We start from the raw sequence: 65583 nt of genomic DNA, 5'->3' as shown, positions 1-65583 counted from the left end.
CCGGTCTAGACAAATGGCCCATTTGGGATCTGAGAGGTTCTGGAACAAACGCTCCCCATTCTACAGATGAGAAAACTGAGTTACAAGTGCAAGAAGGGACCAAGCACCCAGAAGACAACATGTGATAGCCTGATAGTTCAATTCGTTGTTCTGCCTCTTCGCTGGTTACTTGCCTGGCTTCCTCTAGGGCCTGTCCAGTAAAGCATTTTCACACTGAGCATGACACCAGACTGATGGCGTGCTCGCCTGTAAGATGAGAGCAATGAAACCTCCTTAGCACTGAGCTGCTGCTGAGAATCATTTTAAAAAGTAGCAGTAGGGGCTGACAAGACAGCTCGGCTGGCCATAGCACCCGCCATACAGGACTGATGACCTGAGTTCGAACCCCAGTCCTGTGTCAAGGTGGGAGAACAGACTCCACAACATAACAGCCAGTTAGTTAGCTGCCGTGTCTGACATCTACGTCTCTTTCCAAGGCCAATTTTTATTTCTTTATGTTTTATTTAGGCCATTTCACAGAAGAAGCTATCATATCAGTCAGAAATGCCATTGGCTTCTTAAAGCCACATAAAGGCAGCCAGGTAAATAATGAAGCAGGACAGAATTTGGGGCTTGGAGGGAATGTCAGCTGATCATGGCTGTGGGGTGCGGGAATCCTTGGGGCTCCTTGTGGGTCCCCTCAATAATGATGGCGACCACTGTGATAATTAGCGTCCTTGAGTGTTTGCTACAGACTTAGCTTAATCTCGTACATTGTCTCATTTAAGCCTCTCAATAGATCATCCCATTCAGCAGATATGGAGTCTGTCTGTGGCTCAGAGATCGGAATGAATTAGCCTAAGACAGCAGTTCTCAATCTGTGGGTCGCGGCCCCCTTGGGGGTTGCATATCAGATATCCTGCACATCAGATATTTACAATACGATTCACAAAGGTAGCAAAATTACAGTCAGGAACTAGTGTTGAAAATAATTCTACGGTCAGGGGTCACCACAGCATGAGGGAGCTGTAGGAAAGGGTCGCAGCATCAGGAAGGTTGAGAACCACTGGCCTAAGAGAACAAAGCCAGGAAATTGCGGAACCAGGGGCAGACCTTTCTGATCTTCTATTTCTATCTTGATGGAAAAGTCGGGTGCATCCCTGCCTGGCTGCTGCGGCTGGTCTTGCTAGCCAAGTTGCCAGGCGTTCACAGCCTAGCCATGGGCACCGCTGGAAGGAGGTGAGGCTGACGTCAGTCACAGCTTCCCTCTCCCCAGAAATTCCAGGATTCTCCGAATCTGTGACTCTATGAGTCCAACTGTCTGAGCCCATTGCATGCAAAGAAAGAATGTGGGAGGCTTCTCTGGCTACTCCGATCCTCCCCTGCCTCACATGACTGGCTGGTTTGTCCTCAGAAGGGGGGGGGGTCCTTTACGATTTGTATTAAGAAAGAAAACAAAACAAAAACACTCAGGCTCTACCACTAGCTTTGGGGAAATGGTACCCAAACCAGGTCCCTCTAGGCCTACTGTCCAGCCGGGCACTGGGTGCTCTACCCAACAAGTGGCCACTGTTTACTGCTTACCAAGGATCTCTCTTGGATCTCCTTCCTCTCCTCTCCCTTCCAAGCATCTGCTCAGATGAACTCATCTGGGAGGCTAGTCCCAACTGCCTTACCCATCCCCAAGGAAGAAGGAAGAGAAAACACATCTGAAGCTAATGCCGAGCAGAAGAGAGAAGGGGGGAAGGGAGGAGGCAGCCAGGAGCTTGTGTGTGCTGTGGTGCTGAGGTCGCAAACACCCTCTGTATGTCTGGAATGGCTAATGTTTATTGGGTTCCAGGAACTATGCTCAGTATTTTACGGGCACCCTCTGAGCAATTCTCCTTGTGAAGTGTGGACAATTCTATTTTGCAAACAAAACGAGGACGATCCCTCCCTGAGTGGGGAGTAACTTGTCAAAACTCAATACTAAATAGATGGCAGAGGTGGGATCCAACCCCATTTATCCCAGGGTCAATCCCTACTTGATTTTTTGTTTGTTTGTTTTTGCTTTTTTGAGACAGGGTTTCTCTGTGTAGCCTTGACTGTCCTGGAACTTGATCTCTAGACCAGGCTGGCCTTGAACTCATAGAGATCTGCCCACCTCTGGCCTCTGAATGTTGGGATTACAGGCATATGCCACCACACCTGACTCTTACCTGATTTTTATAGGTGAATTTTTTTTTTTTTGACAGAGTCTCACTGTGTAGCCCAAGCTAGCCTTGAACTTACGACCCATTTCACCGACCGAGTGTCTGGGAGTCCAGGCCCTTGCCATCATGGCAAGCTTTACTGTCTTCTTTAACAGTAACCATGAGTGCTTTGAGTCAAGCTCTAGCTCTATAAATTACAGTCAGCAAGAGCCAGAGCAGGGTGTAAGCCCAGGCCCAGATTCTGACATCACCCCCGCCCAGGTTCCTCAGTGTGAGTCTCCGGGTCAGTGTCACCTGGGAACTCTGTGGACTTTATGGATGTAGAAGCCGAACACTTTTGCATACCAAGCCTTTCCCATGTGACAACAGTTCCTATTTCACAGGGGCTGTAATGGCCTGGCTCAGAAGTTGTGAGCAGAGCCGAGCTCCCAGCCTTCACTCTGAGAGTTCATTCTCTGAATCCCCCGCTGTCCTGGCGTAGAGGCCGTGGTGGTACCATACAGCTTAGATTGCTGGGCTCGGTGATGTAGCGCGTCTCTTTCGACAAAGCAGTAAAAGGACTTGCTGGGACTCCTGCCATGTGGGCTCTTCCTTGGATAGTGCGCCGTCCTTTGGACTTGTCCCCAAATGACCAGTTCAAATCCATGTTCCATCTGTGTCCTCTGTGAGACCTTGGACTGATTACTCTCCTCCTCTCTGCCTGCTTCCTCACTCTTGGTGCGGAGCCGGTAATAGCGCCAGGGCCTCCTGCAGTGTTGAGAGACTAAATTGAGTTTTCTGTAGACAGTACCAGCCAGTGCTTGATATGGGCTCAATAAATGCTAGCAGAGGTTATTAAAGGCAGGAGTAAGGTCAAACTCTGGAGTCTTGGGTCTTCTAACGATTCCCATCCCGGTCAGAGTTTAAAGGCGGTCACGGGAGTCTGTAGAGCTGTACTGACCTGGGTGGCAGGGAGGGTTTCTTAGCTTTCCAGTCTTGACTTTGGGTTAGACACTTCTTTATCGAGAGGAATATTCTGGACATTGGAAGGTGTTCAGCAACAGCTCTGGCCTCTTCGCTAAATTCCAGTGACACTCTTTTTCTTCTCTTCTGATAATGTCTCCACACACTGTCCACCCATGTGTGGAGGGATGGTGTGAAATCGCTCCTCTGGGAGACCCACAGGGTTGGGGCAGTTAGGTAAAGTACTTTCAGCTGCTTTCACACCAAGCAAGGCGGGCCAACCTGTGATTGACAGTTACAACAGGAGCTGAGGACTAGGGTTGCAGAACAGGTAGAGGTGAGATGTTTGCACCTGCCATTTCTCCACGGTTCATTCAAAAGAAGTAGAAAGAACCTAAAGAGCCAGCAGGGCCGGGGCCCTGGAAACCACCAGGGTCTCCCTCTTCTAGCATTCATTTACTCTAGTGATTGTCCTGTCTATAGCTTAGCCTCCTGGGATCCAGGCTCACCTTCCCAGAGAACCCAACGGTAGCCATATTGAGCCTAGTAACACGAGCAACCTGAATGCCCTGACGGGGTCTGGGTGGTGAGTGACCATTGTCAGCCTTAGTTTGCTGTGGTTCTGCAGGCCAGGTGGACATTAGCAGAGTGGAGCCCTGGCTCTCCCACCAGGACCGTAAAGCTGACAGCGGTAGAAGATGAGCCTCCCTGCCACAGGAATGCAGGCAGCTGTGGGGATGTGGTGCTGATCTGGGCCAGGGAGGAAGGACCGTGGAGAATGAAAGACAGAAACAGTCAAAGGCAGAAAGCCAGACCTAGAAACAGTGATGGCTGCATTCGGCAGTGTGATATAGGCAGCCTGAGGCAGGAGGATCATGAGCTCAAGGATTGGACCCTGGCAAAGGGTGGGGATGGGGAGAACACTGTAAGCAGGAATATTGGGACTATAGAAAGATGTAAAGTGACAGAGACAGGAGAGAGAGAGAGAAACACTTTCATGAAAGTCAGCAACTGGGACAGGAGGTGGGGTCATAAACTCAGGGAATGTGAAAAAAAAAAAGACAGAAAAACAGATATAAGCGACAACTGCAGATTTAGATATGGATCTCAAGGCAGAGAGACACAGGAGAATTTGAAACAGAGGTGACAGTAAAAAGGAGTTAGGGACAAAGTTAGGGGGAAGGAGGGAAGAGATAACAGACACTGAGACAGGGCAGAGAAACCAGAGATACGTAATCGTGAAGAAAAGAGCCCTGTCTGGTTCATAGTCTTTTCCCTGATTCAAGAGCTGTGTGTGCCTGTGTGTGCATATGTTTGCATATGAGCAATCCCCCCCCCCGCCGTGTGTGTGTGTGTGTGTGTGTGTGTGTTGCCTCATGACACCAAGGTCTGTTTGTGTGCACGGTCTGTTTGTGTGCACGGTGATCAGGTACAAGCATAACCCACTCAATCGTTCCCAAGTGCCTATAAGGTGCCAGATTCAGCCATGGTGTACTAGGAAAGGTGGAGAGAGATAACAGATACGTACCACAGCCTTGCAGGACTTGCCACAGGGGCCATGTGACAAAGGCCCACTGGGACTCTTCCACACTGGGAAGTCAGGGAAGGCACTCAGTCGAGCCCTGGGTAGCAAAGAGCAGGGGCAGACCCCTCCAGGAAGAGAGAAGAAGTACAAAACCCCCATGTCATGCCATCGCGGGGGTTCATGGTCGGGAAAGAAGCAGGCAGGAATCCTGTGGGGTAAGGTGGAGGGCCAGAAGGAGAGGCTGGGTTGTGTAGGACTTGGTAAGGCTGGAGGGGGAAACTGGGAGTTTAATATTTAAAAATCTATTTGTTATTAATTGTTTTATGTGTATGAGTGTCTTGCCTGCATAGACGTCTGTGTGCCTGGTTCCCATGCAGGCCAGAAGAGGACATTTGATCCCCTGGAACAATAGTTACTGATGGTTGTGAGCCACCAGGTGGGTGCCAGGAATTAAACCCCGGTCCTTTGGGAAGGCAGCCAGTGCTCTTAGCTGCTGAGCCATCCTCTCTCCAGCCCCCAAGACTGGGGTTTTGTTCTAGGTAGAATGAGAGCTGGACAGCAGCTGATAGGGACTGGGAAGGAGCTTCCTGTCTGCTGGGCTAATGACCAGGGTGGGGTTAGTGGCCAGTGAGGAGCAGGCAGAGCAGCCGCCAGGAGTGCTGCAGGAGAGAGATAACAGATACGTACCACAGCCTTGCAGGACTTGCCACAGGGGCCATGTGACAAAGGCCCACTGGGACTCTTCCACACTGGGAAGTCAGGGAAGGCACTCAGTCGAGCCCTGGGTAGCAAAGAGCAGGGGCAGACCCCTCCAGGAAGAGAGAAGAAGTACAAAACCCCCATGCCATGCAGCCTTGCAGGACTTTTCTCCACGGTTCATTCAAAAGAAGTAGAAAGAACCTAAAGAGCCAGCAGGGCCAGGGCCCTGGAAACCACCAGGGTCTCCCTCTTCTAGCATTCATTTACTCTAGTGATTGTCCTGTCTATAGCTTAGCCTCCTGGGATCCAGGCTCACCTTCCCAGAGAACCCAACGGTAGCCATGTTGAGCCTGGTTTAAAAAAAAAAAAGTGCTGATGACTCGGGCAAGCGTGGGAACAGTGGAAGTGGATGTGACCTATACTGTGGGGGGTAGAGGTGACAAGCATGGGCGGGGGAGGGGGAGTGGAAGGCAGGAGCCAAGCGTAGTCCCCAGCCTGAGCATCAAGATGAATTATGGTGGCATTTACTGAGAGGAAGAAGCTGAAGCAGGCCTCGGACGAGCAATCCATCAGGCGTGATATGTCTCAGGGTGTGTGTGCATCCGTGTTCATCTATGCCAGAACCTAGGTGTGCACGTGCGCACGTGTGCTCCAGGATCCCTGGGCAAGCCTAAGACATCGGGGTCACCTCTGCTTGGACGTGTGGGGGCCTCTGGGTCTGTCCTGGGACCAGGCTCTGTCTTAGCCCCTGACGCTCCACCAGCCCCAAGGGTTGCCCCTGCCAGATGGAGGGCCCCTGCCAGGTGGGGAGCCCCACTGGCGAGCTGGGGTAATGGAAAGGCCCCCGAGCTTTGCCAACATCTGCGCGCATTACCCCAGGCCCAGGAGGCTTTGGTAGCCCCAGCCGGCAGCGGCAAGCAGGCTCCAGGGCAGCTGGTGGTGATTAGCAGCATTGATTACCTCGTGGCAATGCCATCTGGGGTGAGGGCACTGAGCCCAGTCCCACGGGATACCCTACTTGCTCAAGTGTGGTGCTTTCCGGGGCTGAACGCATAGAAATGTGTTGGCATAGCTGCACACACCATGTCTGCGTCTAAGTGTGGCAATGTGTGCATCCCTCTGTGAGCCACCGTTCTGCAGGTATCTCTGCTTGCAGAGCGGGCATGTCCGTGTCTTTGTGTGTATGTCTGTGGGCACACATGTCTATGTACACACGTGTGCCTGTGTGTACATACTCTATACAGAATTTTTTTTTTTTTGTACCGGGGAGTGAGTTTAGTCTTGTGTATGAAACTGCCCAGTCCTTTAAAAAACTTTGCTTTGAGACAAGGTCTGGCCTTGAACTCGAAACCTCCGTGCCTCACATCCCTGAGCAGCTGGAGTTACGGGTACATACTACCCCAACTAACACCCGGAATCTAGTTCTGTGAGGGTCACGGCTGCCATAAGAGGAGATGCGCTCTGTGTGCGCGCACACATGGCAGAGTGAGGAAACACACAGGAACAGCTCTAGACCGTGGCGAGGGACCAAGGCAGACGGGCTTCCCTGGGTTTGGTTGTTCTTTCTGTTGTTTTCTTTGTTTGTTTGGACAGGGTTTCTCCATGTAGCCCTGGCTGTCCCGGAACTTGCTCTGTAGACCAGGTGGCCTTGAACTCACAGAGATCCCCCTGCCTCTCCCTCTACCCAGCGCTGGGATTAAAGGTGTGTGCCACCACTGCCTGGCTGGTTTGGTTGTTCTCAGAGCACCTCTGGGGTGCCATGGGAAAGGTCTCTGGGCATTGCTTCCTCAGGCTCCTGAATCTTCACCTCTGAGAGCTGTGGCGGGGGGCCAGGATGGTGCAGGAGACATGAGGAGTTGAAGAGTGGGCATGGCCAGGATGGCACAGGTTATACCAGCTTCTGCTGTTCAAGCTTGCCGGCCACGGTCCTCTCTCTGCCACCTTTGCGTTGTGTGATACAGGGCAACTTGTGTTGCCCCCCCAGCAAGAAGAGCTGAGCTGTAGAACACTGCCCCCTCAGTCTCTGTGAAGACTGCAAGAGTTAGCATAGGTGGAGACCTCAGGGCAGAGCCTGACCTGTGTGTGCTGCTTCCTTTTCCTCTGTGCCTCAGAGCTGAGCAGGACTCCATTAGCAATCCGCTGTGCCTGCCCCTACCCCTCCTGACAGAGCTTCTGAAAACCCCACCTCCTGGACTTCCTGCCTGCTGAGCTCAGCGCTTCCCAGGCCCCACCACGGCCACCACACATCTGGGCCCAGGCTCCTCTCGGGGACCACAGTGGGGCGCCTCCGTGGCACAGCAGCGTGGTTAGGGTTTCCGCTGACTCAGCGCCTCCAGGGGAGGAGGTGGGAAATCCCAGGCCTGTCAGTGGCTCTGCCTGGGTTAGACGGGGTCACAGGTCGACAGTTAAACCACCTACTCCAAAGGGAAGCAAGCCCATCCAAGACCTTTGGTTGCTTCCTTTCCATCCCCAACCTACACCCTGCAGCCTCTACCTCCCCTGAAGTCTCCTGTTCACCCAACAAATCGATTGATTGTTTTTGCTTCTTCAGAAGCTGGATATGAATCAAACCTTCCCATCACTTAATGCCCACCCCACCCCCTGCCCACCCTGTCCTTTGCTAAGCATCCCAATAATGAAAATAGCAGCGAGTATCTCCCCTCTTCTGTGCCAGACCGCGGCTAAGCATTCTCACAGATGTTAATGAGTTTCCTTTTACAAAGCTACGCCGGGCAGATGCTCCCGGCTCATCCCACAGACGTGCAAATGGAATTAGAGATTAAAAAGTAGATTTGAATCAGGCCTGCTGTGCCCAGCTACTCGGGAGGGTTGAAAGATCCAGGCCTGGGTGTGGCAGCACACACCTGTAGCGCTCTGTAAAGCAGAGGCAAAAGGGATCTCTGTGAGTTCCAGGCCAGCCTGGTCTACAGAGGAGTTCCAGGGCAGCCAGGGCTACACAGTGAGAACCGAGCTCAGAAAAGAAACTTCTGGGTCTGCTTCTGCTACAGAGGCCCCCTCCCCCCAAAGCCAGGGTTTCTCTGCATAAACTTGGCTGTCCTAGAACTCACTCTGTAGAGCAGGCTGGTCTTGAACTGACAGACGTCCACTTGCCTCTGCCTCCTGAGTGCTGGGATTAAAGGCCGCAGGGCCACTGCCACCCCCTGGGACCTTGCCTTTAAAAATGGGCTGGGGAGGTGGACAAACGAATAGATGGCTGAATCAATGAATTCCGGGTTCAGTGGGAAAGCCTGCCTCAGAGAAAAAGGGAGCGCTTGAGGAAGACATCGCTGGCCTCCGCATACCTGCACAAATTTTTACATCACACACACACACACACACACACACACACACACACACCCCACAAAGGCTAGGGGTATAGCTCAGCGGGAGAGCATTAGCCTAGGATATGCAAACTCCAGTTTAAAAAAAAAAAATGTTCAGCCGTGGAGACGGCCGAGTGGGTAAATGGGCCTGCCACCAAGACTGACAGTCTTAGTTGGAGCCCCAGAACCCGTGATGATTCGACTCCACAAATTATCCACACATGCAGCGTGGCGTTGACGACCGGGTACACGTTCCCGCGCGCACACAAAATAAATTCAGTTTTTGGAAAGTCTACTTAAAGTCACTAAGCTGGAGCAGGGAGCAGGCAGCAGGGATCTGAGCCTTTCCACCCTGTAGAGTCCAAGAGGAAAAAAAAAAAAAAAAAAGAGGACTCACTGATTTTACTTCTGTAGAAACGAGGGCAGAGCAGAAGGGGTTAATTTAACACAGTTGTTTTTTTTTTTTTTTTTTTTTTTTTTTTTTTTTTTTTTTTTTTTTTAAGGGGGGGTGCTCTCTCCCTCCTCCCCAGTGCAGACAGAGGAGACAGAGGCACTACAGCCTAGGAATGCTAGGCCCAGGCACTGGAAAAAGCTGACCACTGAGGCTTGGTCAGCGGCCACGTCGCGGGTTCCACAGCACTGGAGGAGGGTCCCTAACCCTCTCCAGCTTTCCGGGGTCTCAGCCAAGGAAGGGGGGGGCACGAAGGAGGTCCCTTAAACTCCGGGCCTGACTCTGGGCACGCCTAACCTGGCCTCCCTCCCTCTAGCTGCCCGCCGCAGGCGCTCCTTCCAGGACAGCTCTGGGCACGCAGGGTCCCGCCTTGCCTCGCTCGCCCGCGGGCCCACCTGGCTGGGAAGCGGGAAGGGCGCGCCTGGGCGCAGGGCCAGGCCGGGAGCGCGCGGCGGTGCAGCCCAGCGGCCAGCGCCTCGGCAGCCGCCGCCGAGCCCTCGCCGCCTCCCTCCTCCTCCGGCCTGGCGGGCTGGCCCAGCTGTGTTCCATTAGGCTCTTGGCAGGCCCCCCAATCCCCCTGGAACCGCCCTCTTCCCCCTCCAGGAGCGGCCGGCAGTCCCGGCAAGGCGTGCGCTGCGCTGTACTCAGCCGAGAGAACCCGGGACAGACGGGCAGAAGCCAGGGGACAGCGCGCACCGGCAGGAAGACAGAGGATCTCCCTGAGGCCCCGTGGACATTGGGCCCTGCTTCCCAGAGCTGGCGGCCTTGGGGCCGCCAGGATTGCTCAGTGAGGGGTCCCCCCCACCCCGTTCCCCACCCCGGCCATTGGTAAGTGGGCCAGGACTGGGCTGCTTCTCGCTCTGGGCTGAAGAAGTAGCGTTTTGTGTTACTGACTCGCTGTGTGGACCTGGGGCAAATGTGCTCTTCTCCGCGGCGGCAGGGTGATGCGGGGAAACTCCACGTTGGTCCTGCTGTCCCTGCCTCAGTCTGTGTCTGTGTTGAGGGGGCGGGGTCTCCCCGCAAGCATCTCTCTAGCTATCCCTGCAACTCTCCACTCAGGCTGCGGCCTGGGAGCGGAAGCCAGCGGTGAACAGATGTGCACATGTGTGTTCGTGCCTCTGCATGCACCCACATGCTACTCATAGCCGGCCACCTTTCCGTTGGTTCAGGAAGGGTAGTAGATGTGGTGAGTGGGAGACGCACACCCCTAGGATGGGACATTGCTAGGGTGGGGTCACAGCTCCATCCCAAGGAGAAGAGAGGGAGAGTCCAGCCTACATCTGTACTGGGTGAAGGGGTCCTTTCGGTTGTCATCCCAAATCCAGCAACGAAGGGGATGAATTAGGATGGTACTGGATGCAATCAGGCTTGTCTAAGAAAGTACCAGTGGGAAGGCCTCCGGGAGGGTTGCTCATAGGCTGGCTCTGGACAGGAGCGTATAGGTAAACCCTGGGCTTATCAGTTCTCAATGCTCTTAGCATGCCTGCCCAAAGCTAGCTTTGATTTCATAGTCCCTGTGCCTATGTGCCTTTACGCCTATGTATATTGCGCTGACACGCGTGGCTTTGTGTGCTCACGGTCTGCCTGTCCGGGAAGGGACCAGATGACAGATGGCTGTGCTGGCCACCTGCTGAGCCTGCAGTGATTTATCTGGGCCCATCCATCAGGGTGTAATAAAACTGAGAAGACGCGTATCCAGCGTCAGGAGAGGCTGGCAACAAGGTCCCGGGCCCTGGTGCCCTGCTCTCCCGCCCCTGTACACACATGGGGAAGCTTTCCTGGCCCATACCCAGCCCTGCGATGCCTGCCGAGAGATACTCCTTTCAGTCTTCAGCCCCTGACCTTGTAGGTGCCTGGCAGGGCTACCTGTGCCCAGCTGAGCACAGCTTTCCAGCTGGGCTGCCGTGTGCCAGCACAGGACACAGTCGTTAAAGCTCTGTGGTTCATCGAGGCATCCTGATAAATTGCCTCTACTCGAGGCCCCTCGCTGTCGCAGCCCCTGCAGTCTTTCAGGACCTCTCCTCAATCCAGTAGCCAGTTCCTGGCACAGCCAGAAGCTGCCTGGGCCCAGCTTCTTTGCTTCAGCCAGCCTCCTGCTCTGGCTGGTGGGTGTCTGGGCCATACCGGTGGTTAAATATTTTCATTATCACCACTGCCCAGATTCTTACCCCAGGCCTGTGTGGGGCCCCTGAGGGAGACCGGCGCCAAACCCCTGCCACTGCAGTCTCTGGTGTGTGGGCCCCACGGACTGCAGCCACTTCCCCACACATGCAGTTGTCCTCTGGGCACCCTGGAGCCCACCTCCCCCGTCTCTGGTTGTCAGGTACTGAAACAGCAGCTGAGCTCTCTGGACCAGCATGTTGGCATCCTGGACTCCTGGCCTGTGGCTGCTCGGGCTCTGGGCCACCTTCAGTCATGGCACACATATAGGTAAGTTGACATAGAACTGCATCTGGCTCCCTGAGATGCTGGGGGTCTTTGCACATATGGGTCTTTGCACATATGGGTCTTTGCACATATGTATATACATATATATACACACACATATATATATGTATATACATATATCACATATGTATGTATGTATGTGTGCGTGTGTGTATGTATCAGTCATGTGGCATGTAGGGGCTGAGCATCGGTTAGCCTGAGATGTTTGCATACTTGGGCCTGTGTGAGTGAGCTTGTGTGTGTGTGTGTGTGTGTGTGTGTGTATGTTAGCATCTCTTGTCACTGAGTATCTCTGGCTTTGCCATTTGGGAAACTCAGTACATTTGTACATACTCCCGGGTCCCTGCTGGGGAAGAGCAGGCCCCCTCCTCAGTACATCCTTGTACTTCTCGCTGGTTAGTGGGATGGGAAGGAGCAGGCAGCACACTCCTTACAAAAGGCAACACTTCCAGAAAGCCGCCTTTGTTCCATCTCAGGGTGATGACTCTATCCTCCAGCCATAGGCTTCTCCTCTGCAGCAGCCTGGATCTCTGATGACTGTCCATCCCACGGCCCGGCCTCTGGACGGGGAGAGGGTGCAGCTTTCCAGGGCCCAAAGCCAAGGGAAATTGACCAGGCAATCTGCCGGGCCTTGCTGGGTGCCCTCTGGGCTCGGTAGCTACACTACCTAGCCAGGAAGGAGCCGGGCTCCTAGGGCCCAAGTCCAGGCATCTAGGGTGTGTGGGACTGCCAATGTATCTGCATATGTGTGTATGTGCGGGTATGCACATGTGTGTTTCTCTGTGTGTGTGTGTGTGTTGAGGAGTTTTGCTCTCTTCTCCCTTACTGGATCCCCTAGAGGGGCTGGGGCAAAGGATTTCAACATCTGTAAGGAATCTAGGCCCATTGCCAAGGGTGAGTCACCCACTGCTGCCGTGATGCTCAAGACAGTGATGGTCTTTCCGGCCAGACTGGGGGGCGGAGATTTCAGTGGGTCACCGTGCCCAGGGACGCAGGGCTCTGTCTTTCAACTGGGCTGGGCAGGGAGTTGGCTACTCTTCTGGGAGGTGACTTGCCTAGCCTGGCTCGGCCTTCCCATCAGCCTCTCTGGGAGGGCTGTTTGATCTTAGCCCCTGTCTCCTTGATGTAGCACCTCCATCAGCATTTCTGGTCTCAGGAGGGGGAGCACAGCCTCAGGGAGAAGGAGGCTCACAGCCACCAGCCTGTCCCTTTGGGGCCTTGTTCAGAGGCTCATGCCCCTTAAATAGGCCTTGTCTGGAGCCTAAGGCCTTGGTGATACCCTTGAGCTGTGGTCCCCTCAGCCTGACTCCTTTTGTTGAGTCACTAGCTGGGTATGCAGGCAAAAAGTCATTGGATTTTTCTATGAATTTGGGAGTAGACTGTGACCCATTACCTAGGACACGAGTGCTGGTGCACGTGGCAGCCCTGGGGACATAGGTTTGCCCAGCTCACGCGTGTACAGTCATGTACACATAGTTGCACATAACACTGAATATGCGGGAAGCTAATGCTCCCTCATCCCTGCAGTGTTCCTTGTCCCCACATGGAGAAACATATGCGCATCCACGAGTTCCCACTGTCTGGGCTCTGGACCATCTAGGGTTTCTTTCATTCTCCCTCGTTGGCCTGGCCCCAGCTGGGGGTATTGGGAGACTGGGGTCCCAGGGCTCTGGTCCTGTTCTGCTGTTGACCCACTCAGGGGCTTTGGGACCCGTCTCAGTCCTCCCACGTATGTGCTGAGCTTTTCCTGTGCATCCAGGATCAGAGGCCAAGTGTGGGCACAGCCTCAAGGCAGGCTAGGTTAAAGGTCTAGAAGGAAGACTACAGACTTGCCCCAGGAGCCCCGCTGGGCAGCTGCCCTCCTGAGTTCCTAATGCTCCACGTCCCCTCTCTCCCAGGTGGGCGGTGCCCAGCTTCACAGCAAGAAGGACTCAAGCTGGAACACGGTACTGACCCGTCAACCAATGTGACAGGTGAGTGCAGCCTCAGTTGGCCCCTACCTGCTTCCTGGAGTAACCCCCACTTCCCTTCATCCGCTCTTCTTCTGGTGTCCCCCAAAGGCTTCAACCTAATCCGCCGACTGAACCTCATGAAGACATCTGCCATCAAGAAGATCCGTAACCCCAAGGGGCCGCTCATCTTGAGGCTGGGGGCTGCTTCGCTGACCCAACCCATGAGGTAAAGTACTGTGGGTGGCCACTCGGAATCCATTCTGACCCCCACCACAGCCCTTCAACTCTGGATGTGAGGCCTAAGCCCAGGGCCTCTCTGGAAGCTGTTTTGTGTACTCCTGTGCCAAAAGTCTACCTGCTGTGCGCCCCTGGATTTGCAGGGTGGGCTTTGCGTGTGTGGTGCCTGGAAACCCAAGCCTGGCTTTCGCTGGCAGCGGCAGGACCAGGTTCACATCCCACGGTCACCATGAGAACCCTAGCGTGGTGTCAAGAGTCTGTGTCTATGTGAATACCACCTTGTGTGAAGCCCAATTCGCAGCAGCCCCTGGGCAGTCTGGCTCCTGCTGGCCAATGTCTCCGTGCTGCTGTGTTCTTGCAGAGCTCCTTGGTCTTTTTCTCAACATCTCTCTTCCACCCCAGACCCATACACCATGCTGGCTTCCTAGGGGGCCCCCTTGCCGAAGTTGAAATGTAGTGCTGTGACAGAAAAACGTTTTAGACAATTATTTATTTATTATGTGTGTTAGGCCTGCATGTGTACGGACCACATGCATGCAGTGCCGATAGAGTCCAGAAGAGGGCATTAGATTTCCTGAGAGTCCAGTCACGGGTGGTTGTAAGGTGCTCTGTTGGTGCTGGGAATCAAACCCTGGTCTTCCGGAGAAGCAGCCAGTACTCTCAACCATTGGTCCATCACTCCCGTCCCCTGAGATGATGATTCAAGGATTCCCTGTGACTGTTCCTCTGCCCCATCAGACCCCTCGGGACTTCTCAGGGACAAACCCCTGCATATTTTCACCACTGGCTTTCTCAGCAGCCAGCGGACTCTTAGCCCCCGGAAGGCACTCAGTAAATGTGTTAGAATGGATGTGGACATGTTTTGGAGGTTGTGAGCTCGTTTCCGGCAGGCTCATCGGTCCTGAGCGCCAGTCTGCTCAGTGGCTGCACGTTCACTGAGCCTCAGAGCGCCCTCTCCTCTCCACTGCAGGCGAGTGTTCCCTCAGGGCCTCCCGGAGGAGTTCGCCCTGGTCCTGACAGTCCTCTTGAAGAAGCACACCTTCCGGAACACATGGTACTTGTTCCAAGTGACTGATGCAAATGGGTACCCACAGGTGAGCTACCCCTCCCCTTCCCCAGTCCTTGGACAACGATCGTATTCGTCCAGCTCAGTTTCTATTCAAATTTGTGGTTTCTGGGTCTCCTTTGCTCTATCCCCGGGCCCACTCGAGAGACTACCCCCAGTGCCCACCACGTGCTTTCAGGATGCTCTTCTCTGTGACCCCAGCCAGCTTTCTCCCCTCCTGCAAGATGAGCTTGAGGCCCCCCGACTTCGCCGTGCTATGCCTCTGGAGCTCTGAATCTCTGTCCTTCCTCTTTCCCAATTTGTCACAGATCTCCTTGGAAGTCAACAGCCAGGAGCGGAGTCTAGAGCTCCGGGCACAGGGCCAAGATGGTGACTTTGTGTCCTGCATCTTCCCAGTGCCCCAGCTCTTCGATCTGCGTTGGCACAAGCTGATGCTGAGCGTGGCAGGTCGCGTGGCCTCTGTGCATGTGGACTGCGTCTCAGCCTCCTCTCAGCCCCTAGGACCCCGGAAACCCATTCAGCCTGGGGGACATGTGTTTCTGGGCTTGGATGCTGAGCAGGGCAAGCCGGTTTCGGTGAGTTCTGGGTCCTGGTCTCTGCTCCCACCTCTTGGGGAGCCTTGAGCCCCTGAGTGTGTTTCAGAGCCCTCTTTTGGGGGGGCACTGCCTTCCACACGCAGCCTAGCCGTGCAAATCTGACATTCCAGCCCCTCGCCATCGGGGTTCTATGTGGCTTCAGCATTTTCCTTGCATCTCTCTATTGACCACTGTCTGATGGATCGTCTACTACATTTGCGTATTTGTACCTTTGTTCACGCTTTTCCCTTTACCTGCAAGCACACTTCCCTGCATATTCATTTACAGGGTGGGCCCGGTTTTATGGAACCCCCTCTTTCTGCCTGCATCCCCCACCTTCCTCTGGGAATATATTCTCTCTCTCTCTCTCTCTCTCTCTCTCTCTCTCCTTACTTCCCTCCCTCCCTCCTCTCTCTCCTCTCTCTGCTTTTGGCAACAGCTCTATTCTTAATGGCCTCCCCAACCAGCCTGGAAAGACCCTAAAGTCAAATCCTGGGGCGAAGACATCTTTGAGCTTCTTTGGGGACCACGGAGGAGCTGTTTGATCATCTGAAATAAGATGAACTTGTGTGTCCCCTGCAGTTTGACCTTCAGCAGGCTCACATCTACTGTGACCCAGACCTGGTGCTGGAGGAGGGCTGCTGTGAGATCTTACCAGGAGGGGTGAGTGGCTGGCTCCCTGGCACTTTGCTGTGCCCGAGAGAGGGCAAGCTGCACAGGGATGGCAGAGGTCTGAGGATGCCTCTGCCTCTGTACTGACCCTGGCCTTCCCCTCCACCCCCGCATTGAGCAGTGTCCCCCAGAGACCTCCAAGGCCCGCCGGGACACCCAGAGTAATGAGCTCATTGAGATCAATCCTCAGACAGAGGGCAAAGTCTACACCCGCTGCTTCTGCTTGGAGGAACCTCAGAACAGCAAGGTGGGTGATGAGGGGAGGCGCTGGGGAGACGGGCCCACCCCTAACACGGCTCAGGCCTGCCACCATGCTCAGCTGGCCACGTGCCTGAGCTGCGGAAGAGCCTTGAAGGTGGGCTCCGCTCAGGTCTTACCTTATGGAACTCAGGGAGGCAGAGCGAGAACCCGTGGGGTGACCCTGGGCCTGCTACTTGTTGGCGCTGGGCATTATGTCACTCTGTAATTCCGACTCTGGCTAGATCATCCTGTGGAGGGCTGGGCTCCATTTGCAATTTCTCGTGTGTGGAAAGCCCGGGGCTTTCTCTCACTCTCCCAGCACCATGGCCAGCTGCCCTGTCCACTTTAAGTCCTTTGGAGATGGCAGAGGAGCCCCATCCTTCCCTCAGCCCCACCCTCTGGCTGGGCAGTGTCCCTGCCGACCCAGGCACCATGCCCAGCCTTTGGCTGCAGAAACACAGGATCCCATTGATTCACTGCCTGTTTTCTATGACATCACATGGTGGGGGATGTGTAGGGGGGGAAGGGGCACCTGTGGGGGCAGCCTCGGGGGCCTAAGCAAACCCTTGATGTCCTGGGAGGTGCCCTGAGGGGGTACCTGGCATCCATGGGCTCTGCCGGGATGCTGCTTTCCAGCATGGACCCCAGAACTGTCCCTCTGTCTGTCCAGGTGGATGCTCAACTGATGGGAAGAAGCAGCCAGAAGACAGAAAGGGGGACAAAGGTAGAGATGGGGTGGGGGAGGAGCCCATGGTGCTCTCTGTCTGCCCTGCATGCCCTCTAGAAAGCCCTCGGAGAAGATGCTGCCCTCCCACTCTCTTCCTGTCCAGACAGAGCTTGGTTGTGCAGTGCCAACTCTGAGAAGGGAAGACAAACTGGGAGGGTGGGACATAGTCCCGGGCATTCTCTAGAGAGCTGGCTCCTGCCTGCTCTTGTACATGGGCTTGGAGTAATGCTTGATCCCAGGTTCCCCTCCCACTCCCATGTCTCCTTCTTCTCAGGCCCACCGGGAAACTGAAGTCAGTGAGGTGAGCCTTTTGTCTGGGCTGGCGGAGGGACTCAGGGGAGAGAGAGGTGTCAGCACTAACCCTCTGATAAAGCCTTGAGGACTGAGGTGTGGGGGTGATGGAGGACTGCGAAGCACCCAGCATTCCTGAGGGCCCAACACTAGGCCCTATCTGCCCTGGAAGCCATTCCTGTGGAGTTGGAGGCCAACCAGCGGCCCCAGGCATCATGGGGAAAACCTAAGTCTTAGCCATGAAACCCTTCTTCACTGAATTGTTCCTGTTTTTCTCTGGGCTTTAAGGGTTTTTGTTTGTTTTGTTTTGCTTTCATTTGAAGAGGTGCTATTTTGGCCTTGAGAGTTTGTGTGTTTGTGTGTGTGTGTGTGTGTGTGATGCACTCGTGATGGACAGGGCTAACTCAGAACTGACTTGCAGGCTTGTTCTTCCTTTCCAGTGCCCGCCCTGTGTCCATGGTGCCCCGGAGAGCAATGTGAGTGAATGGAGGGGTGTGGCCACAGTCTGGGAGTGGGCATTGCCTGGAGTAGACTGGAGCTCCCTGGTAGAGGACAAGGGGTCTTTGTTCACTTTCCCATCACTCCCCTGCTTGACTCCCAGAGCTATGCGTGTCTCCACCCCTAAGCCCACCAAGCCAGGGCTGACTAGAAGGCAGTGCTGGCCCTGAACTCTCAATGGGGTGTTTGATCCAGGGTGGTGATATGCCTGGGGGTGGGTGAGGTGGGGGGAGGGGTGAGTGGGACCCAAGACCCTGCTTGCTGATTTCAGCTGTGTGCTTGCCTCCAGAGCTCAGACCCGCTTTGATTGGAAGGCACGGCATGTCACCTTGGAGGCCTAGAGGAGGGGGAGGAACAGCCCTGTGCCACACAGCTCAGGGTCTTATAAGAGCCCTCTCTTATTCTTTGAAAGCTAGCCCAGCCCAGCCTTGTCTCCTGGGAGTTTGGAAGGACAGGGTTCCAGGCTCAGCGTGAGCCATTTGCTACCTACTGTGCCCCTCCCACAGGCAGCAAGAATTACCATGTTTTGAGCTGTTGGGCTGTATCTATTCACAAAAGGCATGAACCCCTAACTTTGGGGGAAATTAGAAATGCCCTCACTTCTGCCTGCCTCTCTTTCTATCCAGTCTCCCATCAAATCTGGTAAGGCCATGGTTCCCAGATGTGCTGGGGTTTCCATGGCAACGGAGTGACCATGTTAGTCTAACAACTTGAGGTGGGGCTCAAGAGGCAGGCAGGTTGGAGAGAGTAGATTAGACCCTTCTGTTGGCTTCACAGCCTTGGAAAATAGAGTCAGCCAGGCCGGTTGGTCTGGTAGGGAGAGCGGGGGCTGGGCCTCTGGTGTTTGGTCCTGCCATCATGCTGTGTGAGCCTAGCTGACTCTTACTCCCTCTGGGCCCCTGGTTCCCTCTTGCTCCCTAAAGTTCAATGTTCTCTTCTCTCTTCTGTTCCCTTAGGTCACACTTGGTCCCTCTGGTCCCAAGGTAAGACTCAGTAGAGAACAGAATTCTCCTGTCTTCCTTGGTGACCTTGGTCCTTCCTACCTCATGTGACCTTGTAGTCTTGTGTTTATATCAGGACTACCCTGGTATGTTTAAGTGTGTTTTGGGGCAAGTGGGTTGTGTGTGTGTAGAGTCCAGAGCTACCCTTTGCTGAGGCCCTCTGTGTGCTAGGCCCTGTGCCCTGTGTGTATGATACCCTTCCTAGGAAGTGAGTGCTCTCCTTTGGATTCAGGGGAGACTGAGAGCTCCCTGTGCCAGATCAAAGTGATGGTGTGTAGGTGTGCCCGTATGTTCTCCAACACGCATTTGCACCTATGTGGTCCACAGGCTAAGGATTAAACCCTTATACACCTGTGGGCATAATGGGCCTCCAGCTTGTGAGTGAGCATGGCGTGTGCTGTGCTCCCATTGCGAGCTTGTGAGTGTGTGGGCTCTCACACTCGCCGCGTTGCCCATAGCATCCTCCGTCTTTTTTGCACATACCTGGAGACAGGTGTTGCATCAGTTCTGCATTATTGATGCGAAGGATCTGAGTCTCAGAGCAGTGACATGAGTCTGCCCTGAGTGCTGTGTTAGCAAGCGCGAGGCTTGCGCTCAGGAAACTTGACAATTAGCTGTCGTGGGTTTATGTCATCCTGCGTGTCTACGCAATGTGTTCACGTGCCCTGGAGATGCTTTGTGTTTGCTAATGTGCACGCCTGTGGATATGGGGGAAGGAATGGATACTCCCCAAATGAGACTGTAGGGTTGCCAAACAGCCTTCTGGTGTATATGGAATCCAGATAATGAGTGCATGGTGGAGGTGGGGCTCCACACACACATACATTTGTGTGTGTGTGTGTGTGTGTGTGTGTGTGAGCATTTGCATGAGCATTTGGAATATGGAATCCAGATAATGAGTGCATGGTGGAGGTGGGGCTCCACACACACATACATTTGTGTGTGTGTGTGTGTGTGTGTGTGTGTGTATGTGTGTGAGCATTTGCATGAGCATTTGCATGGTAGATGGGTAGAAGCAACCAAAGGGTAGGGAGCACTTCCTGGAGGCTCCCCTCAGGCACAACCATCATTCTGGTTTCACCTACAGGGAGGGAAAGGCGAACAAGGCCTGCCTGGACCATCAGGCCCCAAGGGAGAGAAGGGAGCACGGGTAAGCAGCTTAAGCAAGTCCGCATCGGGGTCTCGCCCACCTAGCTGGGGTTTGGTGTGATGTAAACTGGCACCCCCTCACTCAGCGGAAAGCCTGGCCTCCTGGGCATTTGGGCAGGGTTCCATAGGGGCTAATGTGCAGAAGCCTCTATTCTAGGGACCTTTTCCAGCAGCAGGGTTTGGGGGACTCCCCCAGAAGAACTAGCCTTGACCCCTGTTCCTTACTCACAGGGCAATGACTGTGTTCGAGTCTCCCCAGATGCCCCACTTCAGGTAAGACTGTGAGGTGAGGCCTGTTTCAGGGCTGAGTCGGGGCCATTCTGGCCATTAAACCTCTTATCTCCCTTGTCAGTGTGCAGAAGGCCCGAAAGGAGAGAAGGGAGAATCAGGAGACTTGGTAAGCCTGGAACCTACCACCGGGCAGGGGTGATGGGTCCTGGCCCAGCCTCACCTATTCATTTGTGCCCCTTCCTCGTTTTAGGGACCCTCAGGACTCCCAGGCCCAACGGGCCAGAAGGTAACGGGATTGTGTTTGGAGGGGTGGGTGCCTGGGTGGACCACAGGAGGAAAGTGTCTAAGGTCTTCCCAGTGGAGGGTGACCGCTGTCAGAGTTGACTGTCCCCTCCTCGTCCCTTCTGATCCTCTGCCCGGCCCAAACACCCACCACATCTAGAAGGAAATGCCACACGCTTGTGGAATGAGTGGTCTGGCTGGTTTGGAAGTTCTTTCTGTTGTCTGCCCTCTTGTGGAAGGCAGAGTTGGGGAGAGGGGCTCTGGGAGGCACTTGCCCCTCCCCCAATTAGAACTGCCCTGTTTCTTTTCCTCAGTCCTGGTCCCTTGTCTCTTCCTTCCCCAGGGCCAGAAAGGCGAGAAGGGTGATGGAGGCCTCAAAGGACTGCCAGGAAAGCCAGGCCGAGATGTATGTTGTTGGGGACCCTCTCCTTAGGCCTCAAAATGCTAGAATGTCACCCAGAGATTTACCTCCTCTTCCTGGCCAAGGGGGTGAGGTGTTATGTCCCAAAAGGCATGGCAAGGTGGTCCAGGAACTGATGAGGTCTCTTGACTCTCAGGCTTTCGACGTCCTGGTAACACCTGATGGTCTTAGGACACCAGGTTAGGGTCTGGCATGGAGAAAGAACAGTGAGGGTGGGCCAGGAGGGTGTTCATTTTCCTGTGTCAGTGGGACTAGTGCCAGCACCTGGCTGTCCCTCCCTCGGCTCTCTTTCCCACAGGGTCGGCCAGGAGAAATCTGTGTCATTGGGCCCAAAGGGCAGAAAGTGAGTTGTGGGCCTGGGTGTGGGAAGGGATGGTAGGGCTAAGATGGGTCTTTCACACTCACTTACTCATGTGCCAGGGAGACCCTGGCTTTGTTGGGCCCGAGGGACTGGCAGGAGAACCTGGGCCCCCTGGCCTCCCTGGGCTGCCTGGGATAGGTCTACCTGGAGCCCCTGTAAGTATCCCCCCACCTCTCCTGCTGCCCGTTCCTGAGGTTTCCCCCTCCCTGGGGGTGGGGCTTAGTTGGGGATAAGACCTGGTCCCAGGGAAGCAGGTCGGAGGGTGGCTGAAGACAAAACCCCTCGCCATGCTGTAGAGAGGAATCTTGAATCACCCTGTTTCTGCCATCAGGGAGATCCAGGTGGCCCACCAGGCCCCAAGGGAGATAAGGTGAGCACAGGGGCATTGTGGGCATGCAGGGGAGGGTAGTATGGTCATGCCGTGTGCGTGTCTCAGGAGGTGGCCGGGCACTGTCTGAAAGAGGCTTGGTTCAGCCAGGGTCCAAAAGGGGGTGTCTCCACCCCAGTACTAGCTGGGGTGGGGGCCTTTGGCCTTGGTGAGCAGCAAGCTCTGGAAATGTCTGTCTGCCTGTCATCTGTCACCTCCTCCTTGTTGTACTAGGAAAGGGTACTCAGAGCCCTAGTCATCACTTGTCTTTTCCTAGGGTGGGTCACATAGGAGGACAGGCAATAGGAAGAAAAGGTTTATCTGGCCAGCAGACCAAATGGAGAAGGGAGGTTCAAGGGGGCCAGATGAAGGGGTAAATGGGGAGAGGTCACATCAGGGGGAGCCTCCCATTTAACCTCTCTTCTGATTTCAGGGCAGCTCTGGGATCCCAGGAAAGGAAGGCCCTGGAGGGAAGCCTGTGAGTGACCACAACCAGGGGAGGGGTCCTTGCCCACCATGCCCAGGGCTGCTCTTCCAGGCCCTCCAGGGGTAGGGGCCTGGGTCCTCAGCTCTTTCCTGGCATACCAGTCCCTCTGCCCTGGCATTAATGTGGCTTCCCCCTACCACTTTCCCCAACAGGGGAAGCCAGGAGTGCCAGGGACTAAAGGAGAGAAGGTGAGTTCCATGCCTGGCTGCCCTAGGTTGGCATGGGAACAGGATCTACTCTGAGTAGCAGGGGCTCTCTGCCCAGGTGCTGGGCCTGCCTCAGGCGACCCTCTTGTTTTTACTGTGGAAGGTATGTGCTTAGATGAGGAGCCTGGTTGTGGGGAGCAGGGGCTGACAGCCAGACCCAGACCCTGCCCCTGGCATCTACCATGGTGTATGAGCATGGAGGGTCACTTAGCTTCTCTCTATCAGCTCAAGTTTTGTCAGTGGGACACATGTGTTCCCCCTGGATACACGCTCTGAGGACATGGTTCCAGGATGCCAGGGGCTCCTTTCTGCTTGGACAGGAAGCCCTTGCAGCAGTCCTGCTGTCCGCTTTGATGATGGAGACACCTCGAGCTGGTGTGACAGGAGGGCTTTTGACTCCCCTGAGGTCTCAGCCCCACCTCATCCCCCTGTGGTTCTTCTCTTCTGCTAGGGTGACCCCTGTGAAGTGTGCCCAACACTGCCCGAAGGGTTCCAGAATTTCGTGGGGCTCCCTGGAAAGCCAGGGCCTAAAGGGGAGCCAGGGGATCCTGCTCCAGCCGGGGTGAGTGCTCAAGAGGCCACTGAGGGACATGTCTAAGACAGACTCAGAGGGACTGGGCACTTCTCAGTACCACAGAGATTAGGCCTAGTGTGGCCCAGATAGGGGTTTGAACCATAGAGCTTGGGACTGGCTAGAGTGTTACCCAGGTTTCCACGGCAACTGCCCAGCACTTCCTCCCACCCCCCACCAAGAGACTCTAGGACACCTTTTGGGCAAGATAGGGTGGAGCCATCTCTTACTCTGAGGGAAGCCTGGCCCTGAGCCTGGTTGTTGGCTAGAGATGACCAAAAAAAGTGGTCGGAGAGAGAGTTAAGGCCCTGGCCCAGCCTCCTCACTCCACTCCTTCCTGTACCCTCTCTTTCAGGAGGGCCTAGGAACTGTTGGACTAAAAGGCGACCGGGTATGTAAAGAGCTTTCTAATGAGGACACTTAGCCTAAGTTTATTTCCCTTTTTGTTATATGGGTTGATGGGCACTGCCTCTGGGGTCCTGGCTTTGAAACCCCCCAGGAATGGGGCAGTTCAAATGGCCTATAAGCAGAGTGTCACATTGCTGTCCTTAAATACAGCTACAGCGTTTGGGGTTCCAACATGCCTAGTCTCAGACCACAAACCATTTCTTCCTACAGGGAGATCCAGGCATCCAAGGAATGAAAGGAGAGAAGGTAGGCACCCTGGTGCTCTGGCCTTTGCCTTCTGTTCACCTGACAGATTTTTTGATCCTTCTCTTCCTTCCCTAGGGGGAACCTTGCTCATCCTGCAGTTCAGGGGTCGGGGCCCAGCACCTTGGGCTTTCCATGCGTGTCAGTGAAGATGTAGGTTCCCCCGGCTATGGTTTACCTGGCCTTCCGGTGAGTGGCCTGTCCTTGGCACATTAGTGGGCTCTTGGGTCCCATGCTTTGGGGCAGGAACTAGGAGGTAGCCAGGAAGCAGTCTACATCCTGGTACTTTCCTCCATCCTTGTGCTAGGCTGCTACTTGTAAAGCAGTAATTGTGCAGCAATTTCCCCTGTTCCTTTCTCCTGTTGGTTGGACACTGGGATACTGGAGGCTTGAAGGGCTGTCAGGCAAAGGCGCTGTAACTCCATATTGGGTTTTTGGGGTTTCTTTGTTTTTTTTTTAAGGGGAAATCTGGAGTTCCCGGGCCAAGAGGGCTGAAAGGAGAGAAGGTGAGTCCTCTGGGTGTTGGGGACACAGGCAAGGTAGGGGGAGACTGCCCTGAGAGACAAGTGAGCAGAGATCAAACCGTAACTTCACAGCGGAACACATCCGTCAGGGTTTCCCTGAGCAGAGTCAAGGAACTTATCTCCAAGAACCTCATGTTCTCCAAGAGAATCCCTCAGTGTTGTATTTTTAATCTAATGATAATCTAAAATGATTAAGCACATCCAAGACTACCTTAGAGCAAAACAATATTTAACTCTTCTTTCCTACTTATTACGGGCCAGGCATAGTTCCAAGCCTTGTGCACGTTTTATTCTTGTTTCATTTTCCTCGATGCTAAGGGAGTCCATTTCCCTACTATTCCCATTTTATGGATACGGAAAAGGAGGCATAAAAAGGCCAAGGGAATTTCCCGGCGCCTCATGGGTGTTTGGATACAGAATTGTGATTTGAGCCTGGGAAGTTGGAGTCTATAATCTCCGCTGCTCAGCTGGTTAGCTAGATTTCGATGGCCATGCTGACATTTGTATTTATGATTGTGTTAGAAATAAATGACAGCATTGAACTTCTAATAGACTGTTGCTCAAATGAGGGGTTCTGTGGGTGTGAGAGTGCTCAATCGGGAGACACAGGCGGATGTGTGTTCAGACTAACCCCTAATAGGCAGATCACGCACAGCATTTCTCAAATGGAGTTTTAGCACCCCTTCCCAAGCACCCCTTCCTTCCTGCTTTGTGTGTGTGTGTGTGTGTGTGTGTGTGTGACTGAGATTGAATCAGGATCTAACACACAGTTTGCAAGTCCTCTACCACTGACCTACAACCCCTGCCCCACAGAGAGCTGTGGAACCCTTATTTTACTCTTTATTTTGAGGTAGGGTCTCACTATGTTGTCCAGACTGGCTTTGAACTCACAGTGTACCTCAGGCAGGCCTTGACCTTGCAATCCACCTACCTACCCCTCCTCAACAGCTGGATCAGAGGCCTGTGCCACCAAGCCTTTTTCATCACGGCGAATAGCATAAACCAAATCCCCAAAGCCCAAAGCTGATATCATCCTTCACTCCTCCTTTTTCTACATCTTTTCCCCTTCATCCATCCCAGACACAAGTCCTGATGCTTCTGCCCGCAGCATCTCCCTTGACTCTCCCTGCTTCTCTCTCCATTTGTGCCACTGGGTCCCCATGGCCTCCCTTCTGTTGGTAGTGACCTCCTCTGGCCTGTATGCGTCTACTATGGCCCTTCAACAGCCCATTTATCACGGAGCAGTTAATGTGCTTTTGTAGAAAGAACTCCAGTGACAGAACTTCCTGCTTACAGGCCTTCTGGGACTTGAATTTATGCCACAGGCCTGCTGGCCCTCATTTTGAACAACCTTCCCTCTAGCTTCTCCTCCTCCTTCTCTCCCTGCCTTCCTATTTTTTTTAGCCATCTACACCTCCTTCCATTCTGGAATATGTGGAGACTGTTCCCACCTCCAGGCTTCACACAGGTCACTCCCGGAGAAGCCCAGGATGTTCCCGCCTTCTTTCACTGGCTGGCCTCATTCTCATCTTTCTGATAACTGTGGCCCCACTTCCCTGACCTCCTGGCCTGTCATTACCTCATTTCCTTCATAGTGCTCATTATCACTTAAGGTTCCTAATTTAAAAAGCTCCAGTCATAACGTGCTTGCCACGCAAGCTCAAGGACCCAAATTTGAATTCCCAGCATCCACGTAAAAAGCCAGGAGCTGCAGCACTGTGGGTGAGGAAACTGGAGCTCACTGGCCAGTCGACCAAGCTGAATTGATGGGCTCTGGGCTCGATGAGAGACCCAATCTCAAAATGCATGTGGAGAATGATCGAGGAAGATTCTGATGTCAAGCTCTGGCCGCTACCCACCTGCGCACATACAACACAGACACACACAGACACACACAGACACACACACACACACACACACACACACACACAAGTTGAGAGAAAGCTGAGAATATAGTTCAGTTGGTAGAGTGCTTGTCTAGAATGCCTAAAGCCCTGAGCTTGATACCTAACCCTATATAAAGTGGTCAGGGTGATGCACACCTGAGGCAGGAGGATCAGAAGTTCAAGGTCATCCTTGACTATATAGCATAGGGTTACAAAAAAAAAAAAAAAGTGTGCAAGGTCCAGCAGCTCAGGGCCAAAAGGCATTTGATAAAGAGCTGCTGGTGGAAAGATTTCATGGCCTCTCCCGGGCTATAGGTGAAGCCAAGGCTGGGCTTCTGGAATGGGAGCTGATTGCAGAAACCTAGCTTCAAGAACGTGGCTATTCAGGGCCTCCCTGAGGAATTTGGGAGCCTCACTTTACCTTGACAGTAGTCATCCCAAAGGCCTCTCCATGTACCTGGCACCTCTGCCCAGTTTCCCTTTTAACTATATGCTCTCTGCTTGGCCCTCAGGGTAGTTTTGGCGACACAGGGCCGGCTGGAGTTCCAGTGAGTATACTCTGCGGATGGCAGTGGCTCAGGGGAGGGCAGTGTGGGAGGCACACAGAGGCTCTGAGAGGTCTGGGCTGTGCCGTGGCACAGGCTAGGCAGATGCCTGAACATTGGCTGATGTGGCTTCTCATACAGGGACCACCAGGACCAGTGGGACCAACAGGCAGCAAAGGCGCAAAGGTGAGTCTATGGCATGCCGCCAGGGAAGATGCCTTTGTTCTGACCTGTTCTACCCCAAATCCTGGGTAAATTCTGTGGGGTAAATTCTGGCTCTCGGCAACATGGCCCTGTTTCCACCTTTGCTTCTTCCCATGTTCCCAAGACATCCCTCACTCGGCAGAGGTGCTGCATTGGAGCTGGCTACATTCTGCATCCCCGGATCCCAAGCCCCAGGATCTGGGACCCTCTTAACCCAGCATCCTTGATTTGCAGGGGGAGCCTTGTGAGCCCTGTTCAGCCTTGTCCAGGCCTCAGGATGGAGACGGCCGTGTGGTTCACTTGCCTGGCCCAGCCGGAGAGAAGGGAGAGCCTGGGCTACCAGGCTTCGGGCTGCCTGGGAAGCAGGTAAATCCCGGAGACGAACCCGGGTGGGATACAAGACAGAGCAGTGGTTTCCTCTGCCTCTCTGTGTCTAGTGCAAGCTGCTTGCATCCCCCATGCAGGCCCCCTTCTGCCCTTCATCCCAGAACATAGAGTGGCAGAGCAGGGACAAGGCACAGCTGGGTTCCAGTTCTGGCTCTGATTTTTTATACGATCTCCGGCTTGAGCAAGTCACTTTTGTTCTCTGTCCCTCTGGGCCCTGTCCTTAGAGGTGAAGCTCAGTCACGATTCGCATGAAACCCCGAGCCAGCCCACAGGAGACGCTGGAGAATCCGCAGGTTTGGCTGTGGCACGGTGGTTGTCGCTTTAATGGTGACAGGACACTGGGCCGGCAGAAGAGCGATCTCACAAGACCCCTATGGCGCAGACGCCTACACTATCTTTTTCTCCCCCATCTGACAGATGGGGAAACTAATGCCAGACGAGGGGCTAGATGAGGTAACCTGCCTAGGTCATACGGGCAGAAGTGTCTCCGACGCTAGACTGGTTCCCTAGCCTGAGGACAGAGGTCATTATGTCTCCTGTTCGGCTACATCCCCTGGGTCTCACACCGTGCTGGGGACCCAGGGGCGTCCACTCTAAGTGAACGGATGCCGTGACCATTTTCTTCTCAGGGCAAAGCTGGAGAGCGTGGACTCAAGGGGCAGAAGGTAAGAAGATGTGAATGGATATAGAGGTGGGTGGGTACCTGGTCGCCTTAGAGGTCTCTCTGCTCTCGCCCTCTCTCTTTCTTAATTGAAAATACATCTTGATGGACTATTTTCTGATCAGCTCCTCCCCACCAACTCCTCTCAGATCTTCTCTACCTCCCCACCCATCCAACTCCAAGTAGCGCCTCCCCCCCCCCGCCTCTCTCTGAAACAATCTTCCCACTTTCCCTGATTGCTCGAGCCAATCTCCACTCCCTTCTTAGCCCCCCGGCCCCTGGAAGGACCTGGGTTTGCCCATAGGTCTCAAGGGACAACCTGCCCTCAGCTGGGCGACACCTGACCTCTTTAAACGCCACTCCTTACAGGGGGATGCTGGGAATCCTGGAGACCCTGGGACGCCTGGCACCACGGGGCAGCCCGGAATGTCTGGAGAGCCTGGGGTTCGGGGTCCTGTTGGACCGAAAGGAGAAAAGGTCGGTTGGCCAGGCCTGGCAGGAGTTTGTTGCAATCAAGGGGCTAGTTAATGAGGATTGTACTGCAGGAAGCCTCAAAGCAAGCCAGGCAGCACCAGATTCCTCGGCTCTTTACCGCAGCTCGGAATATCTGGGCTCTATTTTGTCTTTTTGGCGGAGGAGGGGCAGAAGAGGGGTGGAGCTCTCAGAGGGTTGCAGGGGTCCCCTTTGCCGATGCCCCCTGGCCTGGCTACCGGTCCTGGCTCACAGGCTCTCTCTGTCTCTGACCAGGGTGATGGCTGCACTGCCTGCCCTAGCCTGCAAGGGGCGTTGACCGATGTATCGGGACTGCCTGGGAAACCAGGTCCCAAAGGAGAGCCAGGTCCGGAAGGTGTGGGTCGGCCGGGTAAACCAGTAAGTGCTCGTCCTCTCCTCCTCCTTCCCTGTCTGTGTGTGGCCTTCTCAATCCGCCCAACACACCAAGGGTATCCATGGGTTCCCTTGTGCCTTTTAGGGCCGGCCTGGTCTGCCAGGAGTTCAAGGGCCCCCAGGACTGAAGGGAACTCAGGTATGTGTGGGAATGGAGGTCCCCCCACCCCGTGGGCGAAGGAGGGTGGGAATGTGGGACTGAGGGTTTGAGGCTCAGAGTGGTGAAAGGTAGGATTCAGAGAGGCTGGGGAGAAGTTGGGGGATTGGCTGATAATTTCCACAGGGGTTGTCCTTTTTTTTTTTTTTCCTCTCAGGGAGAGCCTGGACCTCCAGGCACTGGTGCAGGGGGACCCCAGGTAAGTATCTCACCTCACCTTTGCCTTCCTGCTCCCTTCTGACACTTCCATAGCTACCAGCTCCCCAATCCTGGGGTTCTGCCTGTCACTAGATGCTAAGGGCACAGTTCTGTGGTTAGCAAGCAGCCTTGCTCTGTTATTGCTCTGTACAGGATTTGACTTTTTCTTTTCCCTCCCTCCCTTCCTTCCTTCCTTCCTTCCTTCCTTCCTTCCTTCCTTCCTTCCTTCCTTCCCTTCCCTTCCCTTCTTCCTTCTTCCTTCTTCCTTCTTCCTTCCTCTCTCTTTCTTTTTGGAGACAGGGTCTCTCTACATAGCCCTCTTTGTCCTGGAACTCACTATGTAGACCACGCTGGCCTTGAACTCTCAGAAATCTGCCTGCCTCTGCTTCCTGCGTGCTGGGATTAAAGAAAGGCATGTACCACCATGCTCTGCCAGGATTTGGCTTTGCCCTCATCACTCTCACCCTTGAGTTATCTTGGGGAGCTCCCTAGAGCTGGAGCTGGCAGATACCCTCCCAGATCTGCCAGCTCCACTGGTTCAAGGGGCAGGTGGCTTTGGCTGCTGTGCCTCAGACTGCCCATTCTGACTTGCAGGGGGAGCCCGGAGCCCAGGGTTTGCCTGGCATTCAGGTAGGTCTCCTTACAGCCGGGGGGGAGGCGGCTGACAGGGGAAGGGGCCCATTTTAGGAGGGATCACCGACTGTGTTTCCATCTGCAGGGGTTTCCAGGACCTCAGGGACCACCTGGCTCAACTGGAGAAAAAGGTGCTCAGGTGAGCCAGCCTCTTCCGCTGTGGTTGTTGGAGCTGTAGGCCTGGGGACCTGGGGCTAAGCGGTGCCTGTCGGAGGGGCGCCTGAGAACCAGTCAGGTACAGCTCACTGCTGGATTGTGCTGGCTTCAAATCAGGCCTCAGCAAACTGTCTGTCCCCTCTTCACAGGGAGCTCCAGGGCCCAGAGGAGCCACAGGACCCATGGGACCTCCTGGTGCTAGTGTCTCCGGGCCTCCGGTAAGAGCTTTTCCTCTACATGACTTTGCAGGAGTTGTTGGGCCCATGGCATTGTTGCTGGGGAGAGGGCACGGAGCTGATGCTGCCATCTCAGCAGCCTGGACTGGGAGCCATCCTCAGGGAAGGAAGACATACTGGGATTGCCTTTAAATGATACTATATCTCCACCATGTTTTTTTTTTCTCTTACTCTCTCTCTCTCTTTCTCTCTCTCTCTGTCTCTCCCTCTCAGTGTGTATGTGCAGGTAGCTTTGAGTGCTAGGAACTGAACTGGGGTCCTCTGGAAGCATGGCAAGTGCTCTTAACTGCTGAGTCAGTCTCTCCAGTATGCCTCTTTTTATTCTAATTTTTAAAATATATTTTCAAGGACTGGGGAGCTGGCTCAGTGGGTAAAACAGTGCTACTGCAGAAGCATGGGACCCTGAATTTGATCCTTTGATCCCCACATCCATGTATAAGGTCAGGTGTGGCCAGGTATGGGGGCTCACACCTTTAATCCCATCATTTGGGAGGCAGAGGCAGCTGGATCACAATCAAGTTCAAGGCCAGCTTGGTCTACATGGCCACCATGTTTTCAGGCCAGCCAAAGCCACATAGAGAGATCCTGTCTCGAACACAAACAACTCAGGAGGCAGAGACAGGCAGATCTCTGAGTTCGAGGCCAGCCTGGTCTACAGAGCAAGTTCCAGGTCAGCCAGGGCTACACAGAGACATCCTGTCTCAAAAACCCACTATCACCGTCACCAATAGCAACAATAATCAACAAAGGTGAGATGTGACTTATGTGCCCTGTAACCCCAATACTGTAATCCCTAGGGCTCACTTGCCAGTCGGCGTAGACTAACTGGAAAATTTCAGGTACCCACGAGAGACCATGTCTTAAGAACAAACACAGGGAAAGGTAGATGGCAGTCAAAGCTGACTTCTGACCTCCTCCACATGCATGCACACATGCGTGTGTACCCATACACATACCTGCAGACACACAGACACACGTAGTATTGTCCCTTTGTTTTTTTTTTTGTTTGTTTGTTTTTTGTTTTTTTTTTTAATTTTTATTTTATGTGTATGAATGTTTTGCCTGCATGTGCCTGCCTGGTGCCTGCAGAGGTCAGGAGAGGGCGTCAGATGTCCTGGATCTGCAAATGGTTGTGAACCACCACGTAGGTGCTGGGACTCCAACCTGGGCCTTTCGCAAGAGCAATCCGTGGGTGCTTTTAACTGCTGAGCCATCTCACCAATGCAGTACTTTAGTTTTAAAATCAGCCGGTGCAGCTGTCCAGTTTACAGAGTGCATTCACGCAAGGCATGCCGAACCAATCTTATGATCATTGCTTTGCGTCCAGAACCCTCAGCTACTCTGCTGTTTGTAAACTGGGGGGGGGGGTGGTGGGAGGGGAAGAGTCGCCTTTCTGTCCTGTAAAGGACTAGAAATTGTCTATCCAAACTAATAGGGATCTGGTCCCCATTACTCAGCTCCCTTGCTTTCTCCCTCCCCTCAGCCCCTTGGTATCAACCATCTCACTCCCCTCTGCTTAGAGATCCACATGTTTAGCTTCTGAAGAGAGGAAACACTGTCAGCCCCATTTTTTGGAGCAATGGCCCGCTGAGGCCCTGTCAGCTCTGAACATACGGAAGTGTGCTGCTGCAGTCATTACTGTTGTTTTCAGAGACAAGGACTGACACTCTAAGCCAGGCTTACCTGGAACTCAGCTGTGTAGCCCGAGCTCGTGCTGAACTTTTGGCAGCTCTCCTCTCTCAGCTTCCTAAATGCTGGGGTTGCAGGTATGAGCCACCAAAACGGACTGGGAGCCGCTGTCATTTTTATTCATATCCACACACACGGAGAGCAAAGACCAGAGAGTAGAGGGCGGAGCCGGGAACTTGCAGCCCACCCTCATGGCAGCCCGTAGGGACGGTCCACCGAGTGACTATGGTTTGGGAAGGTTCTATTCCTTGCTGCCCAAGACAATGGCTCCTGTGCTTAAAAGACGTGTCTATTGAGCAAATTGCATAGATTAGGTAATAATAAGTGCATTTTCTCATTTTAGTCATCAAAGACCTGTCTAATAGTCAGCTTCCACTCCACGTGAACCCACTAGAATTTTACAAGATGATAATTTTAGCCTGAATCAAAGAAATACCACCTTTCAGCCAGCCTATGCCATGCTGGGCCGTGGGCAAATGTATAATTTTTCTTGAGCCTTTGGTAATGTTGAAAATAGCATTGTGAGCCTTATCCTTCCCCTATCCTTTGTAGCACTCTAGAGAAATTGTTGTTTGAGTTTGGAGGACATTGGTAGATCCTGCCTGGTGGTGCCCACCAAAGCCTAGAGGAAGAGGCAGGGATTTGCCCAGGCCCATATGGCTGGTCTGTTTTGCCCAGCAGAACTAGACAGTCCGGATCCCTGTCGGACGCAGAGAGTTCCAGGGTAAAGGTGGAGTTGCAGAATTGTCCCCATGGCTCTGAGCTCTGAATGCAAAGGCGGAGCGTCCCCCAGGAAGGCAGTCATGGGGACGTCTGCTCTGCAGCCAGGCCGGCCTCTCGGGGCCTCAGCACAGCCACGTGTTTGCTCGAGCTCCTAGTCAGAAGCAGTGACCGACCCCCTCCTGTTGTATCCTACCCAGGAGGCCTCCTGGTCTTCCCCACACTCACTAGCTGTGTGCCAGACTCACTCACTCTCTGTGTGTCACACGCACCAGCTATGTGTCACTCTCAGCAGCTGTGTGACTTTAAGCATGTGATCGTGTCTCCCTCAGAGTTGATAAAACAGATCTGAACTTCCATTCTCCCAGCTCAGTCTGCAGAGTGACTTAGACAGCGAGAGCATGTGCAAAGAGAGAAAGAAGGAGCCGGGGACTGCCACCCCAGACCCCTGGGCCAGGCTTAGTCCTGTGACCCTGAAAGCCTCAGTTTCTTCCTTGGCAAAGCAGAACAGCACTGCCCCACAGGGGCCAGGAGTGGGGAGGCATCCACTCTTCCCTGGTGGATGCAGTGCCTGCAGCTGTCAAACCTCCTCCCTCCCTCCTGCCTCTCCTCACCTCCTGGCCTCAGCCCTTCCTTTGGAACATGGGCCCTAGGGAGTCTGAGGCTGCCTCTGTCTGTGCTATCATTCTTCTGTAGCCAGGCCAGATGATGGGCTGCCATCAGCCTCACCTGCTCACCCTGGACCCTCTCTCACTTTAGGGCCAAGATGGGCAGAGAGGACAGACTGGACTCCCAGGAGCACCAGTGAGTACAGTGGCAGCCCAGGCAGTGGGACTCTGGGGCTAGACCTGCCTCCCGCTCCCGACCTACTCACCTCCCTGTGGTTTTGTTCCTGCAGGGTGAAAAGGGGCCTCGTGGAGAGAAGGTAGGTCTCAAGGGCCTGGGGCCACTGCTCTTTGGGAATGGGAGTCCCATAGCTCTTTGGGAGCCCTAGAGTCCCCTAGCACTCCTAGGTCCCTGTACTTTCACGCGGAAGCAGGGTCAGAAGATGAGGCAAGAAGAGAGGAAAGCAGAGGGGTGAGGGACCAGGACAGAAGGGTGCAGAACCCGGCAGGGCTCCGGGTAGAAGGGGCCGCTCAGGACGGAGCCATGACGCCACTGTGTGGGCAGCAGCCAATGGTGATGTAACTCGATGGCCGCTACACAGCATACTCAACCCGTCCCCTGGTAGTCTATGCGGTCGGAGCTGCTCTTGTCCACATTTGGCAGCCGAGGAGCCCGAGTCCTGTGGGTTGTCTGAAGACACCACACAGGAGGCTGACCCAGGCCTCTCCATCCCTAAAGCCCAGGCCACCTCCCGGATGAGGCTTCCAAGGGGGCGCTTGCCACCTCAAACCAAGGTTCTTGTCTTTCCAGGGCGATCCCGGAGAGTGTTCCTGTCCTTCTCCGCCCATCTTCTCTGGCATGCCGGTGAGTGGGGCTGAGCTTCTCCCCCCCCCCTCCCAGCGCCCCCGTCCCGCCCTGCCTTCCCCTCTGGGGGAGAGGCCTGGCTCCTCGCCTCACCTGATGCCAGTGGGCAAGAGCCCTGTGCCAGGCTTTGTGCCCTGGCCAGTCCCCTCCCATGCAGCTCTGTGCTTGGTGTAGACGTTGCCTATAACCTCTCCCCTTCTTTTGCGACCCCCCCCACTCCCACCCAGGGTGCTCCGGGACTCTGGATGGGCAGCTCCTCGCAGCCGGGTCCGCAGGTGTGTGTGGCTTGCCTCCTTTGTCCTGTGGCCTCCTGTCGCGGCTTTCCCACCCTGACACGACTGCCATCCCTGCCATCCGTGGTGGCCGGGAGCTCTCCCTCCCCGTCTCTCATCTTGTCTTCCCTCCCACAGGGTCCCCCAGGTGTCCCCGGACCCCCAGGTCCCCCCGGTTTGCCTGGAATACAGGTAAAAGGGCTAGAAGGAAGATTGGGGGATCAGGGCCGAGGCAGTGGTGGGGCTCTTCCACAGCGCACTTTCCATGAAAGCGCAGGACAGGTCTGTCATGAATTCTCTGTGCCATTGCTTCCCAGCATGGCATGGAGGGCTCGCAGATCCCCAGGCCAGGCCTTGTGGGCTCCCAGCCGCATTCTGAGGAATGCCCTGTTGTGTTTTAGCCCAAGAACCCCCACTAATGGGATCCGAGCCCAGGCCTGGCAGGAAGCCAGGCTCTGAGGCAGAGCTTCATACTGGTTCAGACTGCACGTGATCTTTTCCAGGCACGGTTTTAGACCTGGGATGTTAGCAGTGACCAAACATTAGTATCCGTGCAAGAGAGACAGACAGTAAGCAAGAAATACAAACTCTGATATGTCCGAGACTGGTCCCGGGCTAAGGAGGAAGCTAGAGCTGGGTATGGACAGTTGGAGAAGAGCCAGAAAGACATTGGGGAAAAGCGCTAAACTTTCGAAAAGGTGACGTTTGGAGCCGGGAAGATGGCCTAGTCAGGACAGTGTTCACTGCACAAGCATAAACACCCGAATTCAGATCCCTAGCGCACACGTGAAAAAGCCAGATACGGTGTCCCATGCCTGTAACTCCGGTGCTCTCGGAGGCAGAGACAGGAGGGCCCCTTCCCGGGTCCTCCGGGCTAGCCAGTCTCAAAGCTGGTGAGCTCCACCAATCAGGGTGCTCACGTGTGGGCCTGCCGACCTCACTTCATCCCAGATCCCACAGGCTGGAAGGGAGGACCAAACCCTCATAATGCTGTGCATCCTGTGCCTGTACACAGGCGCATGCACACACGCGAGCACACAGAGGCGTGCACTCATGCTCACACAGGCACACACAGTCACATACGTGCACACACAGGAAAGTTAAAATAAGGTGGTGAACAACTGAGGAAGACACCCAGTGTTAACATCTGGTCTCAGAACGCACATGAATCTGCACACACATGCACACACACATGAGCATGTGCACATATGCAAATAAAGTAAAAGGTGACATTTGAATCAAAATGTAATGGAAATGCAAGTGAACCCGTTAAGGCGAGAACATTGCGGGGGGGGGGGAGCATCCCTGGGGAGGAACACTTCTGGGGAGGAGCATCCTTGGGGAGAGCACTCGTGGGGTGGAGCACCCCTAGAAGGGGAGGGGCATCCTTGGGGAGGAGCATCCCTAGGGAGGAGCACTCCTGAAGGGAAGGCAGCAGGTGCAAAGGCCTAGAAGGAAGGATGTCCACGATGCCCTCAGGAAACAGCACAGAGGCCAGAGATAGTGAGTAGAGACTGTCAGGAGTGGAGATCAGCGTCACACTGACCGTTCTCAGAGCCAGGCAGCTCTTTTCTGTCGTTTTCTCTGTGATGCTGGACAAGTTAATTAACCTCGAGTCCTCTCCATCCCTTTACCTGTTCAATATAGATAATTATAGCACCTGCCTCAGTGGGCTTCCTGTGGCGATTAAGTAAGCTTGTGTGTACAATGTGTGTGAGCTCTTTAACTGGCACACAACAAATGCCCAGGAGGCTCTGGCTATCGCCACAGTGTTTACCACTATCATGATTTTTACCACCATCCTCTCACTCTGTTTGAGCCTTCTGTCAACCCCAGAGGGAAGGTGGTGCCGCCCCTGTCACACCTGGGCCAGCTTAAGCTCTGATCGGTGAGGTGCCCCGTCCAAGGTCACCCAGCCAGGTGTTAGAGAGCCAGCTCTGGGCTCTCCCAAGCGGAGCGCCATCTCCTCCCTTCCTCCGCCTTTCAGGACAGTCCTCAGGGGCTCGCTCACCAGGAACCAGAGCCACACCACACGCTTGGCAATCCCTGCACTTGATGAAAGTGTCCGAGCTTCCTGGGCAGTAGCGGCCCTCGGCGGTCTGTCGGCAGGGGGCACAGAGTTTGCCTGGGGAGGCTGAGTCATTGCAAAGTGACCCACTAGCCAGGGAGAGCTGGCGTGCTGTGAGCCTCGCCAAGCCACACTGGAGGAGCAAGGGCAGGAAAAAGTGCTGAGTGGAATCCCAGGGCCCAGGATCGTATCTGATGCCAGTGCCCGAGACCAGCCTGAGGCTGCCACAAACAGGTACCTGCCTTGTGCCAGCCTTCTCTGTGCAGAGGCTCTGAGATGGATGATATTTGTTTGCCCAAGGCTGCGTCGTCCCAGCGCCTGCGAACGGCCATTCATCTTGATCCATTTTCCAGATGAGGTGCCTGGGACACCGAGGCTGAGAAATGCGCCCAAGCTTCTTATAAGTGGTAGGCAGTAGTCAGACTTGGGCTGCATCTCCTGCTTCTACAGAAGAACACGAATATGTAATTCTATCAGAGAAAGAAAGAATCACTCTCAGGCTTGAACTAGAACAGCCATAGAGAGTAGAGCAGTGGATAACAGGGTTAGGGTTGGGGCTCAGTTGGTAGGGTGCTTGCCTAGCACGTAAGAAGCCCTGCTTTGGATCCCCAACACCCCATAAATTGGGTGAGGTGGCACATGCCTGTAATCCTAGTAGAGGCAGTGGGATCAGAAGTTCAAGACCACCCTCAGCTACATAGCAAGTATGAGGCCATCCCGACCTGCTTCTAAATAGACCCTGTTTCAAAGCATTACCCAAGTGCCGGGCACTTTAATAGACCCTGTGGGCACTGGCAGGTACTAGAGAGGGCTGGGTGGTGACCCAGGAGTGGGAGAGCCTGCTCTAGATGGGAAGGGACAACCCAGGGGCAGCTGACCTGTCCCAGTGCTGGGAGCTGGGTCTTGAAGGGAGGCCTGATCTCAGAGCAGGCCCCGGAAATCCCATACCAGGAGGATCAGGCTGTGCAGTGATGTGCTCATTCAACACATAACATGCGCCTCCTCCTCAAGGGATGCTGGGGATTCAAAATGAACATCCTCCCTTCCTCAGTAGAGTATTTAATATGCAAATGTGCATTGTGAATATGCAAGGAAGCCAAGAGGCTGGGTGGCATACTTTTAACAGAGCATCCCAGTACACCCTACATCCGGGCTCAGTGCCGTGTGCCTGCCTCACAGCATGCCCTCCTTGAAGCCACGTATGATGGCTGCTTTACAGTGAAGGAAACTGAGGCACAGAGTTGGACTCTCCCAAAAGTTACCTGGGTGGTGAGGACTTGCACCTAGAAGGTCTGATTGGCAAGCCTCCGATGCTGGGGGGGACATCTTTCAAGGGATGAGGCACAACTGGTGGGTGAAATAGGGGGGTTGGGAGTCTGCGGTCCTCATTCTCCGTCTCATCTCTGTCTCTCAATAAAATGCTTGTTGCCCCCAGGAAGCTATGATGATGACGATGATTCATGAGAAAATCCAGAAAGGTGACTTAGGATAGACCACAGCAGTTGTCCCACGGAAGACCCTTTGCCCACGTTCTGACCTGTTCCCACCCACGCAGGAATGGGTGACAGGTGGCAGGGCTATGGACCAGTGCAAGGAGAGTGCAAGGCCGGGAGAGGAGTCTGATCTCTGTTTCTTTTCTGCTTCAGGGAGTGCCCGGTCACAACGGTTTGCCAGGACAGCCTGGGCTCACTGCCGAGCTGGTGGGTATCAGCCAGGGCACAATGGCCATCGTCCTTGCTGTCTTTCCCGTCCTTCCCCTGGGATGAGCTGGCCACGCAACCGCTTGAGCTCTGGTGGGGGTCCTCTTTCGCTCCCAATCTTGAGGCCGGATGCTCCTGGAGGCTGTGTAAGCCTCCCCTCCAGGCCAGCTAGAACCTACATCTGTCTCTTGCAGGGATCCCTGCCCATTGAGCAGCACCTCCTCAAGGTAAGAAAGAGGGCACAGAGAGGCGCTGGCAGGTGCCGCCAAAGGGGATTCTCCCAGCGGGTGCTCAGCTGCCTGCCACCTAACAAACAGACAGCAGCAGGTTGAGCCTGCTGGGTCCCTGCTGGTGGGGGGAGGGCCTTCTAAGCATCGGTGTTAGAGGGCCCGGCTGGGCTCTGCCTTGTAGCAACCCTCTAGGCTGAGTGAGTGCTTAAAGGGATGCTTCAGAAGGGCCCCACCAGGTGTGTGCCCCGTGGCAGAACCCAGCCTGAAGTCAACCCCTATCAGCCGGCAAAGCAGCACCCAAGGCAGGGCCCAAAAGCTTCCAAAGCAGAATGCAGAGGGTGACAGTGCAGCTGTCAGGGACTGGGTGGGTGTCAGTTTGAAAAGACTCCAGCAGGGTAGGGTCTTGAAAAAGCAATTGTGGAGAGTTGCCCTGCAGTCCTGCCAAAGGGCTGGGGCCTGGTCTGGCTGGCCAGGCTCTCAGGGTCCCCTGGAAACCAAGCTTCCCCACCCCCTGTTCAGTCACCTCCATAAATGGCAGCCCAGTTGGGCCATTCCGGCAGGCTGACTTCAAGTTCCTGGACATCTCTCCAAGAGCTCAGCACCCCCAGGGGCATTTCCCATCCCTCCTCCTCCAGCTCCTCTCTTCAGCACAGGCCAGTCAGTGTGGTGGGCATTACACCTCCCCAGCGAGCTTCGGTCAGGGCACAGTTCGAGGGCTGCCTGCCCTGGCGTTCTTTGAACCACAGATGTTTTCCAGAAGCGGCTGGTGGAGGTAGTCAAGTTAACTGTGGCAGGGAGACCCCAGATCTCCTCTCCCAGTCTCTAGGGCCTGAGTCCCCCAGGTCCTGCCCTCCAGGCGGTGATGGTGTGACTCCAACCCCAGAGGGGACAGAGGGGACGCACTTCTAACACCTCACATGCTGGCTTTGTAATCAAGTGCTCCACGAAAGGTCTCATGCCTGTAATAGAGGTCAGATGGCAGCCAGGGGTCACCATGCCCACAGCCCAGAAAAATGCTAACTCCACACAGACAGGGACCAATCTGGGCTTACCTGGACAGATCACACCAACTCTTTTGAATATCAGTTTTCCTATCTCTGCCACGCTCATAACATGAGCAGCCTCGCTGTGCCCTGGGGACTGAATGTACCAAGGCCCATTATAATCTGTGGCCTTGTGGGCACTGAGGAATTGGTCATTATCCTTAGGTGTTGCTGTGAATGGTGAAGGTGAGCATGGGGCTCCGCCCGGGGTCCCATCTGTCATGCCTGATGACAGGGAGGCTCCAGGCTCCTGAGGGCCCTGGAACAAGAGGCTAGTTTCATTAGTTCTGATGGAGAGGACCAATAGCTTCCATCAGTCTCTCAGGAGTCCGTGACCAAAGAAGGGCAAAGCCTGATCCAGGGTAAGCCTTTCCTGGAAGGACAGTTCATACCCAGGGACTTGTGGAGCTCTGACAGTTGGTGAGCTGCAGGCAGGCCTGCCCCAGGAGTGTCCACAGAGGGCCTGCTCCTCCCGAGGCTGTCTCCTGGCATCCCCAGGCAGAGGTCCTGATGCTGGGAGTCAGCCTCTTCATCCTGGATCCTTGGGGCTTGTCCTCGCCGTGGGTGCAGGTTGCGGGAACAGCGGGGACAGATGGTCCCTCTACGGGCCCCTCCGCCTCCTCCCACACGCCTGTCTGGAAAGTGCTCTGGCTTGGCCCTACCTGAGCCTCTTCCTGGAGAAAACTCAGAGCCAATTGCTGGGATGGGGTCCCCTGAGGACAGAGCAAAGCTGCCACAGGGATGTGGTTGGGGAGGGAGAGGTGAGGGTGAAGGACTGCTGGGCAGAGTGCCCGGGCCCTGGATTCTGTGAGGACATCCCCCAGGAGGCTTCCCCTGCCCATCTCTGACCCGGCTCCCTCTGTCCTTCCTAATTCCCCTAACAGAGCATCTGTGGAGACTGTGCCCAGGGCCAGATAGCCCATTCAACCTTCCTCCCGGAGAAAGGAGAAAAGGGAGACCAGGGCACCCCTGGCGTGCCAGGCTTTGACGACTGTGCCAGGGTAGGAACTAGACAGAGGCGGGCTGGCACAGGAGGGTCCCCTGGTGTAGGAGGGCTCCCTGGTGCTGGTCCTGCCATCTCCATCTGGTGGAGGCCAGGCCGGGGTAGCTGGCAAGCCTGGTGTGCTGCCATATACATGCCAGAGGCCTCCTGCCCAGCCTTACGTAACAGAGCCTCTCTTGTCTACCCCAGTGCTTCACAGGAAGGGAGCGCCCACGAGCTGAGGAGGCCAGGGTGAGGAAACCCTTGCTTCCCTTCATCCACCCCTCCTGCCCTGACCCCTTCTCTCCCTCCACACTCACTCCCACTATGTCTCATCTCCCACCCCAGGGAGACAACAGTGACGACTGTCCTGAGAGCCCTGGCCTGCCTGGCCCTCCAGGGCTGCCAGGCCAAAGAGGAGAAGAGGTAAGACCAAGGAGCAGGCCCTCACCCAGGTAGGGTCTCAAAGACCCAGGGGCCACGTGTGCCCGGCACCCCCTGCTCTTCAGGGTCTCCCCTGGCGTGGAGTGAGAGTCCCTCACCACTTGGCCTCAGTCACCCTCTTCCTAGGCACTCTGGTTCCTGGCTGCTTCCTCTCCTGGCACCCCTCCCTTCTCCAAGCCTGCTTCCCCTCCCCAGCAATCAGGTCACGTGTTAAGCTTTTCAGTGGGGCTTTCGTGTACCACCCTTTCTAAAATGGAAGACACCCCCCCCTCGCTGCTCCCCAGGCTTCTCCCTCATGCAACCCCCTTCCAAGCTCTTTCGGTTTCCTTGTTTCATCACCATCCAACATCCTGTGTATCTGCTTCCTTCAGGAACATTCCACAGGTATCGACTGAGCACCAACTACGTGCCAGCCGGGTTCTATTTGTTAGCGTTCACCTCGCCTCTAGGACCTAAGTGCCACGAAGCAGAGATTTTAATCTTTTGTTTATGGCTATGTTTCCAGCCCCTGGGCTTGTGCCCGGCACATAATAGCTGCTCAATAAATGTTTGTTGGATGACTGAATGAAGTGAATGAAAGGCCATTTTAGCATCAGCTAAGTGGTTCTGCCTTGACACCAGCAGCCCCCTCCTGTCTACAGCTTCAGGGAGCTGGGGGAAGGCCCCTTAGCACGGATTATTGCGGGGCCTCGGCTTCTTCATCTGCTCCCTTTGGTTTCTTCTGCAGGGTCCACCTGGCATGAGGGGCATCCCAGGTCCTCCAGGCCCTATTGTAAGTATCTCTGGCATCCTGGTCTCTCTGAGCAGAGCTCAGAAAGTCCCAGCCCGCTCACCATTCTGCAGCCTGGCAGGAACGCCCACTGCCCTCCCCTTTTGACACACCTTTTGCTCATGAGAGCATCTCTTGGGACTGTGGCTCCCCCCGACTTGTAATACCCTGAGACACTCTGCTCAGCCCCTCTGCCTGTGACCCCCCTTAGGGAAGGCCCTCGGGGCACATATTTGGGTCCTCTCCTCTTCCCTGTGCACCAGGGGACCCAGTTAGACCCACAGCCAGCTCGGTGTACGGCTGCTCAGCCAGATCTCTTACTCATCTTAGCAGCACTTCCTACAAGGGCCCAGGATGGTGCCTTCCGTGGCTTTGTGGGGCCACCTCCAGGGAAGCCTACAGAGACCGCACCAGGGGTCTCTACCTAGAATCCTCAGGGATGTTGGTGAAGCAGGAAAGATGTGGCTAGAAAAAATGGGAAATGCTGGCTATGTGTTCTTTGGAGGAAAAAAAAAATGGCCAGTGGAGGCCTTGGTAACACTCAACCTGAGGGACGTTGGTGGTCAGGTGGGGGGGGGGAGATAGACAGGCTTTGTGCCAGAGTCAGAGTCTGGGGGGCTGTGAGGAGGGTTTTCTGGATGGGGAGGCTTCCAGGATCTTATCTCTGCCTGCGAAGGGTCCCAACTTGTGGGGCAGTAGCCTCTTCCTGCCAAGGCTCCTTTTCCGCGACCTTGAAAAACTCCAGGACCACCCCAAGGCCCCATTCCCAACTGCAGACTATGCCTCAGGGTGACTGTTCTTGTGAGATGTGACCTGCCTGCCTGTTTCTCCCACCAGGGCCCCCCAGGTTTTCCTGGTGCTGTTGGCTCCCCCGGACTGCCTGTAAGAACCTAGCACCACTCCGTCTCCCCTCCCTGCCAGCCAGGTCTCTGTGGCTTCTGCCCATCATGCCCTTCCTGTCATGCCACCTCGTCTCCGCCTCCGTGGTCTGGTGTTCCGTTCATTGTCCCCTGCAGGCATGGTAGCTAACGACACAGGTCCCCTTGAGTCCCAGCGGCTTGGAGACCATCCCAGTCTCTGACGTTTCCCCCCCCCCCCCCCGTGCTCCCTTGGCCTCTCCTTGGCATTCTTTCCCTCATCCTCTCACTTTCACCTCCCTCTGTTTTCCTTTTCCTCTTCCCTCCGAGCCCACACACCAGTCCCCCAGGCTTCTTTTACCTTCTTACTGGAAGTTCAGTTGGTGCCTCTCCGAAGGAGCCCCTTTATCTCTCCTGTCTCCCACTCCTGCCTCCTGCTTCCCACCACCGCCGTGTGGACTGAAGATTTGCTGAAAGTAGTTCTTGGAGCCCTGCCAGGCGCCTGGCTCTGTGCCCGGCAGAGATGCCAAAGCTTTAGGGCTTCACACTGCAGGCTGGCACAGGTTGGCTGCCCTGCTGCCTGGTAGGACTGTCCAGAGGCACCCTGGGGACTTGCAGGCAGCCCTGCGTGCACCCTTTCCCATGGCCTCCTCTTCCCTCTTGTTTGGCTCCAGGCCCAGTCTGCTCCGGGGCTGGGCACGTGACACCCAGCTAGTTGGGTTTCTGGTGCTAGGGTCCTGCCCCTCAGTGCCCAGGGCCTTGGGATGGTCCTTCTGCCAGGTGTCGTTAATTGCTCTGCCTTGTCGTTGTCCTTGTCACAGGCGTGTTTAAACTGTAGTGCGCTCACCCACCCTCCTCCCCATTGTTGCTCTCTCCCCAGTCATGGAAGCTAGACCCCTTGTTTGTCGGATCCGTGTTCTGGGGGCTGGTGGTGGAGGCCAGGGAGCAGCACCCCTCCTTGTCGCATTTCCATCTGTCCCCACGTCTTCATCCCTGGCTGGGCCACCATGTCTGTCCCTGCTTGCTTGGGTGAAGGGGCCATCTGTCTGTCTAGCCATCTGTCTTGTGTCATGGAGAGGTTTGGGTGCTGTTTCTAGAGGGAGAAGGGGTCAGGAAAAAAAAAAAAAAAACGTGTGCAATGGTGAGTTGGAGTTGTGGAGATCCAGTGAGAAACGAGAGGCTTTGGTTGAAACTGATGCCCCTCTCCATGTTGCTGAGTGCCATGGGGTTGCTCCGGAGACAGCCCTCTTGTGCCTGTGCCTTGTGCCCCTAAAGACAGTGATTCGGGGCTTGGGTGGGAAGCTGGGACAGGTAAGTGCTGGGTACTGGGTGACACTGCGTGAGCATCATTTGTGGGGGCACCTGTCCTGACAGGCGTCCCTCAGCAGCAGCATGCATCCCAGACAGCAGCGCACATCAGTGACAGTCTCACCTGGAGGGGCCCTGTCAGTTGCTCAGTTGGAAGGGTGTGTCTCTGGTGCTGCCTGTCTGGAAGCTGTGTCCCTGAAAGGCACCCTTACATTTGGATTTCCTCATTCGGCTCCCCACCCACCCACCCAGAGCACACTCACTACAGTCACTTTGCTATGGATACTGGGGGGCCACTTGTGACCTTTAACCAGAGCAGAAGGAGGCAGGCACCGGGCAGGGAAGAGTCCCGGCTAGGTAGGGGTTAGCCTCCCCTGCGGTTTCTCATGATTTCTCTCTTGAAGGGTCTTCAAGGACAGCGAGGCCTCACGGGCCCGACCGGAGACAAGGGAGAGCCGGTAAGAAGAGGACCGAAGAGCTGGCTGAGGGGAAGATGGAGGGATGCCTTCTTTTGAAATCCTCAGCCACTCAGCCCTGACCTAGAAGGGCTGACAGCTTCAGAAGAAAGAGCGTCACTCCACTCTGGTTGATGGAGCTGAGTGTCTATGTGCCCTTTCATCCCGAGAGCGAGCACATACAGCTCCGGCCCCAGACACCATTGCCAGGGGTCCCTCTCTTTCCCTCTGTATGCCTGGTCCTCCCTACCTCACTCTGGGCCTCCTTTCCCTGCTCTGCTCCCAGGGCTCTGGTGAGCCTCGGGCTGGCTTGTATCTAGCCAGGAGATCCTGGGCCTGGGAAATGGTCCAGGGTAGTAGCTGGACCCTGGTGGGTGGCCACTTGCTGAATCGTAGGGCCAGGCATTCAGGCTCAGGTCACTCTCTCACACGGAAGAGGTAGCAGAAATGTTGAGGACTGATGCGTCATCATGTCTGCCTTCCTTTGCAGGGTCCTCCAGGACAGCCTGGCTACCCAGGTGCCATGGGCCCCCCGGGACTGCCTGTAAGTAAGAGGACTCTGACTGTAGGGGTACTCGGAGGTACAGGCCGCTGGTGAGAACAGGCCCAGGCAGGGTGTCCCTCCACTGGGTTCCTCCTTTTCCAGCTTTCAGTCTCCGCCATGCCATCCACGTTCCCCTTCTCCACCTTGACCCCCTGGGTAACATGGCTTGCCCCCACCATTACGATGGAGGGCAGGAAGGGGACGCTCTCAGAACCCACTCGGAGTCCCGGGCTCAGAAGGAACTGAGATTTGCTTCCCGAGGGTTTTTGGGAGAGTGAGGGAGGCACATGAGAAGTGCCAGCGATGACACGGGTGCCCTCAAGGGCGGGTGTCCCACTTTCCAGTGTGGGCCACAGTGGTGGGTGGGAGGCCCCGCTGGCCACTACTGCCTTTTCCCTCCTGTTCCCTGCTTTGGTGCCCTCGGCCTTCAAGTGCCAGTCTGGGTGCCAGCCGCAGCCCCACGTCTTGTGTTAGCACCACAGGCAGGGCCGCAGAGCTAATTCTGTTGTCGCTTGTCAGGGCATCAAGGGAGAGCGAGGCTACACGGGCCCTGCGGGAGAGAAGGGGGAGTCGGTAAGTGACAGTACGAATCTGAGGGGGGGAGGAAGGGCTCCAGACGGGGCGCCCCGCGAGCCACCACCTTCACCAACAGTGCTGGAGATTTCCCTTCGAGGAGGAGCCTCTGACCCCTGCTGCCCCTGCCCCACAGAGTCACTCCAGCTGTGTCTCTGCACACAGCGCTGGTGGCTGCGGAGGCGGAGGAGGCAGAGGCAGTGAGGAGATCCCAGCAGGCTTCTTGCAGAGAAGGCAACTGTGGAGGGGAAGGGCCCACTCAGCTGGCAGAGTTCCCCTCTCCTGCCAAATCGGGGCCAGCAGCCTTTTTTTTTCCTCCCCTATTGAGGCCACCTTCGTGGGGGTCCCACACTGAATGCAGGAGCTGGGGACAGCTAGCACCTGAGGTCACAGGCCCCTCAGTAACAGGACCCACCCAGGATCCTGCAGCCTGCTGGGGGGCTAGTGTGTGTGTGGGTGGGTGTGTGTGTGTGTGTGTGTGTGTGTGTGTGAGTCTGGCCTGGAGCCCAGGAACCCTCACATCTGGGACCTGCCAAGCTAAAGCTGGGGCCTTAACCTCCCACCCCTCACGAACGTCAGTGAGGCCTCATGGGACTCCGCCAACTCCGTCACGCTTCTGTCCTTCAACAAGATTGTCTCCTGGGCATGCTGGGCGCTGCCAGTTTTTCTGAGGGTTCTGAGTAGAGCAGAGCAGACCCTGGGTGCCTCGCCCTGCGGCGGGAAACAGATAAAACACAGATAGATAGATGGAAACGGCGAGAGCTGAGACCCCGGAGTGTGCAGAGGAGGGGGGAGCGGGGCTGGGGTTGTATGAGCGTGCTGTGTGAAAGAGGGACGGGGAGGTCCTCAGGACTCTCGGAGCCTGAGTTCTGAACGGCGGTGGAAGGAGCTATACTGTGTCCATACAGAGACAGGGGTCACGGTGGGGCCTGGCAGGGACAGGCCTAGCAGAGAGCTAGGCCCTCCCTAAGGGTTCGGGAGACACTGAAGGGGGATTGGTGGTGGGCATTCCAGATAGAGGGAATGAACAGCAGTCTTCACTAAGCAAAACACAGCAGAGAGAGCGGGGTCGGGGGGGGGGGGCGGGGAGCAGGAAAGGGTGGTTGGTGACAGATTACAGGATGCCTGCAAATCCAGCATGAGTAGATTCGCCTCACTCATTAGACGGAGGGGAGCCATGGAAGGCTTTTGAGCGAGAGGGTGACATAGCTGCTCTTTCTGTGCCTAAGAAACAGAGAGCAGCTGTTATTTGTTGGCCAGACGGATGGATTGACCAGAGGGCTAGCCTAGCAGGATCTGTCAGCAGGCTTGCTCCAGGTGGAGAGGACACTCCCTCCACGCGCCCTGCCCACCCCCGGGCCTCATTCCTCATGTTTCTGAGTGACTGATTCTCCTCCTTTGAGTCCCCAGGGCCCACCAGGATCTGAAGGCCTCCCAGGTCCCCAAGGTCCAGCGGTGAGTTAGCGAGCCAGCAAGCGAATAGGGCACGGGGATGTAGAGGGGTGCCTCCTGGCCTCTCCCTGTGCCCTGAGAACAGGGAGACCAGTTTCAACTGCGTTCTTTCCTGTGGTGACAGGGTCCCCGAGGAGAGAGAGGCCCCCAGGGGAGCTCTGGGGAGAAAGGTGACCAGGTGAGCGATGCCTGGGGGGCGCTGAAGGGGCTGGTTGCTACTCACCCTCCCCCCCTCCTACCCAGATCCTCACCTACTGGCCATCTGGTTGGGTAGGTGGGAGAACAGAGCCTGTGGACCCGAGGCTAGCCCGCCTGTTCCTCTTTCCACCTGAGTGGCCAGGCAGGGGTGAGCTCCTCACTTTTTCTCCTAGGGATTTCAAGGCCAGCCAGGCTTTCCAGGACCACCGGTGAGTAAAGACCCAGAAGACCCCTGTAATGTGGTCCCATTGGGAGGAGCAGGCCTGGCCAGGCCTGATGGAATGAAGCTGAGGTAGGAGAGACAGTCTAGGTGGCCATGATAGATTCTAGGAGCCAGACCTGAAGAGCAGCGCCCCATGGGTAGCCACAGAGGGTCAGACAGATAGATGGAACACAAACGGAAGGAAGGGAGAAGGAGCCCTACTTTTATTCATGCTCTCTTCTTTGTTGATTCAGGGTCCCCCAGGATTCCCAGGCAAAGCTGGAGCCCCTGGCCCACCTGGCCCCCAAGCAGAAAAGGTGAGCAGAACCCCACATCTGCCAAAGCCCCAGGTCTGAGCCATGCAGCTCTTGTGAGTCTGTCCAGGCCCTCAGGAAATCCACGGACAAGTCCATTGCTTTAAGGCTGGGCTGTCCAACCAGTGTCTCCACGGACGACCTGGCTCTCCTAACCCTCCCAGTACCCTCTGGAAGCCTCTGAGTAGCTTGGGCTCCCATTTGCCAGGAAGAGTGGCAAAAGAAAGGCACGGGAGTGGTGGATGTGGGTAACTGGACAGTGACAGGCCAGCTTCTGCTGGCCTCGTTTCTCAAGAGGAAGCAGAGCGGGCAAAGGAGCCAAGGGAAAGGAGGAAACCAGGATCCCTTGAACGGGGGCACAGCTGGAGAAGGAGTGTGCCTCTCTCCAAGGGCCCAGAAGACGCAGGGGTCACCTGTAACTTTGTAATAAGTCAGTGATAGCAGCCTCGGAGCTCCACCAGTGGCTGACTGGGAGTCTGCCTTCATAAGCTGGACGCACTGCTCTGCCGTGGTTTGGAGGTGATGTCCCTGTCTCAGAAGATGCTGGGGCTCCCTTGTGCTCTGGGTGGGAGGCATCAGAGACCCGCTGAAGCTTGATTTCCAAGCATTTGGATGGAGGAGCGGTCCACGGGGAGCTGTGATGATCTGTAGTGAGAAAAAAAAAAAATTAGTTGGGAGACCCAAAAAGGTAGAGAGCCACCCAGGGCTCAAAGAGTCTCAGCATCAGAGCTGAGTGTCCAATAGGGAGAGACAAGTCCCTCTGCTGCCCCTGACACACACAGCCACCACCCCCTTCCCCTGCTGAAGCTAGTACCCATCAGACATAGGTGGATCCATGGTGGCTGTCAGCTCCCCCTCATGCCTTCCCTATGAAGGATGGAAGTGGCAGTCAAGACATGCTTAGGTTGATCATTGCAGAGAATCCCAAACTGCTGGGTGGAGGCGCGCCATTGCGACTCTCAGTGGGGCTCGCATTGGCTAGAACTGTGCTGACCCCTCCTGGCAGACAGTGGTATTGCAATACCCCGGCTCTGCCTTGTAGCTGTGTCCTCTCCCTTTCCTGCAGCTCCTGCTGCACTGATCCAGGGCAGTGCCTCTCCCCTGCCCAAGGAAAGCAGCAACCTTTCCTTAAACACATTAGCTTCCAATCCACGAGGACTGGAAGTTCTCACCACTGCCCTGCTTTGGGCTTTCAGTGGCTGCCGAGGGACTATGGCTGTGTTTGCAGGTCATTTTACAGTCCCCGAGCCTTTGATTAGACAAAAAGTTCATATAAAACCTCTTATAAAATAGACATGCGGCCAGGCACGGTGGCACATGCCTGTGATCCCAGCACTCGGGGAGGCAGAGGCAGGATGAGTTCAAGGCCAGCTTGGGCTACAAAGTGAGTCCAGGGCAGCCAAGGCTACACAGAGAAACCCTGTCTCAAACAAACAAGCCCTCAAAACAAAACAAACAAAACCAGACATATGTAAAGAGGCTCTGGATAAGACCTGGAAGAAGGTTCTGGAGTCCTATCCTCTGGGCCAGAAGCCTACTTCATGCTCGGAGCTTCAAGGCTCTCCCCAGCAACTCCCGGGGTGCTCAGAAGTGACTTCAAAACCACCGGTCTGTTTCTTGGCAAACTGCAGCGTGTTCTTCAGGGCCCCTCCCAGTCACGGGCCACCTCCCCAGCCTCCTCTCCCAATCCAGCTGCTACAAGGCCCTGACCCCCAGGTCAGGCGGGCGCGTGACCACTGCCAAGTCTTTCTCTAGCCTCCTCCTGCCACCGCGCGCGTCCTTTGGAGCCCATCCTCTGGTGACACTCCTGGGACATTTTCCCCTGAACTCTGGCCACCATGGGCCTCCAACCCCCTATCCTTGAGCTCCACAGCTCCATCCTTGAAGGGCGGATGGAGCTGAGAAGGGCGTGGTCTAAGCAAGCTCTCGCTCCCCATAAAGCAGTGAGGAAAAAGCGACCTCGGAGGATAATGGCATAAGTTCTCAGAAAGACAGCACGTGGAATACATCAGTTAGGCCAGGACAGCACTGGGGCCAGAAACCAAATGTCCTGACTTGCAGGGGTCCCCAGCACCCTTGGCTGGCCCTGACTTCATTGGGTGTTCTGGTTTCAGGGTAGTGAAGGGATTCGAGGTCCATCAGGCTTGCCTGGTTCCCCTGGGCCGCCAGGTCCCCCTGGGATTCAGGTGAGTGTGTGCCCTCTGGGCCTGCCGGGGATGGGGGATTTAGAGTACCCATGTGAGTGTACCCATGTGTGGTAAGGGTGTGAGCTGGGTAAGAGGTAGAGAGCCATGAGGCTGGGTCAGACTTCCCTCTTGCTAAGCCGTAGCGTAACATTCAGAACTGCCTCCCTCCTATGTGCAGGGCCCCGCCGGGCTGGACGGACTGGATGGGAAGGACGGCAAGCCCGGCCTGAGGGTAAGCTGGGGCTGGGGTGGGAGGCAGGAAGCTCCCTCCTGATGAACGAGCTGAGGAGTTGCCCTTTCGTCAGGGCAACTGACGAAATCCAAGTCTTCCCTTGCGGGGATCTTCTTCTCTTCCGGCATCAAGACTCCCCCAGTCTCTCACTCCTCCTAATAGACTTAGCCAGGTTCAATTCCTATCCTTAACCAGAAGAAAGAAGACCAAGGCCCACAAGGGGCCCATTCGCAGTCCCCAGCGGCCAAACCAGTCTGAGATTTTTTTTTCCCTTCTGCCTTGCATGATGTACATTGGGAGACTCTGGGAGGGAGAGAAGGTGGGGGATGAATTGGGACAAGGCTGAACCAAACTGACCCAATGTTCTCATCTCTCTCCCTAGGGGGACCCAGGTCCTGCTGGCCCTCCCGGACTCATGGGACCCCCGGTAAGTTGAGCTGCAGGAAGGAGCTGGGAACTCTGAGCCTCCTCCAGTAATCCTTATGGCTTCCATGACCTCACCTTATGACTGCAATAGACTCCATTGATTTAGCCTGAGCAGGAAGGTAGAGGTAAGAGGAAGATCAACTCCCTGCTTTTCCTTCCAGGGTTTCAAGGGGAAAACAGGGCATCCCGGCCTCCCTGGGCCTAAGGTAAGGGGGACTTCCTGTCAAACAGGCTTCCCTATTCTCTTCAGTCCCAATGCCAGGGAGACATGGCAGCCCAGCCGGGGTTTAGGGTGCCTCCCGACCCCTGGCTGAGATGTTACCCCAGCATCCTAGCTTCCTGAGGCCACTTAGGGCCTGGCAGACGGGGTCAAGACTCTGCTACCTACCACCTGAAGTATGCCAGAGGCCCTGTGGCCAAAACCAGGGCAAGGTGGCGGAGCACCCTTGATCCGGGGTCAACATGCGGTAGAGATACCTAGTGCCACTGTCCCCTCCTCCTTTTAGGGTGACTGTGGGAAACCAGGTCCCCCTGGCAGCAGCGGCCGGCCAGGTGCAGAGGTAAGGACTGGGGTTCTTCGCTTGATGCTGTGACACAGCCTCGGCCTCCACTAAGCTCAGGAATGTAGCCTCTTCCTTTCTCTTGGGGACACAGCGGCCGCCCTCTCTCCTTGGCCTTCTGACGTGAAATCTCACCCCACACTGCCCATCTTGACCCTTCTCCATCTTGACAGTTATAACTGGTCCCCTCTCTTCCTAGAGAGGCACAAACCGGACAACCACCCAAAAGGCAGGTCTGGAAGACTAGAGTCTAAAATTCAGAGCTCTGTCCAGCCCTCTGTCCCACGGCTCCTCGCCACCAGCCACAACTCTGCTCAGCCCTCTCCTGCACAGCGGCACACATGTGCGGGTCAGTCCGTTTCTGGGTCACCTTTTTCTTTCTCTGCTCCTGCAGGGTGAGCCCGGCGCCATGGGACCCCAGGGACGACCAGGACCCCCAGGGCATATTGTGAGTTTAAACTGCTTTTGTCCCTTCTTCTGTGGGTGCCACTGGGGGGATGGGATGAGCTGGTCAGTGGCCACAGGAGCTTCCCTAACCATACAGCGATGTGGGGGGCTTTCCACTCCTCTAATGGAGTGGTTTTTTTTTGCTTTTCACCACTTCTTGAGTTCTCTGGGCACATTCAAATTTGCTTACCAGGCACAAGTCATTCAGTTAGTCGATAAGTAACTATTGACCATCTGCTCCAAATCAGGGCCACAGCACGGAGCCAGAGAGTCAAGGGCTCTTATCTCACAGGACCTCCCGGCAGGCACGGCAGACAAGCGAATGAAAGGTTCAAGGGATGAGGTGGTGTTACAGGAAAGAACTGGGAGCGAGCTTTAAGGGCAGAGGTTCTCAACAAGTGGGTCATGACCCCTTTGTGGGGGTCAAATATCAGCCATCCTGCCTATCAGATAGTTACATTACGATTCACGACAGTAACAAAATTACAGTTATGAAGTAGCAACGAAAATAATTTTATGGCCCGGGGCACGAGGAACTGTAGGAAAGGGTCGCAGCCTCAGGCGACTGAGCTGAGGCCTGAAGGAAGGGAGGAGCCAGCTGCTGAACAGCCTAGAAGAGTCCCACGGCAAAAGGGACGCCAGTACATTGAACCAAAAGCAGGCAGGAGCTTGGCGTGTCTGAGGGACCTCAAAAAGACTGGGCATGAGGGGTAGCTTGAGAGGTGCTTGAAGGACCAGAAAAACTGAACTTCGAAAAAGATGGCTCAGGGGCACGTTAGGAGCCTGGAGCAGGCATGCCTGGGAAGGTCTGTCAGGGCGGGTAGGTGGGTGGATGGTGGGAAGGGAGAGGGAACAGAGGGCTCGGGGGATCTGGGACGTACTCAGTGGTGGACGGCTTGCTCCCCTGGTCTGAAGCGAGGGAGGGCTGAGTGGTAGAAAGAGAGGAGCCAAGACGTTGGGCTGGGCAACTGGGTGGGCAGTTGCTGTTTTCACTGTTAGGGTGAATTGGAGAGAGTGTTTATTAAGCAATATCGCATTTCCCCACCCACTTTTCTCATCAGTGATACAAACGACTACCAGTTGGTGCCTCTGATCGGTGTGACGGCACCAAGCTGATAGGGCTCCAGAGAAAGCGAATCCACTTATGTGCTAGAATAGCACGGCTGTATTACTTTCAGGAGGCATTTGGGGGACATTAAAAGTAGTTCATGACAAAATAAGGGGGGAACTCTCTGGTCCCCAGTTTTATGTATCTCATGGAGTTCAGAGGCCCAGTTCTGGGAACCCCTGGTCTCTCCTCCCCACATCCCCTTCACAGTAAGTATGAAAGAGGCACACACCGAATGATGGCCTCAGTAGTGGGGGAGGACCTCCTGGGCTCCTCCTGTCACTGCCCTGTCCAGCCCAGGCCCCCTGCTGTGTACTGGTCCCACTGATGAACATTCCCACCCCAGGAGTCTTCCGTGAACAGGAACCACGGACCAGAACGTTCTGGGCAGGGCTGTGCTCCGCAAAATAGCTGGGTGCTCTTGGGTTCCGAGAAGGTGTCACCCTGAGGAGGGAGGTGACCTCTGGACGGTGGGCATTTCACATACAGCCCCACCCAGCAGTGTCAGGAAGGGACGTCCCTGGGGGCTGGTGTGTCGTTGCTCTCCGGGGTCAGGAGCCACAGAGCTTTTCCCGTGTGGACGTCCGCCGCACAGATCTCACCGCTCTGTGATATCGCAAAGGACTTTAGAGGTGGCGGGAGTCCCTTCTGTGGCTATGGGAAGTAGGGGACATGGTCTCTGGTACATATGACCCCTGTTGTGCAGACCTCCCCGCCCCCGCCCCTAGGGCAGTAGGACGCTGGGCTGCCTTTAGGAAGCATGGGTCTCCGCAGATAGCCAGGCTAGTGGTTCGTTCTTCTCGCCTGCCTCTGGCCTCAGCCTCTCACAAGCCTGGGGCGCACCACTCAGCGAGCGCTGGGCACAGGGTCCGGTGCGTTCAGTCCCTCCCCACCTCTGCTCTGAACCCAGAGCTCCTGGTAGAAGTTCAAGTGTAGGAAGGCCGGATTTCAGGAAGAGAACAAGGCCAGTGCACTGTAGGAATGAATACTCCTGGCGCCTATACCGGCCTCCAGCCTGGGTTTCTTCTTAAAGACCTTTTCTTGGCTTGACTCTCCTCTCCTTAGGGACCACAAGGGTCTCCAGGCCAGCCCGGTCCACCTGGGATCTCCACCATGGTGAGTGACTTTCTCCTACTTACTTCCTCAAGGAATATTTATTGCTCCCCCTCTCCCCCTGGGCAACACCAAAGGGATGGAGAATGACTTGTTTTTGTCCCCCTCCTTCTCGGCCATCAGCCTCTCATCTCTCCTAAGTATTTCCCTTCTGGGATGAGGCAAAGGGCTTAAGAGGTAGCTCAAGGCCATCCTAGGGCCTACACCACAGGTACAGGCCATCTGCCCCTGTGGGGCCTGGCCCCTGGAACACGGTGAGGGGCCTGCCTCTGGCTTTGTGGGTCTGGCTCCTCCTCCTCTGCACTGATCTTCATCCTGTTGTTTAGGGCCTGAAAGGAGATCGAGGATCCCCTGGAGAAAGGGGCTTGGCAGGCGTCCCAGGCCAGCCTGGCACACCCGGACACCCTGGCCCCCCGGTAAGACTCCAGCCCGGGGGAAAGGTTCATTTGGCTTTGCACAGCACACCTGGGGTCTGTAGAGAAGGCGAGGCTGTTAGCATGGCAGGGGAGCGGCCGGAGGCCCACATCTGTGGATTGTATTATATCGAAAAGGACAAGCCCTACAAGCCAGCTCTGAGCCAGCTGCATACAAGGTCACGGCCTCTGAGGACACACCATCAACCTCAGGCAGATCCCTTAATGAGGTGTCAGAAGGAGAAGCCTTAATCCATGTATTGCCCCTGCCCCTGGCCCCGGCCTAGTAGAGCTTCTCAGTAACTAAAGTCTTTGAAAAAACGGCAGGAACCAGAAATGCAGTGCTATTAGTGTAACTTTCTGAGCTCCTCAGAAGCCAGACTTGCTCTCAGCCCGTTTAGCATTCAGAGCGATGCTATATTGGTCGCCGACTGTGCCAGAGTGAGCCTTAGCTTAGGCTGGGTGTGTGTTTTGTCTTAATGTGTTCTGCAACACTATTTGGAGGTGCAATTGTCTCTGGGCTTTCAGTTGAGGAAATGAGGGTTCGGTGTGGCTGCGCTGATTGCTCTGAGTCACACAGCTAGTATATGGAAGAGCTGCGACTTGATCCCCAGCCTGCTCCACTGCAAATTTTGCAACCCCGTAGGCAACCTGCAAAGCTTCCCTGTCTACTCTCCAGAGCTCTAGACAGGCAAACGGCATGAAGTGGAGCTGATTGCTTGTCTCAGGGATGTAAAGTTTCTGGGAAGCCAAGGGAAGGGGGCTCAGGTCTCCATGACAGGGCATTTCCCACCAGCCAGACTTTCTTCCAGGGCACAGTAACAAACTAGGGCTGGTAGTCCCCAATGAGATGGATGGTTCCAGTCATGTAGGCATGGTCACTGGGCCCATTTCCCAGGGGGTCAGGGAACGCTGCCCACTGTCCCTGAGGACATCCCCCCTTCCAGGCTCCCTCCCTACCCACAGACTCAGGAGCTGGCAGGGCCCTGGATGTGTCTACCCGTTGTCCTGCTATCACAGATTTCCCTTCGGCAGCAGCCCACCAGAAGGGACTGGGCTGGGGCCCAGGGCTGGACAGCTTCTGCTGTGGTGTCATGGGGAAGGAAGGAGGTTAGCTTGTCCTAGCCCTTCTCGCTGAGAACAAGAGGCTCACAGTTCACGTGGGTCCTTCAGCGAGCACTGAATGCACTCTCAAAGCCAGGGAACGCATACAGTTCTCAAGAAAAGGCACCTTGCTCTAGCTCAGGCAGGCGGTGGGGTCAGGGGTGGGAGTTGCAGGATCAGGGCTTCTCTATGGGATGGTGGGAAAGAGAGCCGAGCCCGGTAGGGTGTGAGGCCGGTGAGGCTGTGTTCGGTGACCACTCACTATGTTTCCAATGCCCTCAGGGTGAACCTGGTTCAGACGGTGCTGCTGGCAAAGAGGTATCGCTGTGCTCCTTCTCCTTGATTCTTGGCATTCCTTCTTGATCCTCATCTTGTTCTATTCCTCAGTCCCTCTAAAATAAGCACCACCCCCATGGGCTATCTCCTACAGAAACTATACCCATACAGTTTCCATCAGGAAACTCAACTGGCCAGGCATGGTGGGGCACGCCTTTATAATGCCAGCACTCAGGGAGGCAGAAGCAGGCAGATCGCTATGAGTTCGAGACCAGCCTGGTCTACATTGTGAGTCCAGGTCAGCTAAGGCTACACAGAGAAATTGTGTCTTGAAAAACCAAACAAAAACAAAAAGCTCTGGCTGGTTGAAAATATCAAGGGAAAAACTGCAGGTGTACTGAGTATATACAGGCTTTTAAATTTTATTTTGAGACTTTGTACCCAGGCTGGATTGGAACTGTATAGCTTAAACTGGCCCCAAACTTATGATCCTGCTACTTCAGCCTCCCTAGCTCGTAGCTGTGCACCGCCACTCTTGACTCACTTTTTTTTTTTTTTTTTCTTATCATTATTCCCTAAGCAATACAGTATGACAAGTCTTTGCAGCATTTACCCAGTGGTAGCTATTGTTAAGTAGTTTAGAGATGCTGGAGAGCACGCAGACAGGTACGTGTAGGCTATAGCCAAGTGTCACACCATTTTACAAATGGGATTTGAGACACACTTGGGGATCCCGGATCCGGTCCCCTACAGCTACCAAGTGCCATTTACATGCAAGAAGCTGGTATCTCTGGTTGGCCTAATGGAATTAGGAGACCCTGCTTCTAAGTCAGAAAGAGATCATAAAGGTAACAAACTCCAAACAAAGGCTCCCCGGGGCCCAGCTCCTTCCAGGCCCTCTGCTGTTTCAGACTGGCCTTCCCATTCTGACTTCTTGTCACATCTGTTCATCTGTGGTGAGGGACCAGGCCAACGCTATCAAACAAGGCCATGCCCCAGGGGACAGCATCGTCCCTCCCAGCTGTCAGCCCTCTGGTCAGCAGGGAAGCTGTCATCCTTTCTCACACAGCCCAGCTGGACACAACCAGGATCTTAGGGTGGGAGGAGGAGGGTTTTCCCACTGCGCATGGCCCCTCCCCATCCTGGTGAAGCTGCCTAGACTTACCCCCGAACTCCTGCTTTCTTACAGGGACCTCCCGGAAAGCAGGGGCTGCATGGACCTCCAGGCCCAAAGGTCAGCAGGCACTGGCTGGGTTTGGGAAAAGGAACTCCAAGCTGTGACTGTAGCCACGCAGGAGGCCTATGGTGGCCAATGGGTGGGAAGAGGAGATGTGACCCCACCTGGGACTGTCCCATCTGTGGCTCAGGGAGTGGGAGTCTCTTGAATCCCCTAATCATTGCCCGCTCTGGCTCACCCCAGGGCCTCTGGTTGGTCTGGGGTAAATGGGAGTCGCTGAACAATGATGTGCCCTGTGCCTAGTCACACTGACACTAGAGTTCGGCAAGTTAGGAAAAAGATAGCGTGGTGGGACCCCAGCAGGGGCTCCTGACTCTAACTGGAGGCCAGGAAGGAAGGCTGCATAAAGGGCAGGAGTACTCCAGCAGCCGAGAGTAGAGGGGTACTCGTTAGGGTGCTGAGGCTGGGGAGGGTGTTCAGGGGGCACAGCCCTCAACCAGAGGGCAACAGGCAGCTAGAGCTGGTAAGATGAGGCTGAGGACAGTGAATGGTCCTGGGCAGGGAAGGAGCCCTTCCTCCCAAGGGCATGTGGGAGCCATGAGCATTTCCCAGCTAAGAGTGATGCAAGCACTGCCTTCTGGAAGCATTGCCCTGGGAGGTGGTGAGGCAGGAAGTCCTGCCACAGCCCAGGACTTCTGGGCACCCGTGGAAGGGGCAGGCTGTTGACACATGTGACATGGACTTAGAAACAGCTGGTAATGCTGTACTGAGACTTCTTGTCCTCCTAGGGTGACCCAGGACCTGCAGGACAGAAGGGCCAAGCAGGAGAGAGGGGAAGATCCGGCATGCCCGGGGGTCCCGGCAAGAGCGGTTCCATGGGACCTGTTGGGCCACCAGGTCCTGCAGGAGAGAGAGGCCACCCTGGGTCCCCAGGGCCTGCAGGGAGCCCTGGGTTGCCTGGGTTGCCAGGCTCCATGGTAAGCGGAGGCCAGCAGACACAGACGGGCACCATCCCGTGGGGCAGGGTCATGGTCACTTTAGAAATTCCTGCTGACAGGCTGCAGGAAAGAGCTTGACAGGTCAGCTCCCAGTTCTTCATGGGGAGGGGGGAGCTACAGGTGTGTCCCCACGACAATCCGCACTTCAGCAAAGATGTGTTACATCATTTCAGGGTGGGTAGCACTTTCGATTAAGACTCTGCGGGAGGCTCCCAGGACCTTTGCCCTCCTCCCCATCCTTTATTTCTGGAAATCAAGTCTATTCACTGGGCAAGTGCCAAGTTTGGACATGTAATTGAGGCCAGGTTTCTTTTCTTCCCTCAGGGAGACATGGTGAATTATGATGACATCAAGAGGTTCATCAGACAAGAGATCATTAAAATGTTTGATGGTAATTGGCAGCCGGCTGGGTGGCAGTGGGCAAGGCTTGCCCTTCCCAGCCACTTCTTCACCCGGCCCTGCCTGCCTTTTCCTTAAAGCTTCAGGGTCCTCCCCCTCCCGCCCCTCCCACTTACAGACAGCAGGGTGACGGGCATATGCTCACCTATCCATCAGACCTTCCTTGTCACCTGCTCTGCTCTGAGATAAATCTCCTCTCTTCTGCCCTCCTGATCCCCCGCTTGAGCAAAGGAGGCTAAGAAAGCCAATTCCAAACGAGCCCGCGTGGAGGGCGCTCTGAGGAGAGGGGGTAGAAGGTGCTGCTGTGGCGCATCTGAAGTCTTCTTTCCTGCCTGTGTGCTCTGGCCTGGGCGGAGCATGGATGCTGAGCATCCCGCTTGGGAAGGAGATCTGTCTGGACCATATTCCCAAGCTGGTGGTGAACCAGGGGTGGTGGTTAGGGAAAAGAGATGCCAAGGTCAGATCTGTGCTTCTGAAAGATGTGCATGGGCAGGCACACGGAGGCCATAGTACCAGACCTCCTTCGGGAGACCAGCCAGTACCCCCCATCCTGATACCCCACCAAAGGCTGGCTGGCCCGTGCTGGTGGCGTGCCTGCTGTAGCTGTGGCCACTCCCAGTGCCTGGCCACGCAGTGACCTGGCCTTCATGTTTGCTTGCAGAGAGGATGGCTTACTACACCTCCAGGATGCAGTTCCCCATGGAAGTGGTAGCAGCTCCAGGCCGGCCAGGGCCTCCTGGGAAGGATGGCGCTCCAGGCCGGCCAGGTGCTCCAGGATCACCTGGGCTCCCTGGTCAGATTGGCCGAGAAGGACGCCAGGGTTTGCCGGGAATGAGAGGTAGCTTACCTTCTGGGTTCTCCAGGGTGCCGGTCATATGCGCCTCTCTGGGGGCTGATTGTTGTGGATGTGGTATGCTGTAGTGTGTGTGTGTGTGTGTGTGTGTGTGTGTGTGTGTGTGTGTGTGGTCATCCACTCAGCTGTCATTTTTCTGTTTTAGGACAGGACTTAACGTCATTTCTTTTGTCTCAGGATTGCCTGGTACCAAAGGTGAAAAGGGAGACATTGGTGTTGGCATTGCAGGAGAAAATGGTCTCCCCGGACCTCCGGGTAGGAGAACCCAGTCTTTGAGACCATGAATTCAGAACAGCAGAGCCCACACCCCAGCACCCACATTTCCTTATGACAACATAATCGAATATAACCCCAAACAATGCCAGCCTAATTACTACTTACTGAAATGCTCCCAATTCAAGATATGTGCTGGGGCTGAAAGGGAAGAGTGGAGAGAGGCTGAGTCTCCACCTCTGTCCTAAGCCAGGCTTGCAGTGTGGTAGAGATTGCATGCATAGGGACCTGAACCCCAAATCCAAGGCCTGTTTGGCATCCTTCTGGCCCTGTGATGTTGATGAGGTCCCTTAAGCCCTCAGAGTCATTCTCCAAGATGGTCAGAAAGTTGAGAGTGGCTAACACCTGATGGCCTAGCTCTGAGGCCCAGCTTACTTACCGCATGGATATTACCCACGTGACTTTCTGAGCCTGGACCATTTCCCCAGAACAGTTCTGTGGATACAATGATGAATGTATGAATTAAATGCTCTTGGCCCTTTCTGGTACCCAGATGTTCCCAAAGAACACTAGCCAGAGGTGTGGTGTCCTTGTGACATCAACGCGAGGAGCAGGCAGGTCTCACGAAAGCATACTTCATCCTGGCAAATGTGCATGAAATGAAGGCGTCATTTGTTGCAACCATTGTCTCTTCTCGTCACCTGGGTCTCCTGATTTCTGTTCTGTGGCTCTTCTCTCTTTAGGTCCTCAAGGACCTCCAGGTTATGGCAAGATGGGAGCAACCGGGCCAATGGGCCAGCAAGGCATTCCTGGCATTCCCGGCCCCCCAGGTCCCATGGGCCAGCCAGGGAAGGCTGGCCACTGCAACCCCTCAGACTGCTTTGGGGCCATGCCAATGGAGCAGCAGTACCCACCCATGAAGAACATGAAGGGGCCTTTTGGCTGAAACCACTACCTGTGCTGGGATGAAGGACTCCATTAGGAACAAACAGCCAAAGCGTACGGGACTCGGATGGGTTGTGAATGTTTGTGCTATTCTTGTGTTTGTTGTTGTTGCTGCTGTTAATATTTTTTTTAACAATAAAGAAACAAAACTATTTGTAACCCCACTTCCATGGGGTTCCCCCGGTGCTGCAACTGCATCTTCTCTATCATTTGGTTCCAGGATTATGAAAGGGTGTGTCTCTCAAGGCCTTGGCCAGCCTGCAGGTTTGTGTTGTGTGCTACTCCACACAGGCTGCTCACGTGCCCTGCTCCCTCTCCAGGCACCCCCAGGGCACACTTGCCTTGTTAGTGAAGAGGAACTAGCTCAGAAGTGAACCAAAAACAGGTTTGGAGCCCCACAGTGTCCTGCTCAGAAAGGCTGCTCCCTATTTGCTTCCCAAATGAACCCAGTATTTGCAGTATTGGGTACACCATTCTCCTCTGTGTGACCTAAAGCTGAACCAGCTTGCACCTGGGGGGGTGGCACCCAGAGCTGGGGTGTCATCCACCTGGACACGGCGCCACTCGTGCAGGCACTTCTCAGCGCTCCAGTAATTTCATGACTAGAAAACCCGCACAGACAGGAGGGAAGATAGCTTCCGCCCCTGCCTTGGCAACCAGGGGGTGGTCCTCTGGGAAATAAGATGGAACCTCCAGCCTGTGCCCACGCCGGGCTCTGTCACCAACTTTCCAGCTTCAGGCAGAGACTTTTTTAAGACTTCAAATAGTGCCTTTTGTTACTCAGAGGTGTGTGGTGTACGTCTCAGGCTGGGCCTTCAGAAATAGCAGGGGTTAGAGCACTGAGAAGGGGTCCCAGGCAAGCCTTGATTAGATCTGAGCTTGTGACCCACCAAGTCCACTGGGGGCTCTCCATCTGCTGTGCCCTCCATATGTAAAAGGGACAGGAAGAAAAGAAGAAGACAATGAATTGAATATTATAGGAACGAGCTGTCTCCAGCGTCTTTCTTCTCTGCTCCTCAGATCACGGGTCCTGATGGGCTGGCTGCCCTGGGAGGAAGCAACAGGGCAAATCCAGGGGGACTTCCAAAGAAAGCTTATTTTACTGGCCCTGGCTTTCTGGAGGGTTTATTCAAGTTGGATAAACTTCAAAGGGATCACAGAGCAGGCTCAGAAATGTACTCAAAGTCTAGATGTTTATCCAAACTGCCTGAAGCCTTCAAGCTGGCTGTCACATCTCTCCAGAGCTGGCATTTCAGCACATTTTTGAATATTCCCTTTTCTGCTTGGGTACCAGCCTATGGATGGCTCTTCAGAACCTTTGCCCTATTTTTTTTTTCCTGTCTGAGACAGAGGTGTGCCCATGGCGAGACTATGCTCCCAAGCCGGACAAGCGCCTCCTTTTTAGATACAGAAGGAGAGTTGATTCTCTTTTCATCTCTCACCAGCAATTCTCAGTCAACTCTGTTTCTAACAGAAAACATTAAAGAGCAAATACTCATCATCGCCCTGAAGGAGCTGCCAGGTTTTTGACAGTGGATGAGGACAGATCTTAAAATGTTCCCACTGGAAGGGCAGCTTCTACTCAGCCCAGCTTGTGAGGCAAACTGGTGATGGGGCGCTGTGACCAGGAGCCTGTTGGCGCAAGTAGAAAGAGCAGCAAGGACCAGCCGTTGAACTGAGCAGGATGGCTCTGAGGGCCAGAGCGGGAGACTGGCATGGGAGACATCAAACTCACACCCTTTGAGGGTCACTGGGGAATCGATCCTTAGAAATGGTGCTTCCTTCAGAATTTTTCTTCCCGGAGTCAAATTTGTGCTGCTCTTTGGGGGGATCCTGTGACAGGCTAGGTTGAAGCTTTCATGATTTGAGTGCTTGCCTCCCTGGAGTTTGAAATTGCTGTATTTTCTTGGACCATGAAAAGCCAGATGGGAAGTTGGGTTTTATAGTCTCTTCTTCTGTGGTCAGCAGAAAAAAATCTGTGCATCCTGCTCATCAGCTCAGGAGCTGGGGAAGCTGCAGGGAAAAGGAGGAGGGGTCCCGTCCATGCTCCTCAGGCAGCCTTTCCACATTCCCACCCCATTTTTCTGTCTCCACTCCTCAGTCTGCTCCAGACTTTCAAGGCAACACAGGGATCATTCAGATAGACAAAGTCTAACGTGAGGCATCCATTACCTCTTCCTAGTTTGTGCCAGGAACTGTACTAGGCTCTGGGGATCCTGAAACAAACTTGACAGAAGTGGACCCAGCCCCCACAATGACAATAGAAACAGCAGTTCATTAAAGCGATTACAGCAAAGTGGAATGGTGGGACAGTTCCAGGTGGCGGGGAAGGTGCATCGCTGCGGGACCTAACTGTCTAGACAGGAGTTGATCCCGGCACAGGGACCAGCATGTGCCAAGGTCCAGAGATGATTGAGCACAGCAGGTTGAGAGAGGGGGACACAGGCAGTGGGGCTGCAGGGCTGAGCATGAGTTCTGGTCACACAGTGGGTAGCCACTGGTGAGTTTTAAACAAAAGTTTGCCTAATGGGGAGTTTGCCAATTGCAGTGTGAAGAATGGTCTGGAGAGCCCTTAATGTGAGACACTCAAGGCTATTGCATATTTATTCTGCAAAGAAAAAAGAAATGCCATGTTGGATGCCTTGGGAGCTGAAATCTTCCCTTTTGTCATAATATTTTCCTTCCACCACACGTCAACACAATTCATCCGCATTCTTGAGGTCATTTAGCCCCTCACAAGAGCACCTCTTTCCTGCCGTACTGTTCCTAGGGTGTCATAATGTAAGGGGTCAGAGGTCAGACTCCTATATGTGCTGCTCTCACTTTACAGTGGGTTCTACGGAAATGCTTGAACCTCCCTCCAGTCCACAAAATGCAAAATGAATCCAAACTTCAAACCTGAATCTAGCTGGAATCAAAGAAACTTCCATAATGAGGTGGATGTTGGTGCTCCTTCCCAGAATGCCACATGGGAGCTTGGGGCCTAGCCAGGTGACATTGGGGGTGGGGGGTCTTCCTCTAGGGGAGGAAGGATTTTCCAGTGACGAGGCCCTCCATTACCAAGCTCTGCATCACCTCTGATGGTCAGGCACATACCTTCCATGACCTCCTGAAAGCGCTCACGTCCCTAAGGCCGCAAGCCAAGCTTTCTCTCCCTTTCCAGCAGAAACAATAACAGGAACACCCCACCCACTTCTGTCTGCCTCAGGTGGCTAAGATTTGGAAAGGAGCTGGTTGTTTTTCAGTCTTTGAAAGATCTCTCTTTCATCTGCCCCTCCAAAATAAACACACCTGCCCACCCCCCACCCCCACTGGCTTTGGTTGGTGTCTGGCTGCTTGAGAGAAGTCTTGGGTGTACCCTTCTGATCCCCACCCCCAATAATGCAGACCTCCAACTGTGAGTTCTCCTGGGCCTTTTACTGGAATAAAAGAATGCGGAGAATTTTCATGAGGTGGGTGAGATGGCTCAGTGGTTGCTGGCAGCGCTGGCTGATGACTTGATTCCATCCCTGGGCCCCACGTGGTGGATCGAGAGAACTGAGCTGCCTCAAGTTGTCCTAAGACCTCCACACATTAGATCAGACATACAGATGCGCGCGCACACACACACACACACACACACACACACACACAAAAGGATTACCATAGGTGGTGAATCCTTAACATCTAAGGAACTCAGACTAAGGTGCCTGTGGAGCAAGCGAGCGTGTGTCACATGACCCCACTTTTGCAGGCTAGGTGTCACTGTTCTTTCTGGGTGAATATTCTTGACCTTCAGCCCCCATACCTTAGAAGCTCTTCCTTTTTAAGATTTCACAGTTCAGCCCCACCAACAGCTTTTGGAAGACACTATCGCTTGAGGGGCTGCATTTGCTGGCAGCATCAGCTCTTCACCGGGGCCTGCTGGGTGACTAAAATCGGGATAAAAGCATGGTGTCTTCGCCTTTATTTTACATGCCTCCTTTTGCTCCTTCAAACTTTGGGTCTGAATCTGGCATGGCTCCACAAGGAGACACACCTGCTGCCAAGGCCAATGATGTGAACTGATCTTTCCAGCACCACATGGTGAATGGAAAGAACAGATATTTAAAAGGTGTCCTCTGACCGCCACACACGTATGACAATGGCACGCACGTGAGTGAACTCATGTGCACCACAAAATGAATAAAATGTCATAAAAACCTTTGAGTCAAATTCCTGCTCATCTCTGCGCGTAGGCATGTTAATCACTGAAGGAATGTTCTGTCGAACTGCTAATCTTCCGCCTTTCAAGACCAAAGACAGCAAGGTTAAGAGTGACTGAGCTATCTTCAAGATTTGCAAGAGATGCCATACAATTGTTGTAGGAGTCCAGGAGTTAGGGAATTGGGAGAGGAGGCACATACTCCAAGAGGCAGCTTAAACCATCAAAGGAGGAAATTTCAGCCAGTAATCTTCTGCTTGTAATACTTAAAACTGCACCAGAAGAGCACCTTAAACTTTAAATTGGCCACAAAGCTACAAAGTAAACTGATATCAATAAATCGGATTAGCTGTCCCTTCCTGGACCGGACTAATGGAAGAGAAACTCACGGCCACATGATTTAGTTAGCTATTGCCTGTCCTAAGTACCCATCCTGAATTTTAGGCTGCACAGACCTGTGAATGGTGTCTTTCACTGACTGCAAAATTCAAGCAACTGTAATAGAATGTAGCTGTTTCTTCCTCCATTGGCCAGAAGAGACAGGACACATGCTTTGAATCTAAGGCTCATCTCATTCTGGGGCACTCACATTTACACAGGGGCTTGAAGAGACCAGTTCTTTTCCCAGTTCATCTGATATTTTATTTTATTCATATGGGTGTTTTGCCTGTATGCCTATGCACCACATGGATTCAGTGCCTGCGGAGGCTGTAAGAGGGCCCTGGATCCACTCAAACTAGAGTCACAGACAATTGTGAGCTACTGTGTGGGTGTTGGGAACTGAAGCCCGCTCCTCTCTTCCAGAGCCACTCCATGTCAGACCCCTTCCTGCACGTTCTCCACCCTTCCCTTGTGCTCTGCTCTCACCAGAAGCTCCCCAACCTTCATCTCTGAGTCTTTGTCCGGAAAGGTGCACTAGAGAAAATGTCCCTAACTTGAGGCTGTCTAAGCCAAGAACTGGGGTGGTCTTCCAGTTGTCCAGTAGACTGTTTGTCCAACTGCTGTTTGTCTGTTTGTTTGTCTGTTTTTAGGCAGTCTCACTAGGTTGCCCAGGATGGCTTCAAACTTGAGATCTTCCTGGAGCAGTGTTACACATCTATAGCCTCAGAACCTGGAAAGTGGAGGCAGGAGACTCAGGAAGTCAACATCGTCTTGATGACATAGCAAGTTCTAAGCCAGCTTGGGATACATGAGCCGGGGGGGGGGGGGGGCGGTGGAGAAGAAGAAAAGACTAAATCATGCTCTTATCTCATCCTCCCAAATGCTGGGGGAGGAGACTCCTTTAAAAAAAATAGTATTTGTTCGTTTTTCGAGAATGGGTTTCTTTGTGTAGTCCTGGCTGTCCTGGAAATAGCTCTGTAGGGCAGGCTGGCCTCAAACTCAGAGATCTACCTGCCTCTGCCTCCCCAGTACTAGGATTAAAGGTGTGCACAACCACTGCTCTTGCAGTGTCCTGTTCCAGAGCACGACAGCAGTGCCTAGAAATCACTGTCTTATCCAGGCAGATGCTGAGACTCATAGCCAAACTTTGGGCAGAATGCAGGGAATCTTATGAAGAAGTGGGAGATAGTAAGACCTGGAGAGGACAGGACCTCCACAAGGACAGCAACAGATCCAAAAAGTCTGGGCACAGGGGTCTTTTCT

The 65583-nt window shown here is 54.7% G+C and overlaps 1 protein-coding gene and 1 long non-coding RNA gene across 7 annotated transcripts; one reads left to right on the top strand and one right to left on the bottom strand.

Moving 5' to 3' along the window:
* Positions 1-9226: 9226 nt before the first annotated feature.
* Positions 9227-59948, top strand: Col16a1 (collagen type XVI alpha 1 chain). Of its 6 annotated transcripts, none has more exons than XM_021636599.2 (72): positions 9227-9939; positions 11435-11541; positions 13458-13532; positions 13620-13737; positions 14719-14842; positions 15123-15389; positions 15972-16052; positions 16183-16308; positions 16972-17025; positions 17303-17329; positions 17760-17795; positions 18774-18800; positions 19906-19968; positions 20199-20240; positions 20320-20364; positions 20449-20484; positions 20824-20886; positions 21200-21244; positions 21322-21417; positions 21594-21632; positions 22063-22107; positions 22269-22304; positions 22774-22884; positions 23249-23284; positions 23512-23547; positions 23623-23733; positions 24006-24050; positions 26467-26502; positions 26641-26685; positions 26938-27069; positions 27720-27755; positions 28121-28228; positions 28499-28621; positions 28722-28775; positions 28951-28992; positions 29586-29621; positions 29710-29763; positions 29930-29998; positions 33185-33229; positions 33324-33350; positions 33842-33895; positions 34123-34170; positions 34306-34359; positions 37882-37935; positions 38130-38162; positions 40093-40209; positions 40401-40442; positions 40539-40616; positions 41362-41406; positions 42241-42285; positions 43973-44026; positions 44514-44567; positions 45087-45140; positions 46551-46595; positions 46717-46770; positions 46964-46999; positions 47247-47309; positions 49421-49492; positions 49671-49724; positions 50107-50151; positions 50312-50356; positions 50657-50710; positions 51105-51158; positions 53331-53381; positions 53705-53794; positions 55178-55213; positions 56361-56405; positions 57137-57325; positions 57671-57737; positions 58407-58583; positions 58776-58853; positions 59555-59948. In XM_021636599.2, the coding sequence occupies exons 2-72, from the start codon at positions 11469-11471 to the stop codon at positions 59755-59757; spliced, it is 4854 nt and encodes a 1617-aa protein (XP_021492274.1). In that variant the 5' UTR covers positions 9227-9939; positions 11435-11468; the 3' UTR covers positions 59758-59948. The 6 variants fall into 6 exon arrangements, with proteins under 6 accessions (XP_021492274.1, XP_060235459.1, XP_021492302.1 ...); XM_021636609.2 differs by lacking the exon at positions 9227-9939 and adding an exon at positions 10098-10297; XM_060379476.1 differs by lacking the exon at positions 17303-17329.
* On the bottom strand, positions 35459-42906 carry LOC132652992 (uncharacterized). The gene is made up of 3 exons (XR_009590584.1): positions 42622-42906; positions 37498-39124; positions 35459-36679 (listed from the first exon to the last, which is right to left on the bottom strand). It is a non-coding gene; the product is annotated as an uncharacterized LOC132652992 (long non-coding RNA).
* Positions 59949-65583: the final 5635 nt, after the last annotated feature.

This window comes from Meriones unguiculatus, chromosome 3 (assembly GCF_030254825.1).
Source record: "Meriones unguiculatus strain TT.TT164.6M chromosome 3, Bangor_MerUng_6.1, whole genome shotgun sequence".
NCBI classification, from domain to species: Eukaryota; Metazoa; Chordata; class Mammalia; order Rodentia; family Muridae; genus Meriones; species Meriones unguiculatus.
The sequence above is the reverse complement of the archived record's forward strand: the minus strand, read 5'-3'. Positions and strand labels throughout refer to the sequence as shown.

Excerpts from the sequence above, each read along its gene's own strand:
- Col16a1 (XM_021636599.2), top strand. The coding sequence starts at position 11,469 with ATGTTGGCATCCTGGACTCCTGGCCTGTGGCTGCTCGGGCTCTGGGCC. Across the intron at positions 23,734-24,005 it reads ATGGTTTACCTGGCCTTCCG|GGGAAATCTGGAGTTCCCGG; the intron begins GTGAGTGGCCTG and ends TTTTTTTTTAAG. Across the intron at positions 27,070-27,719 it reads TCGGGCTGCCTGGGAAGCAG|GGCAAAGCTGGAGAGCGTGG; the intron begins GTAAATCCCGGA and ends TTTTCTTCTCAG.